Below are 72,089 nucleotides of genomic sequence, written 5' to 3'. Positions count from 1 at the left end.
CCTACAACCTAAACCTTCTTATATCCTGGATATTTCTGCCCTACCCTCATCAATTTGTTTTTCCTTCCTAGCAATTCTTTTTCTTCTGAAGCTCTGTCCTTCTGGGAGTTTATGTCAGATATCTGCTATTATTCCAGAGATTCTCAAGTACTTTCACTAACACAGCCCTTTTAATTTCTTAGTGACTCATTAGGTATTTGTTGCACTCACCCACAACTTGGAGGCTGTGGGGCCATCTTCCCTTTCAGCTAGTTGTTCTCAGACTCAGTTTCCATTTATAGTAGCATCCTCTCTCTTTGGAAGGATATGTTGCCTATTTGGGGTTCCACCTTTGATTCCATTTCACTTCCTGCTGCTCCTGCCACACAATTGCTGTTTCTTCTAGACCCTGCTCTTGCGGGCAGGGGGTAAAAGGAGAGGGGGGAGGGTTTGGGTACACCCATCCGCAATTTAGAGCTTCTGGGATTCCTCATCACCCAGTTTGTTAACATCATCGATGTTTCTCTCTGCTCCATTGCCCTTTTCCCTTAATTTCATCTGAAGACAATTCCTTTCCTGTTATTCTTTCTTAGTGGAATTCCTGTTCTTGTTTCATAAATTCAGCTTCTTCTCTTACCTCTCTGAGGGTATTAATATAACTTTTTCCTCTATCGTCGTCTTCTTTTCTCTACATATTCTCCTTTTCCTCAACTTGCTTATTGCTTTTGTTTGATTTGTTCTCTACTTGTTACATGGGAATCTTTCTTCAGATAGTTTGAACCTGGCAAACTTAGGTTGTTTACTCAGATAAACAACCTTTATTTGTGAGTTTATCCACTGAGGGCTTTGCTGTAGGGTGATTTGCCAGGTCTGTTCTTTGAGGAGCCTCTGATGTCAGTAATTTTAAGTTACCCCCACTAGAACTGGTCAGATTTCCTGGAGAAGGACCTTTCAATTTCTTGTGTGGAGGGAATAGAATTAATTGCCTTATCTGAAAGCAGACTCAAGAAATGGAGTTGAATTTGGGCCTCAGTATTCAGTATGTGTGTGTTCTCTTATCTTCCTGTTGCTGGTATGGTGTCCCTACCTTCAATCTGTTCCCAAACCCCAGGATCCTCTATATTAACCTCTGTAAAACATAAACCTCTAGTCTTATAACAAGATAGGGGAGAGGATATTTTGTAGAGGAGGAGAACTAACTACATCTTGAAGAGTCTATTTTCAGACCAATCTTCATTCCCTTTTGCAGATATAACTTTTGCCACCAGTTCTTTGTGGAGAATCAACAACGTACATCAGATTATATCTCTGCTTTTTTCTGACTGCTAAGTCAGTTTAAGGTTCTGTTTTCCAGGTTCCAAAATTTTATTGCTCTTATCTTCTTTCCTATTTTGTTGCCTTTTTTGGGGGGGTTATGATGTTTGAAACATCTTTTACCATTGTTTTAATGAAGTTGTTGAAGGGAATTAAAAGTAAATTTATGCATTTAGTTTACTGTCATTAACCAAATGTTAATGTGCTTTGATAAATACTCAAGCATATGAAAAATCTGTATATATTTATGGGTCCTACAATATTTTGGGCCTCCTTGAGGACAAAGATTCTATATCTTTGAAACATTTATTATTCTCACTTCTATATCATAATTGTCACAAGAACTGGGAGTTCTCTTATGTTCCAAGTCCCTCTGCAAGCACATTATCTGTTTTCCTACAGGAGAGATATTATCCCTTACTATGTTAATAATCTAGTACATAGGATAGTGCCCATCATAGACCTTTAATTTTCTGAAAAATTACTACCTTATATGAAAACTATAAAATGAATCCCTTGCCATTTTTTTCCCATACCATTAAATTCTGAACCATTAATCTTAGGTATTAATCACAAATGCCTAAGATTAAGTTTTAACTGTAACAAATGGGTGTTTCCACTTTGAAAAAGGTTGCTCACCCCTTTCCTTTCAACCGAAGTTTACTTTATTGGATTTGTGTTCCTAATTATTTCAGAAAGACTTTTAAAAAGAAAACTGACTATCTGATTATTTTTAGTATATTTTTAAACTTATCTATTGTTGTAAAGCAAAGTACCCGAAAACCTAGTGGCTGAAAACAATAATTTATGTTGCTGATAACTTTGTGAGTCTAGGAATTCTGGAAGGGCTTGACTGAGTGGTTTGTCTCTGATTCATATGACATCATCAGAGTACCCCAGACATAAGGGATCTGGTTCCAAAAGGATGTCTTCCCTCACATATCTGGCACCGTAGTATTTTCTGGCCTCTCTCTCACCACCTCGCGTCTGATCTTCTGTGTCCTCCTCATGTACCTTGGGCTCTCACAGCATGGCAGTCTCAGGCTAGTCAGACTTCCTACATAGCAGTTGGCTTCCTCAAGAGCAAATGTTCCACGAATAAGACAGGAAATGTTTCCCAGGACAGGAAGTAGGAGCTGACCTCAGCCTGGAAACTAGGATAGCATCACTTGTGTTACATTCCATTGATCAGAGCAGTCACAGAGCCTGCCCATACTCAACAGGAGGTGACATAGAGACCATCTCTCAATGGGAGGAATGACAGAAAATTTGCAGCTATCTCTAATCTGCTAATCAGTCTCTCTCTTTCCCTCTCTCTCTCTCACACACACACATATATACACACAAACACACACACAATAAACATATATACATACTACCTATAAAAAGATTTGAGGGCTTCCCTGGTGGCGGAGTGGTTGGGAGTCCGCCTGCCGATGCAGGGGACACGGGTTCGTGCCCCGGTCCGGGAGGATCCCACATGGCGCGAAGCGGCTGGGCCTGTGAGCCATGGCTGCTGAGCCTGCGCGTCCGGAGCCTGTGCTCCGCAAGAGGGGAGGCCACAGTAGTGAGAGGCCCGCGTACCGCAAAAAAAAAAAAAAAAAAAAAAAAGATTTGGCCAATTTCAGAACCTAAAGCAGTACATCTGCAAAATGGATGACAAAACCCATAAACACCAGCCATATATAGGAGAACCAGAGATCCCCTACCCCTTTTTCATTACTGTTTTCTAATGATGTATTTTTAGTAGAAGTTCTCCCCATAGCTATGACTGATATCACTTCTGATCCCAGAGCAGGGGAGAACAAAACTTCACTGAATGAATTTTCTTAAGAGCCACCAACCTACCTATAATACAGTGCTGAGATTGTCACTTCATTCCCCGGAGGGTGTGGCTCTGTTTGGACAATTCCCCACTTGCCATTAAGATGGCAGAGGAAGAATATAAGGTATCTCTGCCAAGGAAATGTCATCTTTCAAAGCAGCAGCAGGCCAGGCAGGAGCTATGGTGGCAGTTCCTTAATACCAGAAAAATAATAACCTCACAGAAGAGATGATCTGGACTGATCTAGCTGCTTGACCTTACACAAATAGTTATATTTTCTATGTGCTTTCATTTATAAAATAGAGCCAATAATTTTGTTACCAAGGGGTTGTTGTGAGACTAAAATGAGGACACTCATATAGAGTCACATTACCTGGAAAAGAACGGGATATGGGTTTTTTGTCTATTATTATTAACATTATTATTATTAAGGAACAATATGAAAATGTAGTGGTATAACCACTTACAGGGTTGACATACTTTAGCATTCATTATATCTAACTTATTAATATCAAAATATATTGAGTTGTATAAAAGGGTTGTACAGAATCCTTGAATCAGTGCCAGCTACAAGTACATTCAAATAGTAATTACCATAAGGAGCATTTTAAGATCATTTCGAAACTTCCCATAGGATGAACACTACAGCTTGTCAGTACCGTCCCTCTGATATCTTTTCATATGGAAATCTACTGAGGCTTCATCCTAAAACCATGAGATTTATCTGTACCAAATTGCAATAAACTCAAGCTTTTGCCTGCAAGATGTGATGCACTAAGTCTGTCCCTTTCCTTACTTGCATCTGGATGGCAGCTCATTAGGACATGGTCCTGTCAATATGATTATCATCATCATCATCATCATCATCATCATCATTTCACATATTCTAATCACATGTTGGTTTCAGATAATGAAAAAAAAAGTGACTTCAGCCTGCATCCCTGACCTCAATCATCTATCATTTTGAGAGTGACCTGTTGGTATTAGAGGGGACTAAATATAATTACATGGTTGGGGGAGTGTAAACTATCCCCATTGCTAGGAAACAAACCAATACAGCCAGTCTTCGCAGCACCCCATGTGGCACAGTGGCATCACCTATGAACGAGTTCTTGGTATGCAAGAAGGTTTGCTCTCTTACCTGTGGCCTGGAGCTTGTGATCCTAAAACAATTCACTTACTAGAAAGTATTTTCTCAAGAAAAGGGCACCAGCTTCAGAGACACACAGATCTGGATTCTAATCTTGGCTGTATTACTTAATGGCTTTTTGTCTTAGGGAAACATAATTAACCACTCTGATACTTGAGTTATTCAGTTGTATAATGTTTATATTATAAAGTTATCATAACAACGCATCTTTTTTTAAAAACTTGTTACCATATGGACACTCCCACCTACGTTATTTTGAAGCAATTACCAGATATGTTGCAATTGAAGTATATCAATGTATATCTTTAACATTAAAGAAATTCCATAACATAACTTCTGTGAAATTATGATACCTAAATTATTAACAATAATTAATATTATTATCATTAATTCATAACATCAAATATTCAGCCAATGTTCATATTTCTCCAATTGCCTTTGCAATTATTGTTATATTTTACAGTCTTTGTTTGCATTGGGATCAAAATAATGTCCCATATTAGTTGATACGTCTTTTAAGTGTCTTTTTAAAAATAAGCTTTTTTTTTAAACATCTTTATTGGAGTATATTTGCTTTACAATGGTGTGTTAGTTTCTACTTTATAAACAAGTGAATCAGTTATACATATACATATGTTCCCATATCTCTTCTCTCTTGCATCTCCCTCCCTCCCACCCTCCCTATCCCACCCCTCCAGGTGGTCACAAAGCACCGAGCTGATCTCCCTGTGCTATGCGGCTGCTTCCCACTAGCTATCTACCTTACGTTTGGTAGTGTATATATATCCATGCGTCTCTCTCGCTTTGTCACAGCTTACCCTTCCCCCTCCCCATATTCTCAAGTCCATTCTCTAGTAGGTCTGTGTCTTTATTCCTGTCCTACCCCTAGGTTTTTCATGACATTTTTTTCCCTTAAATTCCATATATATGTGTTAACATACGGTATTTGCCTTTCTCTTTCTGACTTACTTCGCTCTGTATGACAGACTCTAAGTCTATCCACCTCATTACAAATAGCTCAATTTCGTTTCTTTTTATGGCTGAGTAATATTCCATTGTATATATGTGCCACATCTTCTTTATCCATTCAACCGATGATGGACACTTAGGTTGTTTCCCTCTCCTGGCTATTGTAAATAGAACTGCAGTGAACATTCTGGTACATGACTCTTTTTGAATTATGGTTTTCTCAGCGTATATGCCCTGTAGTGGGATTGCTGGGTCATATGGTAGTTCTATTTGTAGTTTTTTAAGGAACCTCCATACTGTTCTCCACAGTGGCTGTATCAATTTACATTCCCACCAGCAGTGCAAGAGGGTTGCCTTTACTACACACCCTCTCCAGCATTTATTGTTTCTAGATTTTTGGATGATGGCCATTCTGACTGGTGTGAGATATCTCATTGTAGTTTTGATTTGCATTTCTCTAATGATTAATGATGTTGAGCATTCTTTCATGTGTTTGTTGGCAGTCTGTATATCTTCTTTGGAGAAATGTCTATTTAGGTCTTCTGCCCATTTTTGGATTGTGTTGTTTGTTTTTTGGCATTGAGCAGCATGAGCTGCTTATAAATTTTGGAGATTAATCCTTCGTCAGTTGCTTCATTTGCAAAAATTTTTTCCAATTCTGAGGGTTGTCTTTTGGTCTTGTTTATGGTTTCCTTTGCTGTGCAAAAGCTTTGAAATTTCATTAGGTCCCATTTGTTTTTGTTTTTATTTCCATTTCTCTAGGAGGTGGGTCAAAAAGGATCCTGCTGTGATTTATGTCATAGAGTGTTCTGCCTATGTTTTCCTCTAAGAGTTTGATAGTTCCTGGCCTTACATTTAGGTCTTTAATCCACTTTGAGCTTATTTTTGTGTATGGTGTTACGGAGTGATCTAATCTTATACTTTTACATGTACCTGTCCAGTTTTCCCAGCACCACTTTTTGAAGAGGCTGTCCTTTCTCCACTGTACATTCCTGCCTCCCTTATCAAAGATAAGGTGACCATATGTGCGTGGGTTTATCTCTGGGCTTTCTATCCTGTACCATTGATCTATATTTCTGTTTTTGTGCCCGTACCATACTGTCTTGATTACTGTAGCTTTGTAGTATAGTCTGAAGTTAGGGAGCCTGATTCCTCCAGCTCCGTTTTTCGTTCTCAAAATTGCTTTGGCTATTCGGGATCTTTTGTGCTTCCATACAAATTGTGAAAGATTTTGTTCTAGTTCTGTGAAAAATGCCAATGGTAGTTTGATAGGGATTGCATTGAATCTGTAGATTGCTTTGGGTAGTAGAGTCATTTTCACAATGTTGATTCTTCCAATCCAAGAACATGGTATATCTCTCCATCAATTTGTATCATCTTTAATTTCTTTCATCAGTGTCTTATAATTTTCTGCATACAGGTCTTTTGTCTCCTTAGGTAGGTTTATTCCTAGATATTTTATTCTTTTTGTTGCAATGGTAAATGGGAGTGTTTTCTTGATTTCACTTTCAGATTTTTCATCCATAGTGTATAGGAATGCCAGAGATTTGTGTGCATTAATTTTGTATCCTGCTACTTTACCAAATTCATTGTTTAGCTCTAGTAGTTTTCTGGTAGCATCTTTAGGATTCTCTGTGTATAGTATCATGTCATCTGCAAACAGTGACAGCTTTACTTCTTCTTTTCCAATTTGGATTCCATTTATTTCCTTTTCTTCTCTGATTGCTGTGGCTAAAACTTCCAAAACTATGTTGAATAAGAGTGGTGAGAGTGGGCAACCTTGTCTTGTTCCTGATCTTAGTGGAAACGCTTTCAGTTTTTCACCATTGAGGACGATGTTGGCTCTGGGTTTGTCATATATGCCCTTTATTATGTTGAGGAAAGTTCCCTCTATGCCTACTTTCTGCAGGGTTTTTATCATAAATGGGTGTTGAATTTTGTCAAAAGCTTTCTCTGCATCCATTGAGATGATCATATGGTTTTTCTCCTTCAATTTGTTAATATGGTGTATCATGTTGATTGATTTGCGTATATTGAAGAATCTTTGCATTCCTGGAATAAACCCCACTTGATCATGGTGTATGATCCTTTTAATGTGTTGTTGGATTCTGTTTCCTAGTATTTTGTTGAGGATTTTTGCATCTATGTTCATCAGTGATATTGGCCAGTAGTTTTCTTTCTTTGTGACATCCTTGTCTGGTTTTGGTATCAGGGTGATGGTGGCCTCGTAGAATGAGTTTGGGAGTGTTCCTTCCTCTGCTGTATTTTGGAAGAGTTTGAGAAGGATAGGTGTTAGCTCTTCTCTAAATGTTTGATAGAATTTGCCTGTGAAGCCATCTGGTCCTGGGCTTTTGTTTGTTGGAAGATTTTTAATCACAGTTTCAATTTCAGTGCTTGTGATTGGTCTGTTCATATTTTCTATTTCTTCCTGGTTCAGTCTCTGAAGGTTGTGCATTTCTAAGAATTTGTACATTTCTTCCAGGTTGTCCATTTTATTGGCATAGCGTTGCTTGTAGTAATCTCTCACGATCTTTTGTATTTCTGCAGTGTCAGTTGTTACTTCTCCTTTTCATTTCTAATTCTATTGATTTGAGTCTTCTCCCTTTTTTTCTTGATGAGTCTGGCTAATGGTTTATCAATTTTGTTTATCTTCTCAAAGAACCAGCTTTTAGTTTTATTGATCTTTGCTATCATTTCCTTCATTTCTTTTTCATTTATTTCTGATCTGATTTTTATGATTTCTTTCCTTCTGCTAACTTTGGGGGTTTTTTTTTCTTCTTTCTCTAATGGCTGTAGGTGCAAGGTCAGATTGTTTATTTGAGATGTTTCCTGTTTCCTAAGGTAGGATTGTATTGCTATAAACTTCCCTCTTAGAACTGCTTTTGCTGCATCCCATAGATATTGGGTCGTCGTGTCTCCATTGTCATTTGTTTCTAGGTATTTTTTGATTTCCTCTTTGATTTCTTCAGTGATCACTTTGTTATTAAGTAGTGTATTGTTTAGCCTCCATGTGTTTGTATTTTTTACAGATCTTTTCCTGTAATTGATATCTAGTCTCATAGCATTGTGGTCGGAAAAGATACTTGATACAATTTCAATTTTCTTAAATTTACCAAGGCTTGATTTGTGACCCAAGGTATGATCTATCCTGGAGAATGTTCCATGAGCCCCTGAGAAAAATGTGTATTCTGTTGTTTTTGGATGGAATGTCCTATAAATATCAATTAAGTCCATCTTGTTTAATGTATCATTTAAAGCTTGTGTCTCCTTATTTATTTTCCTTTTGGATGACCTGTCCATTGGTGAAAGTGGGGTGTTAAAGTCCCCTACTATGAATGTGTTACTGTTGATTTCTCCTTTTATGGCTGTTAGTATTTGCCTTATGTATTGATGTGCTCCTATGTTGGGTGCATAAATATTTACAAATGTTGTATCTTCTTCTTGGATCGATCCCTTGATCATAATGTAGTGTCCTTCTTTGTCTCTTCTAGTAGTCTTTATTTTAAAGTCTATTTTGTCTGATATGAGAATTGCTACTCCAGCTTTCTTTTGGTTTCCAGTTGCATGAAATAATCTTTTTACATCTCCTCACTTTCAGTCTGTATGTGTCTCTAGGTCTGAAGTGGGTTTCTTGCAGACAGCAAATATATGGGTCTTGTTTTTGAATCCATTCAGCCAATCTGTGTCTTTTGGTGGGAGCATTTAGTCCATTTACATTTAAGGTAATTATCGATATGTATGTTCCTATTCCCATTTTCTTAGTTGTTTTGGGTTCGTTATTGTAGGTCTTTTTCTTCTCTTCTGTTTCTTGCCTAGAGAAGTTCCTTTAGCAGTTGTTGTAGAGCTGGTTTGGTGGTGCTGAACTCTCTCAGCTTTTGCTTGTCTGTAAAGGTTTTAATTTCTCCATCAAATCTGCATGAGATCCTTGCTGGCTAGAGTAATCTTGGTTGCAGGTTTTTCTCCTTCATCACTTTAAATATGTCCTGCCAGTCCCTTCTGGCTTGCAGAGTTTCTGCTGAAAGATCAGCTGTTAACCTTACGGGGATTCCCTTGTGTGTTATTTGTTGTTTTTCCCTTGCTGCTTTTAATATGTTTTCTTTGTATTTAATTTTTGACAGTTTGACTAATATGCGTTTTGGTGTTTTTCTCCTTGGATTTATCCTGTATGGGACTCTCTGTGCTTCCTGGACTTGATTAACTATTTCCTTTCCCATATTAGGGAAGTTTTCAACTATAATCTCTTCAAATATTTTCTCAGTCCCTTTCTTTTTCTCTTCTTCTTCTGGAACCCCTATAATTTGAATATTGGTGCATTTGATGTTGTCCCAGAGGTCTCTGAGACTGTCCTCAGTTCTTTTCATTCTTTTTTCTTTATTCTGCTCTGCAGTAGTTATTTCCACTATTTTATCTTCCAGGTCACTTATCCGTTCTTCTGCCTCAGTTATTCTGCTATTGATCCCATCTAGAGTATTTTTAATTACGTTTATTGTGGTGTTCATCGTTGTTTGTTTCATCTTTAGTTCTTCTAGGTCCTTGTTAAATGTTTCTTGCATTTTGTCTGTTCTATTTCCAAGATTTTGGATCATTTTTACTATCATTATTCTGAATTCTTTTCCAGGTAGACTGCCTATTTCCTCTACATTTGTTAGGTCTGGTGGGTTTTTATCTTGCTCCTTTATCTGCTGTGTGTTTTTCTGTCTTCTCATTTTTCTTATCTTACTGTGTTTGGGGTTTCCTTTTTGCAGGCTGCAGGTTCGTAGTTCCTGTTGTTTTTGGTGTCTGTCCCCAGTGGCTAAGGTTGGTTTAGTGGGTTGTGTAGGCTTCCTGGTGGAGGGGACTAGTGCCTGTGTTCTGGTGGATGAAGCTGGATCTTGTCTTTCTGGTGGGCAGGTCCATGTCTGATGGTGTGTTTTGGAGTGTCTGTGAACTTCCTGTCTTGCTAGTTGTTTGGCATAGGATGTCCAGCACTGTAGCTTGCTGGTCGTTGAGTGAAGCTGGGTGCTGGTGTTGAGATGGAGATCTCTGGGAGATTTTCGCTGTTTGATATTATGTGGAGCTGGGAGGTCTCTTGTTGACCAGTGTCCTGAAGTTGGCTCTCCCTCCTCAGAGGCACAGCACTGACTCCTGGCTTCTGCACCAAGAGCCTTTCATCCACACGGCTCAGAATAAAAGGGAGAAAAAGTAGAAGGAAAGAATTAGTAGAAGTAGAAAGAGAGAAAGAAAGAAAGAAAGGAGGGAGGAAGGAAGGAAGGAGGGACGGAAGGAAAAAAAGAAAGATAAAGTAAAATAAAATAAGATAAAATATAATAAAGTTATTAAAATAAGAAAATAATTATTAATAGAAAAAAAACAAAAAAAACAAAGAAAATAACGGACGGATAGAACCCTAGGACAAATGTTGGAAGCAAAGCTATACAGACAAAATCTCACACAGAAGCATACACATACACTCTCACAAAAAGAGGAAAAGGGAAAAAAATCATAAATATTGCTCTCAATGTCCACCTCCTCAATTTGGAATGATTCATTGTCTAAAGGAGGGAAGGAAGGAAAGAAAGAAAGAAAGAAGATAAAGTAAAATAAAGTTATTAAAATAAAAAATAATTATTAAAAACAAAAAAGGACAGATAGAACCGTAGGACAAATGGTGGAAGCAAAGCTATACAGACAAAATCCCACACAGAAGCATACACATACACACTCACAAAAAGAGGAAAAGGGGAAAAAATAGTAAATATTGCTCTCAGTCCACCTCCTTAATTTGGGTTGATTCGTTGTCTATTCATGTATTCCACAGATGCAGGGTACGTCAAGTTGATTGTGTAGCTTTAATCCGCTGCTTCTGAGGCTGCTGGGAGAGTTATCCCTTTCTCTTCTTTGTTCTCACAGCTCCCAGGGGCTCAGGTTTCGATTTGGCCCTGCCTCTGCGTGTAGGTCGCCGGAGGCCGGAGGGCGTCTGTTCTTCACTCAGACAGGACGGGGTTAAAGGAGCCGCTGACTCGGGGGCTCCGGCTCACTCAGGCTGGGGGGAGGGAGGGGCACGGAGTGCGGGGCGAGCCTGCTGCGTCAGAGGCCGGCGTGACGTTGCACGAGCCTTAGGCGTGCCGTGCGTTCTCCCGGAGAAGTTGTCCCTGGATCACGGGACCCTGGCAGTGGCGGGCTGCACAGGCTCCCCGGAAGGGGGGTGTGGATAGTGACCGGTGCTCGCACACAGGCTTCTTGGTGGCGGCAGCAGCAGCCTTAGCATCTCATGCCCGTCTCTTGGATCCGCGCTTTTAGCCGCGGCTCGCGCCCGTCTCTAGAGCTCCTTTAAGCAGCGCTTCTTAATCCCGTCTCCTCGCGCACCAGGAAACAAAGAGGTAAGAAAAAGTCTCTTGCCTCTTCGGCAGGTCCAGACTTTTCCCCGGACTCCCTCCCGGCTAGCCGTGGCGCACTAACCCCCTGCAGGCTGTGTTCATGCCGCCAACCCCAGTCCTCTCCCTGCGCTCCGAGAGAAGCCCGAGCCTCAGCTCCCAGCCCCGCCCACCCCGGCGGCTGAGCAGACAAGCCTCTCAGGCTGGTGAGTGCCGGTCGACCCTGATCCTCTGTGCGGGAATCTCGCTGCTTTGCCCTCCGCACCCCTGTGGCTGTGGTCTCCCCTGCAGCTCCGAAGCTTTCCTCCTCCGCCACCCACAGTCTCGGCCCGCGAAGGGGCTTCCTAGTGTGTGTAAACCTTTCCTCCTTCACAGGTCCCTCCCACTGGTGCAGGTCCTGTCCCTATTCTTTTGTCTCTGTTTACTCTTTTTTCTTTTGCCCTACCCAGGTACGTGGGGGGTTTCTTGCCTTTTGGGAGGTCTGAGGTCTTCTGCCAGCGTTCAGTAGTTGTTCTGTAGGAGTTGTTCCACGTGTAGATGTATTTCTGGTGTATCTGTGGGGAGAAAGGTGATCTCTGTGTCTTACTCTTCCGCCATCTTCCCGCAAGCCCTCAAAAATAAGCTTTTTATTTTAGAATAATTTTAGATTAACAGAAAAGCTGCACAGATAGTAGAGTGGGTTCCTCAATGTCCTTTACTCAGTTTTTGCTAATTTCAGCATCTTATAAAACCATGATACATCAAAATGAAGAAATTAACATTGATACAGTATTATAAACTAAACTACTGACTTTATTCAAGTTTTACCAGTTTTACCACTAATCCAGGATCCATTCCAGGAGGTCACATTATGTTTAGGTTTTAGACTCTTTTAAACTCTAGTTTCCTTCTGCATCTTTTTTCTTTTTTACAATGTTTTTCTATGAGAAATCAGAAGATTTTTCTTGCAAAAGTTCTCCAGTGTAAACTGGAGCTGTATGTTTGTGCTATTTTAAACATGTTTATCTGTACCTTGAATTTATCATAAGTTGATATTAGATGTAAATGTTTGATCAAATTCAGGTTCAATTTTTTTTAATGTATTCCGTTAGTATTGGATAAACTACTTAATAGGCAGTGTAGTGTACTTCTGTAAGGAGATTCATAAGTATGTTTTTTCCTCTTTCTGATGTTATCAGAAACTGATGATCATTGTTTAGGTCCATTAATCCATTAGGGCACAGCAGAATGGTGATTTTCTACTTCTATCATTTTTCACTGTGTATCAGTTGAAATATTTCCAAAAAGAGAAATTTCTCCTCTTCAGTTATAGTATAGCTCATATAAAAAAGCAGAATAAATAATTAATTTCCCTCCTATATTACTAGTTTCAGTTTGGTAATGTGGTAATTTCCAGGCATATTTCACTGATTTTTATCTGTAATGTACTCTATTTTCATGGTTCCAGTTCAATTTTTTTAATTATTTTTTTATTGAAAGATTATTGGTTAGAGCAATTTTAAATTTACAGAAGAATTGAGCAGAAAGTACAGAGATTTCCCTCTCAAATATTCCTACTCCCCACACAGAGCTTCTCCTATTATTCACATCTTGCATTAATGTGGTACATTTGTTACAATTGATGAAGCAATATTGGTAGATTACATTAGAGTTCACTGTTTAAGATGTTCATTTCTAATGGTCTTGACAAATGTATAACTTTATCAGATAAGTGGATAGCAAATATTTTCTCTCAGTCTGTGGATTATCTTTTAGTTCTTTTAGGAATGTCTTTCACAAAGCAGATGTTTTTAATTTTAATGAAGTTTAACTTATCAATTTTATCTAAAAAGGCATTGCCAAATCCAAGGTCACCTAGATTTTCTCCTGTGTTATCTTCTAAAAGGTTTGTAGTTTTACATTTTACAATTAGGTCTGTGATCCATTTTAAATTGTTATTTATGAAAGATATAAGGTCAGTATCTAGATTTACTTTTCTGTGTGTAGATATCTAGTTGTTTCAGAACAGTGTTGAAAACACTATTCTTTTTCTACTGAATTTATTCTGCTTCTTTGTCAGATCCATTGACTATATTTGTGTGGATCTATTTCTGGAACCTCTGTTGTGTTCCACTGACTTATTTCTGTATTCTTACCCCAATACCACATTTCTTGATCACTGAAGCTTTACAGTAAGTATTAAAATCAGGTAGTACCAGTGCTCTAAACTTCCTCTTCATTATTGTGTTGTCTATTCTGGGTTTTTCCCAGATAAACTTTAAAATCAGTTTGTTGATATCCGTAAAATAATCTGCTGGGATATAGACTGGGATTGGGGTTGTGTTGAATCTATATATCAAGTTGAGAAAAACTAACACATTAACAATATTGTCTTTCTCTCCAAAAACATGAAATATTTGTTTATTTAGATCTTCTTTAATATCTTTAATCAGTTTTTGACAGTGTTCTTCATATAGATCTTATACATATTTTCTTAGATCTATACCTAAATATTTCCTTTTGAGGAATGCTAATATAAATGGTACTGTGTTTTTATTTTCAAATTCCAGTTTCTCATTGCTGGTTAATAAGAAAGCAGTTGGCTTTTGGAGGCTAACCTTGTATCCTGCTAACTTGCTATAATTGTTTATTAGTTCCAGGAGTTTTATTGTTGTTATTGTTTCTTTGGAGGTTTTTTACAAAGACAATCATGTCATATGTGAACAAAGACAATTTTCTTTCTTCCTTCCCAGTCTATTTACCTTGTATTTTATTTTCTTCTCTTATTGCATTAGCTAGGCCTTCCAGTATGATATTGAATAGGAGTGATGAGAGAGCACATTCTTGCTTTGTTCCTAACCTTAAGGGAAAAACCATCTATTTTCTCAGCATTAAGTAAAATGTTAGCTGTAGGTTTTTGGTAGATATTTTTAATCATGTTGAGGAAGTTGCCTTCTATTCCCAGTTTGATGAGAATGTGGGTGTTGGATTTTGTGAAATGCTTTTTCTGCATGTATTGATTGAATTTTCAGTAAGGTTTCTTGGGTAGTCCCTTCTTTGTTTTCAGAATCTCTTCATATATTAGAAATATAATGCTTCAAGTGACAGTAAATTTAAATGAAATTAATGTGTCTAATGTCAACTCAAAATTATCTGATAGGCTGATATGTCAAGCTGAAATCCATAACAGACAAAAGTTAAATCCTGCATATCTCATTAAGTACAAGATGCGAAAAAAAAAATTGGCTTGGCAGGAGTTCTTGGAAGAAATATGTAGCAAAATTTTGTTGGCAAAAATGTTAATATTAGATAACAGCATGACCTGGCTGGTTAACAACCATTTTGTAGTATTTAGTTTCTGTTTTCTGGGTGGCAAACTTTGAGAGAGTCCAAGATGAAAGAGAATGTGTTGTGCATTATTTTCATAATTATCACCCTGTTGTAAGGATGTGTTGAGACCTCCATACCATGAGATAATATAGGTAATAGCAAGAATAGAAGCTAGAAAAATGGAGGACTTAATGTAGATGCATGATAAACAAATGAAAATATTTAATGGATTGCTATGTAAAAGATTATTTAGATATGTTCTTTATTAGCACAGAGCAGAACTAAGAGTAGCAGCTAAAACTTAAAACATATTTTAACTAACTATATATGCATAATCTTGCCATTAATATACTTGAGGTGTATCATTCCTTTTTAGTCAGTGATGGAATAAAGCAAATTCCTGGGGTATGCTGTTGTAGAGTTGCTACATGGGATGGAGTGTTAAGTTAAGAGAAATCTGAAGGGAATTTACCACTCAAAGTGAGCTCTTAGAGCTCACTTGAAGAAATATATTCTACAATAGAGCACATTGTCTTTGTGCAGCCCTGGGTGGGGATACTAGCAGCCAGGGTAAGATGGAGAGAACATAAAAGAGTAGCTTGCCAGAGAGAAAGCGTTGGTAAGAGTGAAAAATAACAGAAAATACACCTTCCTCACTGCTGTGGGAGTAAATCTGCGAAAACATGCTCTTCCAATGGTCCATCATTAACATGAACACTATATCCTTCATGATTCCCACACCAATTTTGAAAGGCAGCTCAATTTTGCAGGTCTATTTCCTGGAAATAAGAATAGCTCTGAAAAGGGAAAGCAATTGAGGGAGAATGTTCAGGAATGGAACTGACCTCAAGAAAACAGTTTTGCTTTGAACTTTCTGTGGAGCAAGAGAACTTAAAAGCTCCCACCTCGAATTTTACTCTGTTTGCTTATAATCAATAGCAAAACAGTGCTCACATTCAGTATATAAAGGCTCATACGAGAAGGAATTTTAGGTGCTATGACGGAAAGAGACATCTATAAGCAAGTCATGAAGATGATTCAGCGAGTTACAACTGTTTTATAAAGAAGCATTCCTTTGGTTGAGGTCAGTTATTAGCAAGGGGTGAACCTCTAGAAAATAAATGGTTAGAAGGTTTTTTTTTTTTTCATCTTTAATGTGAACCACCTAATAGGATTTTTTTAACATGGTGAATAATAATTAGTTGGTATTCTGTTCTCTGGTATGAATAAATTTAAACTAAATACTTTTTTTTGTTTAAAGGTAACAGTGAAGATGACAATGGCCTTGCTCTTTTAAATAACTCCATTACAATTAGGAAGACAAAAGAAACCATAACTTTAGCAGATCATTAGAATTAAATTTGATACCAATTACACTGTTAAAAAAATTAATATAATTGAATTTATGTCAACAAGCTTTGACTATATTATTTATATAAAGATAGTTAAGACTCAATATAATCAATCTTATGAAGCATAGATGTAAATAATATAGTTGGTATTGGCTGAAGAATTCCATGTAGAATGAAATCATACCTTCCTTTGATATCTTATACAACTAGGGCATATTCAGTGCTGTGGCTTTCAGTTTTTCCTTTAAATGTTAAAACTCTCATAGTAAGAGACCTAATTGACACATTTCCAATTATTCTTTTCTTTTATGCTATTCTAAAAACGTGTCACTGACATTGAAGAAATGCCCCAATTAGGAATATAAAGGCTTAAACCTGCCTCTTGTTGAGGGAGGCACATGAACCTTGTAAATGAACTCTTGTCATGCCCTACACTGAGCTTCATTGACATGAAGCACTGAGAACCCCTCTCTGTAAACTGACCCATCTACTCTGTTCTCCTTGTTTATGGGAAATCTGTGTAAAAATACACATTCATCAGTAGAATATTTGAAAGAGATAACTTTCCAAAAGCAGCAAAAGTAATTTTTATTGTCCCTTCCAGTTGAATTTGTACTGGAACAAATTGCCATATTCTGCCTCTAAACAAAAGCTATTTCTGAAGCAACATGGTTGCATCTGGCTGATTTTAAATTGTGACCAGTGGTGTGATTCTGACAGTTAGTCCAATTGTCTGGCTAGATTTCTGGTGCTTATTAACCTCTTAAAGTAAAAGAAAGAAACACATATTCAGTGAGTATAGTTACAGGCCATTAATGCCTATCCTTTCTCTTAATGAATGAGATACATAAAAGCAAAGAAAAAGACATTTTCTCAAATGCAAAAATGCCACTCTCCACTAATGTTATTATAAAAGGTATACTCGTACAAACTTCCAAAAAATATCCATGTGAGAAAGGGGGAAAATACTAAGGAAAATTTAAGGGTGGCAAAGAGATTTAATTTCAAAAACTAATGCCCCTGGATGCTGCAGTTTTGTGTTGCCGTTTCTGAAACTGTGTCTCTCCTCACCTAGAGGTGAAGAGTATCAGAATACATTGGTGAGAGCTACCAAGGACACGCAAGGAAGGAAAGCCTGTGTCCCCTGTATCTAGCATAATAGAGCTGATGCCTGCCAGGTTAGAGTAATAATGAGTTAGAAGTGAAGCAGCACACCAAAGACAATTGATAATGTAGGACTTCAGGATATATCAAATTTCTAGATAACTCCTCTAACCAGTAGAAAGGTCACGGATGGATAACTGACAAGTCAGGTCAACAAGAGAACATCTAGATTAAAGAAGTGTGGACATTTAGCATTTACTATTGAAATCTTCTATCCCTCCTAAATTACTCCTTTGTAATAAGTATATTCTTATTCTCTCTGGAATAAGTATATTCCCTGTGGAGAGCAGGTGCTTTTGAAGCAAAGGCCAAGGTTTCCATCCTTGTATGAACCACCTAGCTTCAGAGAAAAAATAGCAAAACATAAGACAAACATAGAAAAAAAAATTTCACAAGAGTAACAACAAACGTAAAGTCTAGCAAGTAAAATTAGAAAAGCAACTTAAAGGGTATGCTATGCTAACACAAACATATAAAAAATGCATAATTTTACAAGGCCCAGGGATGCCTTATTGACTGTTATAACCAGGAGTGGTTTTTAGCGTTTGAAAAATGACTTGGGATTCCCAAACAATAACTACCTCATATATATAAGTATGTGTGTATATATACATATGTGTGTGTGTGTGTGTGTGTGTGTGTGTGTGTGTGTGTAAAAGTGGTTAGCTTTCAAGGTGGATATTTTCTGAGGACAAAAACAAACTTCCATTGTAAGACAAACCAAATTAACTCATACATTTGATATAGTCATTTAATAATTCAATCACACCATGGACCTGGCACTAGAGATGCAAAGATGATGCATGTCAGAAAAGATAGATGTCACTCATGTATAATTACTTAATTTATAATTGTGTTAAATGCTATTGAGAAAACATATTTACAGTTTCATTTGAATATTCCATTGACATTATAACCAATTTAACAGCTTAATGGAATGAAATGAATTGCTTTTTAAAAGATTTTCTTCTTTTGGCCAAGAAAAGAAACTAAGTTTAAAAACAGAAAGAGGGACTTCCCTGGTGGCGCAGTGGTTAAGAAACCACCTGCCAATGCAGGGGACATGAGTTTGATCCCTGGTCTGGGAAGATCCCACATGCCGCAGAGCAACTAAACCCATGCACCATAACTACTGAGCCTGTGCTCTGAAGCTCACATGGCACAACTACCAAAGCCCACGTGCCTAGAGCCTGTACAACAAGAAAAGCCACCACAATGAGAAGCCCATGCATGCAAGAAAAAGTAGCCCTGGCTCATGGCAACTAGAGAAAGCCTGGGTGCAGCAACAAAGAATCAGTGCAGCCCAAAATAAATAAATAAATAAATAAATTTATAAAAAAAGAAGAGAAAGCAATAAGAGCAACTTCCTGTCAGGCTGAGCTTCCCAATCCATTAGCACGGTAATTTTTTAAAAAAATTATATTGGAGTATAGTTGATTTACAATGTCATGTTAGTTTCAGGTGTACAGCAAAGTGAATCAGTTGGACATATACATATATCCACTTTTTTTTGTAGATTCTTTTCCCATATAGGCCATTACAGGGTATTGAGTAGAGTTCCCTGTGCTATACAGTAGGGGTCCTTATTAGTTATCTATTTTATATGTAGTAGTGCGTGTCTGTCAATCCCAATCTCCCAATTTATCCCTACCCTTCCTTACCCCCTGGTAACCATAAGTTTGTTTCCTACATCCGTGGCTCTACTTTGTTTTGTAAATAAGTTCATTTGTAACCATTTTTTTAGATTCCACATTTAAGCGGTATCATATGATATTTGTCTTTCTGTGTCTGACTTACTTCATTCAGTATGACAATCTCTAGGTCCATCCATGTTGCTGCAAATGACATTATTTTGTTCTTTTTTATAGCTGAGGGACTGGGAATGTTTTTTAAAAGTATATATCAGAATACATAAAGATTGGCAATTTTAAAGGTGCATGAAGTTATATGATAGATTAGATTTGCTATGGTTTAAAATAAGGTTTTGGGGCTTCCCTGGTGGCGCAGTGGTTAAGAATCCACCTGCCAATGCAGGGGACACGGGTTCAAGCCCTGGTCTGGGAAGATCCCACATGCCGCTGAACAACTTAAACCCGTGCGCCACAACTACTGAGCCTGTGCTCTAGAGCTTGCGAGCCACAACTACTGAGACCGCGTGCCACAACTACTGAAACCCATGCCCCTAGAGCCCGTGCTCCACAGCAAGAGAAGCCACCAAAATGAGAAGACCGTGAGCTGCAACGAAGAGTAGGCCCCGCTCACTGTAACTAGAGAAAGCCCACACGCAGTAACAAAGACCCAATGCAGCCAAATATAAATAAATAAAATAAATAAATTTATAAAAATAAAAAACAATAAGGTTTTTTAAATACAGGATTCACTGTATTCAAAAAAAGGAAAATATAATAGTTTAGGCAATGCATTTGGCCCATTAGCCTGTGTTCTTAGCCTACTGGGCCTTTCTATCCTCTCATTTAGGAATGCCTTTCATCTCCTTCAAGGTTAGCTCAAGCACCACTTCCTTACTGACACTTACTGGGATCAGTAGTTGTTGGAGGGGGTCATTGAGAGGATGTGACCACTGGATTGACCCATGAGCTAGACCAAGGCCATGGGAGGCTCCTCACTATCTCCCCTGTCTTTGGAATGCACATTCGGCCCACTGTTCCCACAGTGGGAACCGTTTTCCAGGACACAGACTTGAGAGAGTAAGGTGTTGTTGAGACCATCTGGACTAAATAAATAGATGACTGAACCTAATTAAGGCCTCTGTATACACTTTTAAGACTCTGGTGGCAGATGCAGCAATCCAGCAATTCAGCTGCCTAAGGCAAGCCTTGTATGTAAATTCCCTTGCTTATGAAACTCACCACCTACCAATCTGGAGTGGCCTGCCTCTATCTTCAGTCTCTCCTTGCCCTCTGGTACTGGTACCAATTTGGAGACCAACAGTAGTAAGAACTAATAGTTCTTTATTTTTTTTAATCCCTGTTTTGTTATTGAGTTTGGTGTCTTTTATAGTTCTTACCACATTAACCATTTAACTTTATTTTCAACTAAGTTTAAAAATTAACTGAAGGCTAATCTATCTAGTCCATCTGATTTTATTTTTTAAATTATGCTTTTTCTACTTTTAGCAGTTCAGTAGTAGAAGAAATTAGTTTATTAGTCTTATTGATAGGATTAAAAAATGGTGAATTAAGTATTTGCTCATAGAAATGTCTTTTTCTGTGTCATAAGACAGGATGAAAACAGTAAAATGAGAATCATATTTATTTAAATATCATAAAATGTCCATCAATAATAGCAATTATAAATAACAATGAACAGAATTTAATCAAAACTTCTCTTAACATAAAGTTTCTCAATCACACTTCATGAAAAATTGTTCTTCATAGTTTTCCTCGAACTATGCAAAGATTGATAATAAATCAAATGTAATAAAGAATTAATTTTCTTAGGACAAATTAAATAACCAACTAAAGTCATTTTTCATTTTCATGATTCTGGAACCAAAACTATCTACAACCACCAACTTCCTTTCTGCATTAGCATGACATTACTATCCAGTTAACTCTTGCTCAGGAAGAGAAAAATTGCAAATAACTTTATTGTTCATTCTAAGAACTTCCCAGAAGCCCATTTAAAATGAACATAAGACTGTTCAATTTACAGTAGGTAGAATGAAAAGACTGCTTCTGAAGACTCCCTTTGAAACTCTTTCCTTAAAACCTTAGCTTGCTATGTCCATCAATCCTAAACTATTATATTGTGAACCTTACCCAATCCTGATGAAATATGTTGCTTTAAGCCAGGCTGCCAAACCTCATCGAAATCTCAGTTTTGCTGTTCCTCCTCTGAAATGCTACCCAAATTCTGTTGAGATAGTTAGCACTCTTACTGCAGTAAGCAATAGACTCAATTTTCCCTTATCAACTGAAAATTTTGGTAACATTTTATCCATTCTTATTGAATAACCAAAGTCTCCTTCTTTCATTAACAAATTAGAGTTTATGCACACCAAACAAATTGTCTTCCAGGTTAGTTTTGAGTTCAGTAAATTTCTGGTTAAAAAAATAAAATCTGTTTAAAGTAGTACTTGGCTTTCTTATGGAATGTATAAAGCTGTATTTTGATAAGGCAGGTAATGTTTGAAATTTCAAATCAAATATATCCAAGCTTTTATTAAATACAAAACTGCAACCGAAACCATTTCCTTTGACTATTTAGTAATGTGGAATTTATATATGAATGCTTTTTTTTTCATTCAGGTAAAAAGTTTGAAATTTGCTGTTCCAATACTACAGAAGCAATGAGTTTCTTTTCTTAAGTTATCATAGATCACTTTGGCTTCAAGTTTTTTTTTTTTTTTTTTGTGATGTACTTATCCTTTACTTGATTCTCCTATACAACTTTTTCTCAGAATAATGGTGTTATAGCCGTTTAGGTAGCTTAAAGTAACTGAAACCGCATTAGCTTAGAAATTGGATGGGCCTGAGTTTTACTGTTTACTCTGTTTCATACTGCCTTTGTCACTATTGAAAATTACCTCATCTTTTTAAGCATCAGTTTCTTCAGCTGCAAAATGGGAATAATATTATATAACTCCTAGGTTTGCTGTGAGGGCGAAATGGAATGGGAAATGTAAAGTACTTAGTACTGGCCTGGAATGTAGGAGGTACTAAGTCAGTGATAACTATCTTAATTTTTGTTATTTACCATGTTATCCAAGGGCCTCACTTTAACGAGGGTACTTTCTCCTTATAGATGACTCTATTTTTTGCTATCATATGTCTATCACTACACTGTTTCTTTAACTAGGGTACTTCTTTAGCTCATGGCACTTTCCTCCAAAATGTTTCATAAAAGATAAGCTTTCTCAGAGCCTACATTTCATTTGTTCAGGGAGTTCCACCTTCCTGCAGAGCTGTAAGCCTTAGTTTAAACTGTTATCCAAATTGTGGGCCAAATGCATTGCTTAAACTCTTATTTTTTTCCTTTTCTTGAATATAGTGAATCTTGTATTTTAAGAAATCTTATTTTAAACCATAGCAAATCTAATCTATTGTATAACCTCATGTACTTTTTAAATTGCCAGCTTTATATATTCTGATACACACTTTTTGAAAGCACAATTAGACAATTTTATGCTCTGGGTTTTGTATATAATGTATATACCTAAGACATTTTATGCCTCATAGTAACTTTTCCAACATTTTATTTCAGACAGCTCTACAATAAAGAATTGACCTCTCCTTGTCCTCAAGCAAAGGACACGTGGTAAGTTCCAGAAGCATAAATTCGTGTAAGTAATGGGAACTTTAGAGTTGCAGTCAGTAAGTGATTCAGAATACTCTGTGAGGGGACAGCTCCATTGGATAGCTCCCCCACACGTCTAAAGGCATTGTGCCTTCTTTGTATGCAAAGATAATTCTACTGATCTTCCGTAATCAGTACAGCGTCTGTTGGATTTCCAATAGCAGGATTAGAATTATAAATTCTAGAAGAGTATAATGTAGAAGGACCTTGAAGTTTATCTAGTCCAGTTACCTTATAAGCAGCCAGAGGCTTAAAGACTTGCACAAGGTGACACTGCCCATTAATAAGAGATTCGTCTCTAGTACTCAGATTCTGTAACTCCCAGCTCAACACCGTTTATGCTTTACCTCAGATTTGGTTTGATTCATGCTCTTTCTCACTGTCTCCACTGGATTAATGATACACATTTGTTAGATGGATGACCAGAGGTGTTGTCATTTTTCTAAAGAGATGTCCATCTACCCTCTTCAGCTCAACAGAATCCATGCAACTTTATGGAATCCATGCAACTAAATAACTCCTTTATTTCTGTCAACTTTGGAAAAATGAGAAAAAAATTTCACTACCAGGCATTGCATTGATCCCATTAGAAAGCCTTTTCATCATAAACAACAACAAATAGTTGTTGAACATTCACTGTGCTTATGGGATACTTTGTCATTTTCTTTTCTCTCATTCTGCTATAGGTATCTCTGTCAATCTGTATATCTCTTATAAAGAACAACTTTTGCTTAAAATTGTTCTCAGCTTTCTTGTACTCAAAGAAATAATCTATGTGTGAGCCTGCTTTTATACATATGCATTTGCTTTTGGGAAAATGCAAACCTCACACACTGGTTAAACTAATACATATGGCTACTCCATAGTAGGCCTCCACCATGAGAGAAAGATAGTCAAACTGCCTTCTACAATAGACATTTTATTTTTCAATACCAAACAAACATTCCTGTAACTGTATTATTTTCTTATAAATAAATAATTTAAAGGAGAAAATGTCACAAAGTTACTCTGGCTATTATGCATATGGTACAAAAGGGATAGAAAGAAAGACCAGTTCAGTGCTTAATGGGTTATTCTTGCTGAGAACTAATGATGATTGGAAGATGATAGTGGTATTGGAGATAGTAATAAGTGTATGGGTTTGGAAAAGTAGAGCCAAAGAATTTGCTGATGAGCTTGGATATGGGGTGTGAGGAAAAAAGGCACAGTCGAGCATAATGTCTGGAACTCTTGAAAAGAGATGGGAGTCATTGCTGGATAGATAGTATGTTAAAAATGCCATGGACATAGAGACGGTCACACAGGAAGAGTGTGGAAAAGATAATTGGGTTAAATACTGAGCAAAAGGAATAGAAAAGTTGCATCCAGTGAGGCCGAAGAGATAAGCTAATACTAAAATCCAGAATAAGCTATTTTAGAGAGAGGAGAAGGTCATCTGTGCCAGATGGTGCTGAGAGATTGGTAAAGTGAGGGCAGAGGAATGCACATTGACCTTGGCAACTTGCAGCTCATTGGTGATCTTGAAAAGAAGGATTGTAGTAATGTGATGAGGAGGGATGAGCAATCAGAGTAGAGGTGAAGAGAGAATGGAAGCAGAGGAAATTGGTGTTAGCAGGAAGAAAATTAATTCAACAGATTTGGAGATGAAGGAAATAGGGATTGAAGTTGATAAGACAATTAGGGTTAAGGGAATTCTTTTTTTTGTTTTAGTTTTTTTTTTGCGGAACGTGGGCCTCTCACTGTTGCAGCCTCTCCAGTTGCGGAGCACAGGCTCCGGACGCGCAGGCTCAGCGGCCATGGCTCACGGGCCCAGCTGCTCCGCGGCACGTGGGATCCTCCCGGACCGGGGCACGAACCCACGTCCCCTGCATCGGCAGGCAGACTCTCAACCACTGTGCCACCAGGGAAGCCCTCTTTTTTTAATATAGGTAAACAAACACAAAATAGAATCATGCAATGTAACTAATTTTGGTGTGGAGAAAATGTGTAATTTTCTCTACTGCTATGCTTGCCTTCTTATTAGCTGCCACCTGCTGGCTAGAGGAGAAGAAAGTTAAAAAGTGTTTTTTCCAGGTAAAAGTTTAATTCAAACTGACTACTTAAATTATTCTTAAACAGATTTCTAGAGATTGGTTCAAGATGGCAGAATAGGTGGACGTGCGTTCATTTCCTCTTGTGAGAGCACCAGAATCACAGCTAACTGCTGAACAATCATCGACAGGAAGGCAGTGGAACTCACCAAAAAAGATACCTTACATCCAAAAACAAAGGAGAAGCTGCAATGAGACAGTAGGAGGGGTACAATCACAATAAAATCAAATCCCATAACTGCTGGGTGGGTGACTCACAAATTGGAGAACAATTATACCACAGAAGACCACCCACTGGACTGAAGGTTCTGAGGTCCACATCAGGCTTCCCAAGCTGGGGGTCCGGCAGCAGGAGGAGGAATTCCCAGAGAATCAGACTTCGAAGGCTAGCAGGATTTGACTGCAGGACTTTGTTAGGACTGGGGAAAACAGAGACTCCAATCTTGGAGGGCACAAACAAAGTAGTCTGCTCATCAGGACCCAGAGGGAAGGAGCAGTGACCCCATAGGAGACTCAATCAAAACTACTGTTAGTATTGGAGGGTCTCCTGCAGAGCCAGGGGGTGGCTATGGATCACCACAGGGACAAGGACACTGGCAGCAGAAGTTCTGGGAAGTAATCCTTGGTGTGACCCCTCCTGGAGTCCACTATTAGCCCCACCAAAGAGCCGGGTAGGCTCTAGTGCTGGGTCTCCTCAGGACAACCAACCAACAGGGAGGGAACTTAGCCCCACCCATCAGCAGACAAGTGGATTAATGTTTTACTGAGCTCTGCCCACCAGAGCAACATCTAGCTCTACCCACCTCCAGTCCCTCCCATCAAGAAGCTTGCACAAGCCTCTTAGATAGCCTCATACACCAGAGGGCAGATAGCATAAGTAAGAAGAGCTACAATCCTGCAACCTGTGGAACGAAAACCACATTCACAGAAAGATAGACAAAATGAAAAGGCAGAGAACTATGTAACACATGAAGGAACAAGATAAAACCCCAGAACAACAGCTAAATGAAGTGGAGATAGGCAACCTTCCAAAAAAAGAATTCAGAATAATGATAGTGAAGATGATCCAGGACCTTGGAAAAAGAGTAGAAGCAAAGATCGAGAAGATGCAAGAAATGTTTAACAAAGACCTAGAAGAATTAAAGAACAAAAAAACATAGATGAACAATACAATAACTGAAATGAAAAATAAACTAGAAGGAATCAATAGCAGAATAACTGAGGCAGAAGAATGGAAAAGTGACCAGAAGACAGAATGGTGGAAATCACTACAGTGGAACAGAATAAAGAAAAAAGAAAGAAAAGAAATGAAGATAGCCTAAGGGACTTCTGGGACTACATTAAATGCACATTCAGATTATAGGAGTCCCAGAAGGAGAAGAGAAAGAGAAAGGATCTAAGAAAATATTTGAAGAGATTATAGTTGAAAAATTCCCTAACATGGAAAAAGAAATAGCCACCCAAGTCCAGGAAGAACAGAGAGTCCCAGGCAGGAAAAACCCAAGGAGAAACACACTGAGACACATTAGTAATCAAATTGACAAAAATTAAAGACAAAGAAAAATTAATAAAAGCAACAAGGGAAAAATGACAAATAACATACAAGGGAACTCCCATAAGGTTAACAGCTGATTTCTCAGCAGAAACTCCACAAGCCAGAAGCAAGTGATACGATATATTTAAAGTGATGAAAGGGTACAACCAAGATTATGCTACACAGCAAGGATCTCATTCAGATTCAGTGGAAAAATCAAAAGCTTTACAGACAAGCAAAAGCTAAGAGAATTCAGCACCACCAAACCAGCTCTATAACAAATGCTAAAGGAACTTCTCTAAGTGGGAAACACAAGAGAAGAAAGGACCTACAAAAACAAACCCATAACAATTAAGAAAATGGTAATAGGAACATACATATTGATAATTAGCTTAAATGTGAATGGATTAAATGCTCCAACCAAAAAACACAAGGTTGCTGAATGATACAAACAAGACTCATATATATGCTATCTACAAGAGACACACTTCAGACCTAGGGACACAAACATACTGAAAGTGAGGGGATGGAAAAGGATATTTCATGCAAATGGAAATCAAAAGAAAGCTGGAGTAGCAATACTCATATGAGATAAAATGGACTTTAAAATAAAGAATGTTACAAGAGACAAGGAAAGACACTACATAATGATCAAGGGATTAATCCAAGAAGAGTATATAAAAGTTATAAATATATATGCACCCAACATAGGAGCACCTCAATACATAAGGCAAATGCTAACAACCATGAAAGGAGAAATAGACAGTAACACAATAATAGTAGGGGACTTTAACACCTCATTTACACCAATGGACAGATCATCGAGACAGAAAGTTTATAAGGAAACACAAGCTTTAAATGACACAATAGACCAGATAGATTTAATTGATATTTATAGGACATTCTATCCGAAAACAGCAGATTACACTTTCTTCTCAAGTGCACATGGAACATTCTTCAGGATAGATCACCTCCTGGGTCACAAATCAAGCCTTGATAAATTTAAGAAAATTGAAATCATATCAAGCATCTTTTCCGACCACAACGCTATGAGATTAGAAACCAATTACAGGGGAAAAAAATGTAAAAAACACAAACACATGAAGGCTAAACAATATGTTACTAAATAAGCAAGAGATCACTGAAGAAATCAAAAAATACCTTGAGACAAATGACAATGAACACACGAAGATCCAAAACCTATGGGACGTAGCAAAAGCAGTTCTAAGAGCTAACTTTATAGCAATACAATCCTACCTCAAGAAACAAGAAAAATCTGAAATAAACAAACTGACCCTACACCTAAAGGAACTAGAGAAAGAAAAACAAACAAAACCGAAAATTAGTAGAAGGAAGGAAATCATAAATATCAGAGAAGAAATAAATGAAATAGAAACAAAGAAAACAGTAGCAAAGAAAAATAAAACTAAAAGCTGGTTCTTTAAGAAGATAAAGAAAATTGATAAACCTGTAGCCAGACTCATCAAGAAAAAGAGGGAGAGGACTCAGATCAATAAAATTAGAAATGAAAAAGGAGAAGTTAACAACGGACACCGCAGAAATACAAAGCATCATAAGAGACTACTACAGAAAACTCTATGCCAATAAAATGGACAACCTGGAAGAAATGGACACATTCTTAGAAAGGTATAACCTTCCAAGACTGAACCAGGAAGAAATAGAAAATATGAACAGACCAATCACAAGTAATGAAATTGAAACTGTGAGTAAAAATCTTTCAACAAACAAAAGTCCAGGACCAGATGACTTCACAGGTGAATTCTATCAAACATTTAGAGAAGAGCTAACACCCATCCTTCTCAAACTCTTCCAAAATATTGCAGAGGGCGGAACAGTCCCAAACTCCTACGTGGCCACCATAACCCTGATACCAAAACCAGACAAAAATATTACAAAAAAAGAAAATTACAAACCAATATCACTGATGAATATAGATGCAAAGATCCTCAACAAAATACTAGCTAACAGAATCCAACAACACATTAAAAGGATAATACACCATAATCAATGGGTATTTATCTCAGGAATGCAAGGATTCTTCAATATATGCAAATCAAAAAACGTGATATACCATATTAACAAATTGAAGAATAAAATCCATATGATCGTCTCAATAGAGGCAGAAAAAACTTTTGACAAAATTCAACACCGATTTATGATAAAAACTCTCCAGAAAGTGGGCATAGAGGGAACCTACCTCAACATAATAAAGGCCATATATGGCAGACCCACAGCACACATCATCTCAATGGTGAAAAAGTGAAAGCATTTCCTCTAAGATCAGGAACAAGACAATGATATCCACTCTCGCCACTATTATTCAACATAGTTTTGGAAGTCCTAGCCATGGCAATCAGAAAAAAAAAAGAAATAAAATGAAAACAAATTGGAAAAGAAGAATTAAAATGCCAGTGTTTGCAGAGGACATGATACCATACATAGATAATCCTGAAGATGCCACCAGAAAACTACTAGAGCTCATCAGTGAATTTGGTAAAGTTGCAGGGTACAAAATTAATGCACAGCAATCTCTTGCATTCCTATACACTAACAATGAATGATCAGAAAAAGAAATTAAGGAACAATGCCATTCACCATTGCAACAACAACAAAAAAAATACCTAGGAATAAACCTACCTAAGGAGGTAAAGGACCTGTACTCCGAATACAATAAGACACTGTTGGAAGACATCAAAGATGACACAAACAGATGGAGAAATATACCATGTTCTTGGACTGAAAGAATCAATATTGTGAAAATGACTATACTACCCAAAGCAATCTACAGGTTCAATGTAATCCCTATCAAATTACCAGTGGCATTTTTTACAGAACTAGAACAAAAAAATCTTAAAATTTGTATGGAGACACAAAAGACCCCTAATAGCCAAAGCAGTCTTGAGGGAAAAAATGGAGCTGGAGGAATCAGACTCCCTGACTTCAGACTATACTACAAAGCTACAGTAATCAGGACAATATGGTACTGGAACAAAAACAGAAATATAGATCAATGGAACAGGATAGAAAACCCAGAGTTAAACCCACGCACATATGATCACCTTATCTTTGATAAAGGAGGCAAGAGTATACAATGGAGCAAAGGCAGCCTCTTCAATAAGTGGTTCTGGAAAAACTGGATAGCTACATGTAAAAGAATGAAGTTAGAACACTCCCTAACACCATACACAAAGATAAACTCAAAATAAATTAAAGACCTAAATGTAAGACCAGACACTATAAAACTCTTAGAGGAAAACATAAGAAGAACACTCTTCAACATAAATCACAGCAAGATCTTTTTTGACCCACCTCCTAAAGTAATGGAAATAAAAACAAAAATAAACAAATAGGACGTAATGAAACTTAAAAGCTTTTGCATAGCCAAGGAAACTGTAAAGAAGACGAAAAGACAACACTGAAAATGGGAGAAAATATCTGCAAACCAATCAATGGACAAAGGATTAATCTTCAAAATATATAAACAGCTCATGCAGCTCAATATCAAAATAACAAACAACCCAATCCAAAAATGGGCAGAAGACCTAAATAGACATTTCTCCAAAGAAGATACACAGATGGCCAAGAGGCACATGAAAAGATGCCCAACATCACTAATTATTAGAGAAATGAAAATGATAACTACAATGAGGTATCACTTCACACTGGTTAGAATGGGCATCATCAGAAAATCTGCAAACAACAAATTCTGGAGAGGGTGTGGAGAAAAGGGAACCCTCTTGCACTGTTGGTGGGAATGCAAATTGATACAGCCACTATGGAGAACAGTATGGAGGTTCCTTAAAAAACTAAAAATAGAATTACCATATGACCCAGCAATCCCATTACTGGGCATATACCCAGAGAAAACCATAATTCAAAAAGACACATGCACTCCAATATTCATTGCAGCACTATTTACAATAGCCAGGTTATGGAAGCAACCTAAATGCCCATCGACAGACGAATGGATATTGAAGATATGGTACATATATACAATGGGATATTACTCTGCCATAAAAAGGAATGAAATTGGGTCATTTGTAGACACATGGATGGACCTACAGACTGTCATACAGAGTGAAGTAGGTCAGAAAGAGAAAAACAAATATCGTATATTAATGCATATTTGTGGAATCTAGAAAAATTGTTCAGATGAACCAGTGTGCAAGGCAGAAATAGAGACACAGGTGTAGAAAACAAATGTATGGACACCAAGAGGGGAAAGCAGGGGGTTTGGGGTGGTGGTTGGATGAATTGGGAGATTAGGATTGACATGTATACACTAATATGTATACAATAAATAATAAGAACCTTCTGTATAAAAAAATAAATAAAATAAACTATTTCTAAGGAAGAAGTGATCAAGTTTTCAAGTTGCCTCCCCCAGCTTCTCTCTAATATAGCTTCTCTCTCTTGTATTTGAGAGGAGGGTGTTGCATCCCTGTGGTGAAGGGAAAGACTCAGATCCTGTGTGGTACCGTATTCTCTCCTAGTTGATGTCTTTTATTCCAGGTATTTATTGTTGAAGTCCATGGCTGCTCTACTTGATGATCTGCTCACTCTCATGGGTTCTCTGTCTTAGTCAAAGCTCAAGGATTCTCCCTGGCTCTCTCAGCATCCACTGTCATCCTGAGTCCTTGCCATTTCTTGTGTCCTACCTTTTGGTCCAGTGCTAGGGACTAGTCAGTGCTCCAAAGTCATTTCATCAGACAAGGCAAGTCCCAGGGAATCAGCGTAGCATCCATGCACCCACATGATGAGGGCACATCCAGATATTTAAACATCAAGGCCATCTTCTGCCTGACCACACTGTACCCCCAAATCCATAAAATTATGCTTTGGTTTGGTTCACAGATCCAGTCAGTCAGAGATTTACTCTTTTTCCTGAGTCATAAATGTAGAGCACCCAATGTCATTGGTGATACTTTCATTAATCCAATGCAACTGAATTCTACACTGCAGCCAAAACCAGGGAGAGGATTATTCAGACAATAACATGTGATGTCCTCCCCCTCTCTGGAGGCAAAAAGGAGCAAGCTTTAGTACACACCCCATCTCTTTCTGCCTTGATGTTCTTTACTTAAATTTTAATTCTCTATGTTCTCTCTGAGTGTACAAAAATGGGAGGTAAAGGAGTTTAACTCTTCATTTTATCCTTCAGGCTGAAGGATTCCTAAGACCAACTAGGAGGAAAGTCATGCACTAAGAAAGGCAAATTCTAAAGTTTCATTAATTATATTTAACATATTACCCCGTGCATATTTTAATGTGTTGGTGATAATGATCTAATGGAGAGAAAGAAACCAATAGGGATAATTTTAGGGGAGAAGACCTTGTTGAGGAGAAGAAATGGGACTCTAAACCACAAATGAATGTGTTGACCTTTGATAAGACTAGAGACGCTTCACCCACTTTAACAGCAGATAACAAGGTAGGAAGTGTGGGTGTAAATACAGGAGGGTAGGAGACGTGACAGAAAAAACATGGATTTCATCCATATTCTCCATGAGATATGAGACTAGATCATCACCTGAAATTGAGAAGAAAGAGTGCCAAAGAATCTCACTCATCTGAAGAGAAGATGAGAAATGTTTTATAATTATTTTATTTTATGTGAATATATTTCTCCCATTTGGAATGTAATCATTTTTCAAATTATTCATGACATCACCTTTATACTTATGTTAACCCCTCAAAAAGTCTTTTTTTAATTTTTTATTTGGGGTATAGTTGTTTTACAATGTTGTGTTAGTTTCTACTGTACAACGAAGTGAAATTCCCTGTGCTATACAGCAGGTTCTTATTAGTTATCTATTTCATACATATTAGTGTATACATGTCAATCCCAATCTCCCAGTTCATCCCACCCCCACACCCCACACCCCACACCCCCTTGCTTTCCCCCCTTGGTGTCCATACATTTGTTCTCTACATCTGTGTCTCTATTTCTGCCTTGCAGACCAGTTCATCTGTATCATTTTTCTAGATTCCACATGTATACATTAATATACGATATTTGTTTTTCTCTTTCTGACTTACTTCACTCTGTATGACAGTCTCTAGGTCCATTCATGTCTCTACAAATGACCGAATTTCATTCCTTTTTATGGCTAATATTCCATTGTATATATGTATAAATCTCTTTATCCATTCGTCTGTCAATGGACATTTAGAAGAAAGTTTTTTAAAAAATAAATGTTTAGTCTTACTAGTAATCGAAAAGTTAAATAATAAGTTATGAATTTATAGCTTTTATGTATTAGCAAAAAATGTAATGCTCAGTTATGGCAAAGTGATGGTAAAATTTGTAACATACATTGTGTAAATGCAACTGAAATAAACAAAAATGTTTCATCCATTAAGTCTTCATGTATTCGATAACTATTTATTGAGTACCTGCTACTTGCCAGTCATTATTCTAGGCACCAGGATTGTATCAGAGAATAAAACAGACAAAAATCTCTATCCTTGATGAGCTTTCCTTTCAGTGGGATGAGGAAAACAGAGATATTAATAATAGTAATAAAATATCAACAATGAATACCAATGATTACCAGTTGAGGACTTATATGTTCCAAGTACTTTGATTAACTATTTCTATTCATCACACTATTTAATACTTAAAATAATGTCCCAGATTGTATAATTTTCACAAAAGCCTTATGAGGTAGTATTGTTAACCCTCGTGTCATGGATGAAAAGACTGGGAGCTTACGAAAACCACACAAGATAACACAGCACGTGACAAAAGAGATTCTGCCTCTCTCCTCAGCCTGGCTCTTCTCTCTTTATGACAGGCCCAGAAAATCACAGGGAGCCTAATTTTTGAGGAATAATGTATTGAACTACATAAGGATAAAACTTTCATAGTATTGTCAAAGAGAATAACATGAATGGAAATAAAATTGGAGTACACATGGCAGCAGATGGAGCTTATAAGGATCATGCAACACATGGGAAGACAAAAAGTGACAGTAAATGAGTGAAAAGGAGCACAGTGGGTTAGTTCGTCATATTTTAAGTACTATTCTCTGCACCCCCAGTTCCAAGGCATCTACCACCTAATCTGTATGAAAAACTATTGATCAAAACTAAAACTTGTATCTATAATGCAGGTCTGTAATTGCCAAGAAATTTATTCAGTAAATGAAAATTTATTCATAATGTGTGGTGGTCATTATTGTCAAGCAATTTTTTTTTGTTAAAAATCTCAATTTCAGAATCTGGACATGACATAGATTATATAAAACTACCTTAATTTGGGGAGCTTCGATGGATACTTATGTTTAGGTAGGGAGCAATATGTCTGGCTGGGGATACCTGTATTCCTACCTAGAGACAGAAAATAAATGTGGATTATAGAATTACACTTCCAGTAACTACCCCAGCTACTTCCATTTTACTACCATCTCTCACCTGGATTCCTAACAGGTGTCCCTGCTTCTACCTTTGCCCCTACCAATCTATCTTCATCTACCAGTTAGAGTAATCATGTTAAAATATGAGATGATGTCACTCTTCTGCTTAAAATCTCACAGTGGTGCTCCATTTCATTCAGCTTCAGAGACTACAAGGCTTTATATGTTTAGGTGTCTATAACCTTTATCATCTTAAGTCCTGCTACCTTCCTCTTTGTATACTCCATTCCAGCCACACTCATTCCTGTCCCATTTTTCCGACATGTCAGGCAGGTTCCCATATTAGAACCTTTGAGCTAGGGGACAGTTGCCTCTGCTCAGAAGACTCCCAGATACTTGCCTGACTAACTACCTTCCTCTTGGGGGCCCTTGCTCCAATGTCTAAACGTCACTTCTTCCAGAAGACAGGTCTACTTCCAGCTCCCTCTTACTTTACTTTGCTTCAAACATGCTCACAATATATCCATTTGTTAACAATAATTTCACTTTCCCTATCTCCCCCTGCAAGAAGGTAAGTTCTAGGAGGAAGGGATGTTAACCTATTTGGTTCACTATTATATGTCAACTTCTAGGTACGTAGTAGACTATCAGTAAATACTTTTTAAAAATATCTGTAACCAGCGTTTCACTGCTGAATACAGTGACCTGCACAGAGCTGTTATTTGAAAAATAAGTGGATTTATTTATTTTCTAAACTTTGTAGGTGCTCTCAGATCTCCCTGATCTAATTTTCCTAGGACTTATACTGGCACTTACTTTCATATTTGTCCCTTCCTTATGGAGGAAACTCTGTCCATTTTCCTAATATATAGAATTTAAGCATTTCAGTTCTTCTGGGTGAAGTCAGTAGCTTGGAGATTAATCTCTCTCCTGTTTTCTCTTTGCTTGCCCTGAACAATTGGTTGCCTTTCCTAGTTGTGCCAAATTGGGGGCTTGACCACCATGTGTCAATTCCTTATTATTCCACTCACCCATCTCTCACTTTATCCTGTATACACACATATACTAAAGACATAAATTTATATTGCTAATAATCATGAGAATCATCTGATCTTGATCATAGCAATTTTTTCATATCCACAAACTCTTCAATATATCTTGATATATAGGTCTTGTTATATAGGTCTTGATATATAGGTCTTGTTAGGACATTGCTCTGGTTCTCAATTTTCACAAGGTTTCCTTCTTAAAATTCTCCATGTGGTTTCTAATGTACAAACTGGTAATTTTACTTTATTTTTATTCCTTGTCTCTCTTGAAGATAGAATATTCTATAAATTCTTTTTCTTGGAATATAGGGAAATCTTTTCACAGAGCTGTTTGGTCATTTACCTGTGAGGATAGATGGGACAGATTTGGGATTGATGGAAAAATTTCCAATTAGATCTATGTTGCCTTCATTTCCAATGAAAACAACAACATGGGTACATATGTATATCAGTACAGTCATTTGGTGTGTTCTAAAAACTCCCTGGTTAAGAGTAATTAGAAAAGCACTTCAGTTCATGGTGATGTCACACTGAGTAATATAAACCAACCCTCTTGCTGATAATAATTTAAAAATATAGATGGATTTTAAAAAACTTTCTAAACATCAATTAATTAACAAGATACTGAGGAATAACTAGAGTAACATGTAAGAGAAGAAAGAATTCAGAGAGATGAGCCTGGAGTTTGGCACATCTTTGGTCCAGGAGCATTTGCTAATCCAGGGGAGCTGCTGAGAAGGTCTTTGACAGAGTTTCAGGACTTCAGGGATAAAAGTTGGAGTCAAGGGTTTGCCAAAGGCAAGGTCCCTGGATGAACTTCCCTGTCTTAAATTTGAGAACCAAATCTAGGAAGAAGATTGAGTCAGAAGTAAAACAGTCTTAGAACAGATTGCAGCCCATGTCAAGTCACTTAGGTGCCACAGAAAAATTGGATGAAGGTGAACCTGTAAAACTAGGACTTCCAGGCACCTGTAAAGTAAATGAAAATTCTCCCTGGAAAATAATATCATCTTGAGCCTTAAATTATTTCAGCTGAAGTTTTCAAATGCTATGTCTGGCAACAAAGATAGGAGGCACAGGGAGAGAAGTCAACATGAAAGGGAAACACTACAAACAGCCCATAGGTATGTCAGAGTGGAAATATTATGCTAAGATTGGGGAAAAATATTATGTTCACTATACCCATAGAAATTAAAGTTGAACTTAAAAATATTATCAAGGATTTAGAAACTAACATATTATGATTTTAAAGAAAAGAACTGACTAGAGGGCTTTCCTGGTGGCGCAGTGGTTGAGAGTCCGCCTGCCGATGCAGGGGACACGGGTTCATCCCCCGGTCCGGGAAGATCCCACATGCCGTGGAGCAGCTAGGCCCATGAGCCATGGCTGCTGAGCCTGCACATCCGGAGCCTGTGCTCTGCAATGGGAGAGGCCACAACAGTGAGAGGCCCGCGTACCGCAAAAAAAAAGAAGTGACTAGAAACTCTAAAACTGAAAAATACAGTAACCAAAGTTAATTACTCAGGAGATGGATTTAAGGACAGGTTAGATACAGATAAAGAAAGAATTCATGAATCAGAAAATAGGTCAAAAGAATCCATCCAGAAGGAAGTGGAAGAAGCAAAATATAAAAAGTGAAAAATAAAGAAACCTGGAGTATACAGTGAGAAGGTTTAATATATATTTACTTGGAATTGAAGAATAGAGGAAAGTAGCCAAAAGGCAAAAGAAATATTTACAGAAATAGTAATTTTCCAAAATTTTTGGAAGACATCAAGTAACAGTGTTACAAAGCCCCGTGAATTTCATGTAAACCTGAGAAGCCTAATTGGATGGAAAAAATAGTATAAATCAGTGAATTTTATTCAATTCAATTGGAGGGTATTTTATTGGAAATACTCTGTTAATTCCCTAGTACAATTGATGTAAAGCATACTAGGAAAAAGTTTGCTGGTTAGGGGTTCCACTTTAATCAATACATCTTAAAGGATTTGGAATTAACATACTTGTTTGAAAGTATATCTAAAAAATTATTGAAAGTGGTTTGTTTTATAAATTGGTTATACATTCTTCTTATATGATATATTTTCCTTGGAGTCCAATTTGTTTTCAACAATGAAAGGAAAATAATCGTAGCAATATACAAATTATCACAAATTGAAAATTAATGTGTTCTAAATTTATATATACTGTCTTTAATATAGTGAGATGAAATCATCATTGTCCCATCAGGTTTCAAACTTTATATGAAACTGTTCATATAGTTTTAATAAATTAAGCAAAACAGAACTCTCCAATCTCTGGGCTTTTGCTGCCCTTCTCTTTTGTTTAATTTTTAAAAAATGTTTGTCTTTGGTGGACATATGAAAAGGTTGAATAATGTAAACAAGCTTGGAGGAAAGCCTTCATACTTCTGTATATCTACCATCTAATTTTTTAATTAAGAGTGCCTGTAGATGACATCTCCAGACACTGTCATATATTGAGAGAGAGTATGTAAATGACAGAGGTTCCTCGTTTCCCAGTTTTCTACTTCTGACTTTTAGACACTCTTTGTGCTAAATTTCCAATCTAAAGCTGAGATGAAGCCTCCAATTACAGAGTGCAACTGTCCTCCTTGAACTATAGCTACTGGATGGTAACGTCAAAAATTCCCCACTAGAGGCTTAACAGGGAGTCAAGTGATGAAAGGAAATGAAAGAAATCTTGGCTGATTTTCATGAAATAATCTCCTGCCTGGCACAAGCCCATATTGGGCTTCAGAGTGATCTTCAGAGAGACCTGGGGAATGGAACCGAATGAGTCTTCACAGCAGGGCAGCAGTGCTTGTGAGACACACTGGGGCGTATTCAGGGCAGAAAAAATAATCAGAAGTTGGTAAATCTTGGTAAAGCCCGACACTGGTATCCCATTCGTCAGTGACAGTGAGGTCAAACCACTTCCCCTTCTCCACGTGCTAAGGAGAGAATTTCAGGATGCATTACATATGAAATGGATGTTACGAACCATTTTTTTTTTTTTTTTCGCGGTACGCAGGCCTCTCACTGTTGTGGCCTCTCCCGTTGTGGAGCACAGGCTCCGGACGCTTAGGCTCAGCGGCCATGGCTCACGGGCCCAGCCGCTCCGCGGCACGTGGAATCTTCCCGGACCGGGGCCCGAACCCATGTCCCCTGCATCGGCAGGCGAACTCTCAACCACTGCACCACCAGGGAAGCCCCATTTGGTTTTTTTGATAACATCATTTAGTGAGAGGTGCTCATCTTATTTCTGTCACAAGCAAGGATGAAAATGTGTACTTTCTGAAAGAGGGGAATGGGGATTAGAAGGAAATTAGGGCAAAGAAGTGTGAAAATAAGTGGAATTAAAATGGGGGGATAAAACATATAAAAATAACAAAATAAAAGCAAAGTAAAAGTATGTATTGAGTACCATATTAGTACCTGATAATTTCATATGCTTCTTATGGAAACCATAATGAAGAAAATTAAAGTGAGGAAAAAATGTAAAGAAGAAATTAAAAACCTTCTATATTAAAATACACTCAGAAAAGTTTTAGTCTGCCCTTCCTTTCCTTCCTTCCTTTCTCTTTCCTTCCATCCTCCCTCCCTTCCTTCCTTCTTTCCTTCCTTCCTTCCTTCCTCTATTTCTCTTTCCTAAAAGCTACCTTTTAAATTAATCTTTGAACTCATATCATAGACATTTTGGGAAAAAGATGCCTTATTTTATCTTTTGTAAAACTTAAGGTCTGGTCTATGTAAATTCCTGATACTACTTCCAGTCATTTGGTCTTAAGTTTTGAGGCCTAGGGAGCTATGTGAAATCCCTCTCAATTGTCCTAAAGCTATTCAAAATGAGTTTCCTTCGAGACTTGGCAATGGTTAAAAAAAAGTAATAAATCTCCTCCAGTATCTCAGAATATAAGTAGCCTTACTTTTAAGTATGCATTGTGCTATATTCCAGGAGAGAAGTCTTTGCCATTGTGGGTCAAAACCTTTTAGGTCTACCAGATCTCTAGAGCTGCCATTTAGGTCCCACTAAATGGCTTTCCAACTGTAACAAGGGCTTGTCCCCACATAGTGGCATTTCTGAACTAAGTTAGGACATTTCTATCCAGGTTTTCTGTGTTATGTAAATTCTTTGGGGGCCAGTTTTTCTCTGCTGCCAGAGTGAGACTTACTGGTAAAGAAACCCAAAGAGGAATAATAATAGAATAGTGAGTGATGGTGGCAAGTTGATCAAATTCTCAGCCAGAAAATTGAAAGGGAGATACCACATTTTGAAGTTGAGGCAAAAGTGTAATAATCTAGAGAAACTCCACTAAAGTCTCCCAACCAGGGAAAAGAGACTAAATAGGAGATCCAGTAAGTCAAAATGACATAAAATCAAAAACATCAAAATGACATCCATCTAAATTTATTATATATCACCTTTAAGGAATGAATCCTCCCCAGAGTAACTTTCTGTACTGTCTCAGGTACTCAAAAATGGCCTTAGAAGTTAAGTCTTAATAGGCTCACTGAGTTGGTCATCTCTGCTCATGTTTTAACCTCTGGACTGGTCTGAATTATACAGTAGCGCCAGAGATGATAAAGGAATCTCATAAAAAGGGACATATCTGATCAAATTTAATCTATTTATTTTATTTTACAGGGGATTTTCCTTGATCCTAATGGTAAGAACAGAGAGAATATACTAAAACCAGGCTAGTTTAAAATTAGTGCAAGATATCTGGATGAGAAATCCCTCCTTTTCCTCCTTCCTTGGATATCTGTTAGGAGCTGCAACACTCTTGGATTCATCATCTGAGCAAAGCAATCAAAGGTCTTTTCTCTGATGTGACCATTCTCATTACATTCTCTCCCAGTTTATGGCATTATTTGTCCATGATTTTCTAAGTATGCAGTGCCTATCTGTATCAGAGAGCATGTATCAGGGACATGGTTTTCTCATGTAAGGATAGGGTAGGATGGTGTAATCATGTAATGTAACCCAAGAAAATTAATGGTGCTGTATGAGTGTGTGTGTGTGGGGATGGCAGGTGGGGGTGGTTGCTTATAACATTTGGGAGAATTAACTCATGAGTGCCCTGATGTTTTTCCAGGTTGATTTTTTGGAACACTGTCCCTCTCAGCTAAATGTGTTGTTACAAGATGGGCAGAAGGGTGAAGGATAGAGGTGGGGATGTGGTGCTGGGAAACTGAGAAAGCTTCTTACCATATTTATGCATAGTTTGGCTTTTATTCATGTTTCGATCTTACATTTAAACTTTTTTTATTGCACTATAGTATTTACAATATTGTGTTAGTTTCAGGTGTACAGCAAAATGATTCATTTGTGTATATATATATATATATTCTTTTTTAGATTCTTTCCTATTATATGTTATTACAAGATATTGAATATAGTTCCCTATACTATACAGTAAATCCTTGTTTTTTATCTATTTTATATGCAGTGGTGTATATCTGTTAATCCCATACTCCTAATTTATTCTTCCCCACTCCTTTCCCCTTTGGTAACCATAAGTTTGTATTTTATGTCTGTGAGTCTGTTTCTGTTTTGTAAATAAGTTCATTTGCATTACTTTATAGATTCCACATATGAACTTCTTGTTGACGTGTATGAATTTTTTTTTTTTTTTTTGGCCACCCTGCATGGCTTGTGGGATCTTAGTTCCCTGACCAGGTATTGAATCCAGGCCCTCAACAGTGAAAGTGTGAAGTCCTAACCACTGGCTCGCCAGGGAATTCTCAAAAAACTTTTTTCAGTAGATTGTTAGAAGGTAAAAGGAGAAGAAGAGAATAGCGAAAAAAGATTATCATAGAAGTGGAAAACATATAGGGTTGAAAGGTGTAAAGTTATGCATGTAAAAATAAGTGGGGAGAGGGAGAAACTAAAATGTAAAGTTCCATAGTAAGACATTTAAATACATTAAGGGTTTATGGAAGGATTCAAAGCAAGAAAAAAGGCTTAGTGCTAACAAGATTTAAAAATAATCAAATGAGATACAAAAAAACAAGAAATGAGGACCCATGAGGGAGAGTGAAAACATTTCAAGTTGGATCCAAATATAGCTCTAATTAAGAAATAAAAAAGGTCAGGAGCAAAAATATAAACATTATTTTAAAAGTAGAAACATTTGAAGTAAATAAATTATTTTTAATAAGTAATTGAAACATAAATAATATATTTTCAATATACAAATAAAAAGTTTAGCTTTTAAGAGAAAAGTAAAGGAGACTAAAAAGATTCAGATTAAAATTTTCAAAAGAATGATTCAAAGTAGACAGAGTTAGTCATAAATTTCTTAGTTTGGATCTAATTTCTCCTGGTTAACAGATCCCTACTGAAGCTATTTCCCTGATATAACTACTTTTCACCTGTCTCAAAATGCCCCAATAGCAGGTAAGATTTTAAGCCTCTAGCTGTGAAGGACACAGTTTGGCACCTTGATTCATCAGGCAGATAAGTGATCTAAGAAAATAGAGAAGAGGTGGGAAGAGGAAGAATCCCTAACTGCCCCAAAGACCCCAAGGAAACATTCTACTTTTTACTGATTGCCAAAGACTTTCCCAGAAGAAAGTGAAACTTCAAAGGTTATTAGGACAAAGCATGGGGGACAAAGTCCAAGGTTTAAGCAAGGATCACAGCAACTACATTCAAATAGCAATAAATCATATTAAAATACTTCATCTTTGATGGGAATGTTCATAATTTGACTCTTCTTTCCAGTCTTCTTTCTCTGTGTTCTCTTTTATTTGGCTTATATTGCAGCCAAACAGAAGAGTTTAATGTTACTTGTGCTTAGAGGCCACACAGATTTGAGCCTTTGTTTACACTGTCTTCTTCTTGACTACTCTCCCCACCCATTCATATGAACATATCTAAATCCTCTCTCTCTCTCTCTTTTTTTTTTTTTTTAAATTGAGGTATAGTTGTTTTACAATAGTGTGTTAGTTTCAGGTGTACAACATAGTGATTCAAAATTTTTATAGCTTATACTCACTCCATTTATAGTTATTATAAAATGCTGGTTATATTCCCTGTGCTGTACAATATATTCTTATAGCTTATTTACTACATACATAGTTGTTTGTACCTCTTAATCCCCTACCACTATCTTGCCCTTAGCTGATCTGTTCCTTTGTATCATTTAGTCTACTGTTGATTCCTTCCAGTGTATTTTTAAATTTCCATTATTGTATTCTTAATCTGTGTTTGGTTGTTTTTTATACTTTCCAAACTTTTGTTAAAAACTTCTAACTTCTTGGTCTGACACACATTCTTCTCCTGAGTTCTTTGATCATCTTTATGATTATCACCTTGAACACTTTCTTGGGTAGAATGCCTATCTCTGCCTCATTTAGTTCTTCTTCTGTAGTTTTATCTTGTTTCTTTGTTTTGAGCATGATCCTCTGTCACCTCATTTTGTCTAATTTGCTGTTTTTATTTCTATGTATTTATTTGGTAGGTTGGTTATGTTTTCCAACCTTGAAGAAGTGGCCTTTTGTAGGAGATGTGTATACATCTCAGCATCACACTCCCTCCTGGCCACAAGAGCTATATGCTCTAGGGGTGCCCCCTCTGTGTACTGTGTGTGTCCTTCTGTTGTGGCAGGCTGACTACTGTGAGTGGTCTGGTATGTGTGGCTGGCCCCTGGCCTTCTCAGTTGCCAGGCCCTGCCTTGTTTGGAGGCTGCCAGCCACTGATTCATGGGGTCAGGTCATGAGGCAGCTGGCTGCTGAACCCCACGGGGCCTTGGGACTAGTCCTGGCTCACTGGTGAGTGGAGTCAGGTTCCAGGAGATATCAGATCTTGTGCTAGCCCACAAGTGAGTGAAGCCATTTACTGGAGCTAATGCCAGCACACTGGTGGGCAGAGCTGTGTCCTGAGCTCTGGCTACAGGGCCCAGGAGACCCAGAGCTGGTATTATACTGTTGGTGGGTGGGGCTGGTTTCTGACATAGCTGGCTGCAGGGTCCAGGGTGTTCTGAAGCTTGTATTGTCCTGCTGGTGGGTTGTGCTCTTGCCCAGCCAGTCCCAGGGCTGGTTCTGGCCTGTGGATGGATGACATGGGTCATCACAGCAGGCTGTGGGGCTGCAGTTGTCTTGGAGTTGGTGTCCACCTACTAGTGTGTGAAGCTGGTCCTGAGGCTAAAGGAGGCGGAGGCTAGCTGGTGTGTAGGGCAGGTGTCTAGAGGATGCTGGGTCTGGTGCCTGCCCAATGGTGGGTGCAGCTGGTTCCCAGTGTCTCTGACTGCAGGCCCCTGGGGTTCTTGGGTCTAGTGCTTGCACACTGGTGTGTGAGGCTGTGATCTGTGCCCTCTGGTGGACTGAGCCATGTCCAAGGGCTACTGTGGGCTCAGTGGGTCTTTAAGGCAGCCTGTCTGCTGGTGGGTAAGGCTGTGTCCCAGCCCAGTTAATTGCTTGGCCTGAGGATTCCCAGCATTGGTGCCTATAGGCTGGTGGGTAAGTGCAGGGCTGGGTCCAGAGACTAAAAGCTAGAGGGAGGATTCCAAAATGGTGTTTGCCATCACCAGTGTCCATGTTGTAGAATGAGCTCCCCAAAATGGCTGTTGCCAGTATTGACGTCCCCAGGGTGAGTTCTAGTTTCCTCCTGCCTCTCCAAGAGACTCTCCAAGATCAGGAGGTAGGTCTGACCCAGACTCTTTTCAAATTGCTGCTTCTGCTGTGGGTCCCAGGGAGTGTGACATTTTGTTTGTGCTCTTTAAGAGTGGAGTCTCTACTTCCCATAGCCCTCTGGGTCTCCTGAAAGTAAGCCCTGCTGGTCTTCAAAGCCAGGTGTTCTGGGGCTCATCTTCCAGCACAGGACCCCCAAGCTGGGGAGAACCTCTACAGTTGTAATTATTCTGTCACCCAGGGGTCACCCACCCAGGGGTATGGGTCGTGAATATACTGCAACTCCACCCCTCCTACCCATCTTGTTGTGGTTCCTTCTTTATATCTTTAGTTGTAGAAGATCTTTTCTGGTAACGATGCCGAAAAACTCGCCCTCTGTGCACCAGTGCCAAATCAAATCTCAGAAACAGAGTTTTAGTTGAGGTAGAAAAGAGGAGCTTAGTGCTTTGCCAGACAAAGGGGGACACAGTGGGCTCATGCCCCTCAAAAACTATATGTTCTAACCTGGGAGAATTTAGTAAGGAGTTTTATAGCAATGGTTCAAGGGTGGAGTTGCTGATAAGATTAGGGTGTGTGCAGGGCCTGCCCTCCTTTAATCTGGTCTCAGGTAATCTCTTGATGGCTTCTCTGATTCCTTTACTCTGGCTTCAGGTGGTCTTCTCTGGAATGAAGAATGCTAACACCTTCCATTTGTTGGGGTTTTAGTTCTGTAAAGAGCTCAAAGATATTGTTATGTGTATCCCTTGAAGCAGAACCAGACCCTTCCCCAAGGTTGCACTATTGTATCTTGGCTGCTTCTCCCTTGTCTCTGCATCCCCTCCCTTCCCTGATTAGCAACAGTTCGAATCTGCCATTTGGAACTCAGGGAAGGTCATGAAGGCTCGAGTCTGTTCCCTACAAACAAGAAATGGGGGGCATGGAAAGTCTTCCATGCCCAGGAGCCCCACAGGGTCCTGCCTGGTTTCAGTAGGTTCCAGTTTTTTTCATCAATAGTTTTTCTGCAAATAGTTGTAGTTTTTGTGTGCCCATGGGAGGAGGTGAGCTCAAGGTCTTTGTACTCTGCTATTTTGGGAACTCTCTCTTCTCTATATTTTAAAACAACTTCAAATGTCATCTCTTCCATGAAGCTTCTCTCGTTTTGTGAGCCGAATGCAGTCTATTTTTTCTGTCTTATTGACCTCATTGACATTTAAGTGCTCAGCATTCTCTATAATATGTTAAAGTTACTTATAAAGATGATTAATTTCTTCTACTAGATCATAAGCATTTTGAAGAAAGAATCCATGTCTGATTAATCCTGGCAACTTTAATTAAAATTAGTACTCTGCCTTTCCTGTGTTAAGAGGTATGATTCAAAGATAAATCATTACTTTCATTCATTCATTCTCTCCTTTATTTATTTATTCAGTAAACATTGAGCACGCACTTTGTCCTAGGTTCTCTTCTAGGTATTTGTGTCATTAAGGAACTTTAACTTTGGTGAGGAAAGATATTTTATTAACAAATTAAATATGTAAAGTATATAGTATGTTAGATGTGATAAGTGCCATGGAGAAAAGTGGTTGGATTTTTTTTGTATTCAGTAGCAGTGGAAGCCACTTGCATTGCCTGAGTTCATCCATCTTCAAGCATGGTTTCTGGTTGTGGAGCTACCATTACTTGTTAAATGACACATAGTAGGGAACAATATATGGAGTAACTTGCTTTCAATTCCTGCCACCAGGGTCACTGTTTCAAAAACAAATCATAGAGAGCTGAGCACATGGGGCTGCAAAGTACTGGCCACTTCAATCTTCTTATTTTACCTTTGTGACTGAGTTCACTGATCTTCTCAGGGTTTCCATTTAATGGAATTTGATTTTTTAAAAGATCCATGACTGAGTTTTTAATGTCTTTCCTGATGTCAACAATTCACCAAGGATTTTCTAATTATATTACACTCCTCTGAAATTGCACATTCATTTCACACTTCTACTCTGGAGAAGACACACTCTAAACTTGTCTACCATAGTGACAATATCTAATTAGAAGGAAGACTAAAAAATTCCAGTTTTGACTATATATTTTTTAAAATATCATATTTTACTCTCTGTCATTCTTTTATCAAATCTTTCTTGTGCATCAGCCTGTAAGAAACAAAGAATAAAATTCTATGACTGTGTATTTTCCCTCTCCAAATGCATTTGAGTATAAATCATTTCATTGACTTTAAATTTCTGAAATTGCATATATGTAAATACTAGTGGTGAAAAATTTTAAAATAAAAAGCCAACTAACTTCTACTCAGATATTGCCGAGTAAATGCTCTGAGGAGATTCAGATTTAATTGGAGAGATGTAAAACTAGTCCAATTTTATATTATACTTGAAAAGATTACTTTAGGTATCTTGTACCTTTTAGTCTCATATAAAGACTTTGTAACTATGAATCTCTATCAATTAGAATTAAATTTTTTTTTTTGCGGTACACGGGCCTCTTACTGTTGTGACCTCTCCTGTTGCAGAGCACAGGCTCTGGACGTGCAGGCTCAGTGGCCATGGCTCACGGGCCCAGCCGCTCCATGGCATGTGGGATCTTCCCGGACTGGGGCATGAACCCGTGTCCCCTGCATTGGCAGGCGGACTCTCAACCACTGCGCCACCAGGGAAGCCCTAGAATTAAAATATTTTTAATTAATGAATCTCATTTTAATTGGAATAAATTTTTACCAGGGTATCGACTGTTTTAAAAAAGAGTTTAAGACTTAAAAGATACATATTTTTTCTATGTAAAAATAGAAGTAAAAACCCCAATATCAATAAACTAATAAGAATCCAAAAGAAAACTATAAAATAGAGAATTCAAGTGTGTTCTCTTTAATTATTTATAACTTTTGGATCATTCATAAGCTTTAGCATAAAGTGAATTTTACTGATACAGTGTTTTTGTCTGTTTGATTGTTTACTTAAGAAGGAATGCTGGTAAAAAGTTTTTATGAGTCACATGAAAGTTTATTCTCAAGACCTTGTGAAATGGAGCAGGACCCTGTGGGGACCTCCCAAGTACAAATTCCTTCCATGTCCCTTGTTTCTTGTTTGTAGAAAATAGGCTTCATTCACTTCCTTCAGCCTCCCTGACTTTCCCAGAGTTCCAAAGGGCAGATTCAAATAGTTGCCTATCAGGGAAGGGAGGGAATGCAGAAACAAAGGAGTAGCAGTCAAGAAACAATAGTGCAGATGTGGGACAGAGTCCTGGTTCCTCCTCAAGGAATATAAGTGATACCTTTAAGTTCTTCTGTAGGAACTAAGGCCTCCACCCAGGTGGAGGATGGTAACTTCAGGCTGAGCACAAGGTTCCTGGAACACTGCCGTGTTACCTCACCACCAACCAATCAAAAGAAAGTCTGCACATAGTGGAAGAAAACGAAGACTCTGACTCACCCCCCAAATGACTCTCCCTTTAAAAACTTTATGGTTGAGCAGAATCTTCAGAATTTGTTTTTGAACATGAGTCCACCTTTTCCCCAGGTTGTCAAACTCCTGAATAAAGCAACCTTTCCTTTTTTAACCAACACTTGTCTCTTGAGTACTGGCTTTCGAGCAGCAAGCAGCCAAACCTGAGTTTGGTAACACTTGCATCAGTTTTTTTCTGAATTAAGAATCATGCAGTCTTATTGATGGTAGTTATTGGATGGATTTACTTTGTCCCTGGCACTTTACATGTAGGTTCCCATTTTATAGACAAGGAAGTTCAGTCTCAGGAATGACAAATGATTTGCTTCAATTCATTTAGCTGCTAAGTAGAAAAGCAGGACCTCAAATCCATGTCTGCCTTGTCCTAAGCCTTATCTCTTTACTTTGTTCCCTATTTCCTCATCATAGAAAGGCCACCTTTCCAGGTCTTTTGATATTTCTATCTTTACTTTTACCTGTCACCTTTGTATGAAAAAATAACTTGGTGTAGTGGTAACAGGAGTTTCAACTACAGTCTTTTGTTTGATTAAAAAATAATAGCACTATACCTCAGATACTATGTACATATACTCATATACTGGAAAGTCAACAAAATAGACATGATTCTAAAACTCCAGAAAGCAAAAATGAAAACAGCTATGGGAGCACAGACACAGAATTAGGAAATCTGTCCTGGTAGATTGGGGAGGTTTTGCCTTAGCTGATCTGTAAGAAGTGGGATTTTATTTGATAGAAAATAGGCACCAATAATTGGTAGTTTCCTTTCTTTCTATCTATGAATCTCATTCCTGAATTTATCGGTGACTAAAAGGATCTATGGAATACGTGGTTATAAAACTTGAATGTGTACATTCTTAGGAAGGCTAGATGTATTTTGTAATAAAAACTGATATCAGAGGAATTGTTCTCAAAATATGTTCTGGTCATTAGTTTTCATTAGGGCTCTTTTATTTACTTAGTATTTTTTTCTTTTAACCAACTTCAAATTGATCTTTTTTCTTAACCTGCTCTAAACAATCACTGTCCATAAAATAGTGGTTTTGATGTGTTATTTTTTACTCATTATAGACAATCAAACATGTTCAACATCCTTTGTTTAATTCATGCATATGCCACATAAAGTAATTTTTATGCTACTACTGATATACATATCACACTCAGATATACTGTTTTTGTTTTAATTCTTGAGATGAATGACCTAATCAGCTCTTCTCATCTTTCTGATATAGGTCGCCAAAGAGATATGTTCCTGGATAGTCAATAAAATGACTGCTCTTGAATAGGCAGGTGTGCAACCACACTCAGTCCAATCAGTTGTGATCAGAGTTTGGGATCACCTGATCCAGAGTCAGCTCAGCAGGGAGCATGGGTAAGGTAGGTGATGACAATGAAACTTAACAGATATAAATGTTCACATTCATATAAACACTTCTCAAATGAGAAGTAATGAAGGCTTGCCTGGGTAATAGTTCAAAGGAAAAACTGATGTTGGTTTTGTTCATCCTAAAATTACTTTAGACTAAAATATGACAGAATGTGTAAAGAAGCACACTGATCAACTAGTATGTGATGAAGACGGGAAGGCTCTATAATTTATAGGATATATGAAATGACTTTATGAACAATTGGAGACTTCCCTTAAATTGTTGTCATATAGAAGAGAGGAAACACCAGTGCTGTATTACTCCGATGGGCAGGAGTAGAGAGGCTGGGTTTCGGAGCAATGTGAGGAAGAATTTTAAATCAGAAATATCCCGAAGTAGAAAGATCTAGTGGTGGCCAAGAAGAGGTCAAGTGCCCCTCTTTCGAAGAGGTAGGAGACATTTTTGAACCAAGAGAGAAATTGAGCTTGATGATTATGAATCTTAACTTTAAGGGTATAAGAAATAAGTTAACTATTTACTCTTAAATTCATATATAAAAATAGATTGTGCTAGGTGTTTACAAGAACAAATCTTGAAAATTTCATAATACTGAGTTCAAAGTGCTTAATGATTTCCACATATATCCATTTTTAGTCATAAGTTTTTCTGAAAGTCTCATTTTGGAAAGAAACTCTCGATATTCAGTTTCTGTTCTACAGAGATTTGTATTCTTGTAAGTAAGTATTCTGAGTTCCAAGTAATTAATCAGACTTAGTAAGGACTTTCTTGGGATGGTAAATTTAACTAAGCTGTTAGCTGTTAACCTTTGAAAACGTGAATCTGAACAGAAGGAAAATGTCCAGTCTACAGACTGCTTTCTTAATATTTGGCTACAACGTTGCTTAATAGAGGTTCAGAGTGTACACTTTTTAAATAGACTTCGAAATATCATGTGGATATTCTTTATACTCAGTGAGTTGTAATACATTAACATTGTTACCACACATGTTGGGTAAAGGAAAGATAGCTTTATTGAGGAAACTGGCAATCCTGGGGAGAAGGTGGCCTCATGTCCCTAAGAACCAAGTCCCAACTCCCCAGGTTTTGCTCAGAGATTATATAGGGGAAAGAGGAAGGAGCTACGTGCTGGGGAGTAGGTAATCTTTCTATTTTCAGGGATGGTTGTCTCAATCACGTGTTTCCAAGTAGCTGTCAAGTCTTGCTTGAGGTTGGAATATTATCTGAGCCATAAATCTTTGGTTAGCTATTCCTGGAGAATAAGGCACAAGGGTATATCCTATAGAACAACTAATCTTCAATCTTGATATGCATCAATAACTTGGTCCATCAGCAGCAAGCTAAGTTAATGCTGAAGTAGGGTAGAGGAGCTGAGAGTCTCTAGTTACAGTCTCACTGCCTCAGTTACAATATTTAACTTCCAGCTATGGACTAGTGTTGGTTAAAAAAAAAAAATACAGGGTTTTAGTTAACGGGTGGGCATGGAGTGAAGAAGGTCTAATCAGTAATCTCCCTCTACCCCAGTTAATAGTTAGTGGTAGATGTTAAGGTCTGCTATTCCTGATCTTGCTGTTTTGAAATTACATTCATGATATGTAGAGTATTCTGATTCTGCCTGGTTTATTTAAGAGAACTTGGAGAGTATATTTCTGATCATAATGTTGATTGAAGTCACTGTTACTCTCAAGAATCTCCAGAGCAGGCTCTGAGAAAGAGCAGATGTTTGTATATTCTGTTACAAATCCTGTAATTCTCCCTATAGCAATGCTGGATCATAATGCCAGAAAAGGTCTCTTTTATATTATTGAAATATATTTTAAAAGAATAATTTGATTTAAAACAAATTCAAAGCCAATTGCTCTAAAATCCCACCAAACTTACCTTAAAGTCACTGAGAACCTTGTGGCATCTCTAATGTTTATTTTCCCATATGGTACCAAACTCAGAGAACTTTGCCCACCGTGCAGCAAATTGACATGAGCAAGAAGACAAACAGAACAAGACAGGAAGATATTTACTATACGGACTTTTAAGAAGCAATGGCTATTGACAACTCAACTTTGAACTGAAGATAGAAAACAGTAAGCTACATATAGTTGGCTGAAGTGATAAATAACCATAGAGCCATGAATTATAAATATTCATACCAGGCAGAGGGGCAGGACTGCCTAGTGGAATGATAGAATCAACCATGAAGAAGATAACACTGGGCAAGATAACGTAAGTGACAGTTATTGGGACCAGACAGGAAGAACTAAATGAGTTAGATCTCCAACGATTAAGATATCAGAATGGGGATAAGCAGTAAGGTATCAGTTAAGTGGAGAGTGGAAAGGTCAAGACAAGAAGAAACCCCCAAAAGAAATACCAGATATGGAAACAGTAAGACCTAAATAGTTCAAAGCCATTTGAGGTTCCTGAACAATTCTGGGAAAGCAGGTGCCCAGAAAAAATTATGACTCACGTTCATTTGAGTCAACCCTACACCCAGATAGAATTCTAATTATTATTTAATTACTGATTTAATAATATGAATAATAATAAATGTTAATCAATTATTAAACTGATATTATTCTTAAATTCTATAGACTAAACATTCTTCAATTCTTCTATATCAAATACTTCAGTGTCCCTATGACACTCAGCCTTCAGCAACCCCAAACCCAATACTCCATGTGCAAGTTCATCAACCTGTGTTAGTGAACCTACTTGTTCTGGTCAAATTAGTTCCATACACCTTCACTGATGACTATTTGGAGAATTGTTCTAAATACTCTTTATCAGTACACACTGTTGTTGAAACTCTTTTTATGTAAAAGTAAACTTTAATTTCTAACATGTCACTTAATGTCCGTTAATTTTCCTTTTAGATAAGACTACGTTTTGTCAAATATCAGTGATATTTGATCAAGACAGTAGGAAGCAGTATTTTTCCATGTTAATTTTCTGGTTATAGGAATCAAATGTAGACTTGGCACCTGTCTACCAAGCTCTGCCAAAGAATGTAGTTAGTGCTTAAAGAAATTCTACTTTTGACACCAGAACTAAGAGTGTGTTGGCAGTTCTTTAATGAAGATTTCTGATACAAATCAATGACTTTCTCCTTTAACACATTATCTTCAGGTAAATGCTAAGATTAATGGGTTATATTTAGACAGTTAAAGTGTCAACAGAATTGCTTCTGTTATGCTGATATTATTTTGTGTGCCAGATATATGGGGTATACTATCCAGATGATAAAAATTGAGGATGTCCCAAAGTAAGCAAAAGCTCATTACATTCACCTCTCAATTACTTTAAAACAAAAAACAAAAAACAGATTACTTAATAGGCTTAACTCTGTGTCCCTCACTTCTGCATATTCTTGCTGCCAGGATTTGACTGTTCGTTTCTAGCCATTTGACAGTCCACTAGCACTGTCACCAAAAAGGTGGGAAGGGAAGAAAGAGGAGGTGTAAATCCAGTCAATCAATTTCATAGCTTCATAGCAGTGATGGTGAATGCTTTGGTGGAGGAAGAGTTTTACACAAATAGCTAACATGAAAATTTCAGTGTATTGCCTGATATTACTGTTTCCTGTAATGCTCTAATCTCTAGTACTCTCAACAACTTGACAAGTTGCACAGCAACTTGAAGTAGATATATATCAACTCAACAGCATTGCTGATGTTTACTCATGTGACACACCTTAGCATCTTCTGAGTAATATCTTGTAGACCACTACCATTATGAAATATTCATACTTTTTGTTTTAAAAAATCTAGCAATTTTGTTTTCTATTGTATTTTGCGTTTCAGTAAAATAGCTGATTCATTCTGTGATTTCTAACAATCCAACCACTTATTAGAAGGTGGTGATCACTTGAATGCTTTGTTGATTGTGATAAATGGCAGAATAAATAGTAATATGCTGAGAGTCAAAAACCACAAAAATAAATACATACAAAATAATATCCATCAACATATGTTAGGCAAAATATCTCCTTTGCAGATACATCATACCTCTGCCATGTAGAGAAGGTTTTATGAGATTCAATTCCAATTTTAGATTGTTTAATTTCTAAAATAATGGTTCTTAATGGTATGACAAATAACAATTCTTCAAATTCTTAAGAATTATTGGCATAAGTCTTTGTGTAGTTCATTTATAACGTAATTACAAAATGGAAGAGGGAAATATTTTATTCTCATTTATATTATACAAATAAACATTATACTTTTAAAATATCTACTTGCTTGGTAAATTTCTACTGTAGATTTTATTGATGAGGCTAATTATTTTTTTAAAAGTAGCCCTCAGAAAGCTATAACTCAAATCTAAGTTGTTTCTGGATCTTTTTATTTATGTGCAACCATAACTGATACCTTATCTGATATAAATATGTATTTTTTAATGCACAAGGATCTCTAGTACTATTTATACCACTTGTTGAAACTGTGAGAGATGAGCATAAGATAAATTCCAAAATTTCATTTTCTCCAACTCTGTTTTGACTTGCCTATTGTTTCATCTTTCATCTATTAGGGGAGAGTCTCTCATCAAATCACTATTAGTCATAAAATATACATTAAAAACAAATAAATCCAGCATACATTTATTGTCATAGCAGTATCTCCAGTATACTAGAGAAACATATTCTCCCAACAAAAGATGTTTTCAGAAATAAAATCAATCAGAAAATTTAATACACTTCATCCAAATTAAAGTTTTCCATATAAAAGCAGATAAGGTGCCTTTGGCTATTACCAGTTCCTTGCATAGATGGGCCCACAAATTTAGAATACATCTGTTGTAAGCCAGGCAGTGGATAAACCTTGTCTTTTTAAATGTATCAACAATATTGCTGTCTTGTTTATTAGAAAAAACTGATTTTCTATAACACATTACAAAAATAGGAGTAGGTAACCAAACACCTGAGAAATCTACTTCACTTCTGATGAAAAAAAAAAATTAAGTTGGCAGCCTACCAATTTATTTTATAAAGAGCACTGAAGTGGGAATATGCAGAATGTGTTTTCTCATGTAGTTTACAAGTCATTGCAGTACAAAGAAGAACCTTTAATTTGGTAGTTAAGGAATTTGCCCAAAGCTCTGGATGGCACAGCATATAATTTTTGAGACATCTCTCTCTTCAGAAGAGATTTCATAGAGTAGGAGCTACACCATCACTGTGGTCAACGTACATATGCTTTATTATTTTTTTAATAGATCTGTATTGGAGTATAATTGCTTCGCAATAATATGTTAGTTTCTGTTGTACACCAAAGAGAATCAGCAATATGCATACATATGTCTCCATATCCCCTCCCTCTTGAGCCTCCCTCCCATCCTCCCTATCCCACCCCTCTAGGTCATCTTGAAGCACCAAGCTGATCTCCCTGTGCTATGCTACTTCTTCCCACTAGCTATTTTACATTCCGTAGTGTATATATGTCGATGCTACTCTCACTTTGCCCCAGCTTCCTCCTCCCATCCCATGTCCTCAAGTCGATTCTCTGTATCTACCTCTTTATTCCTGTCCTGCAAATAGGTTCATCAGTACCATTTTTATAGATTCCATATATATGTGTTAGAATACAGTATTTGTTTTTTCTCTTTCTGACTTACTTCACTCTGTATGACAGACTCTAGGTCCATCCACCTCACTACAAATAACTCAATTTCGTTTCTTTTAATGGCTGAGTAATATTCCATTGTATATATGTGCCACATCTTCTTTTTCCATTCATCTGTTGGACATTTAGGTTGGTTCCATGCCCTGGCTATTGTAAATAGTGTTGCAATGAACATTGTGGTACATGTCTCTTTTTGAATTATGGTTTTCTCAGGGTATATGTCCAGTAGTGGGATTGTTGGGTCATATAGTAGTTCTATTTTTAGTTTTTTAAGTAACCTCCATACTGTTTTCCATAGTTGTTGTATCAATTTACATTCCCACCAACAGTGCAGGAAGGTTTGCTTTTCACCACACCCTTTCCAGCACTTATTGTTTCTAGATTTTTTGATAATAGCCATTCTGACTGACGTTAGGTGATACCTCATTGTAGTTTTGATTTGCATTTCTCTAATAATTAGTGATATTGAGCATCTTTTCATGTGCCTCTTGGCCATCTGTACGTCTTCTTTGGTGGAATGTCTATTTAGGTCTTCAGCCCATTTTTTAATGGGATTTCTTGGTTTTTTGCTATTGAGCTCCATGAGCTGTTTGTACATTTTAGAGATTAATCCTTTGTCTGTTTCTTCTTTGCAAATATTTTCTCCCATTCTGAGGGTTGTCTTTTTATCTTGTTTATGGTTTCCTTTGCTGTGCAAAAGCTTTTAAGCTTAATTAAGCCCCGTTTGTTTATTTTTGTTTTCATTTCCATTACTCTAGGAGGGGGGTCAAAAAAGATCTTGCTGTGGTTTATGTCAAAGAGTGTTTTTCCTATGTTTTCCTCTAAGAGTTTTATAGTGTCTAGTTTTACATTTAGGTCTTTAATCCATTTAGAATTTATTTTTGTGTATGGTGTTAGATAGTGTTCTAATTTCATTCTTTTACATGTAACTCCAGTTTACCCAGCACCACTTATTGAAGAGGCTGTCTTTTCTCCATTGTATATCCTTGCCTCCTTTATCAAAAATAAGGTGACCGTATGTGATTATCTCTGGGCATTCTATCCTGTACCATTGTTCTATATTTCTGTTTTTGTGCCAGTACCATACTGTCTTCATTACTGTAGCTTTGTGGTAAACTTTGAAGTTGGGGAGCCTGATTCCTCCAACTCCGTTTTTCTTTCTCAAGATTGCTTTGGCTATTTGGGGTCTTTTATGTTTCCATATGAATTGTAAACATTTTTTGTTCTAATTCTATAAAATGCCGTTGGTAATTTGATAGGGATTACGTTGAATCTGTAGATTGTTTGGGTAGTATAGTCATTTTCACAATATTGATTCTTCCAATCCAAGAACATGGTATTTTTCTCCATCTGTTTATGTCATCTTTGATTTCTTTCATCAGTGTTTTATAGTTTTCTGAGTACAAGTCTTTCGCCTCCTTAGTCAGGTTTATTTCTAGGTATTTTATTTTTTTTGTTGTGATGGTAAATGGGATTGTTTCCTTAATTTCTCTTTCTGATTTTTCATTGTTGGTGTATAGGAATGCCAGAGATTTCTATGCATGAATTTTGTATCCTGCAGCCTTACCAAATTCATTGAGTAGTTCAAGTAGTTTTCTGGTGGCATCTTTAGAATTTTCCATGTATAGTATCATGTCGTCCACAAACAGTGACAGTTTTACTTATTGTTTTCCAATTTTTATTCATTTTATTTGTTTTTCTTCTCTGATTGCCATGGCTAGGACTTCCAAAACTATGTTGAATAAGAGTGGTGAAAGTAGACATCCTTGTCTTGTTCCTGATCTTAGTGGAAATGCTTTCAGTTTTTCACCATTTAGTATGTTGCTTGCTGTGGGTTTGTCATATATAGCCTTTATTATGTTGAGGTAGGTTCCCTGTATGCCCATTTTCTGGAGAGTTTTTATCATAACTGGGTGTTGAATTTTGTCAAAAGTTTTTCTGCATCTATTGAGAGGATCATATGTTTTTTATTCCTTTATTTGTTAATGTGGTTATCACATTGCTTGATTTGCATATGTTGAAGAATCCTTGCATCCCTGGAATAAATCCCACTTGATCATGGTGTATGATCCTTATAATGTGTTGTTGGATTCTATTTGCTAGTATTTTTTTCAGGATTTTTGCATCTATGGTCATCAGTGATATTGGTCTATAATTTTCTTTTTTTGTGATATTTTTTTCTGGTTTTGGTATCAGGGTGATGGTGGCTTCATAGAATGAATTTGGGAGTATTTCTCCCACTGCAATTTTTTGGAAGAGTTTGAGAAGGATGGGTGTTAGCTCTTCTCTAAATGTTTAGCTCTTCTCTAAATGTTTGATAGAATTCGCCTGTGAGGCCATGTGGTCCTGGACTTTTGTTTGTTGGAAGATTTTAAATTATGGTTTCAATTTCATTACCTATGAAAGGTCTGTTTATATTTTGTGATTCTTCCTGGTTCAGTCTTGGAAAATTGTACCTTTCCAAGAATTTGTTCATTTCTTCGTGGTTGTACATTTTATTGGCATATAGTTGGTTGTAGTAGTCTCTTATAATCGTTTGTATTTCTGCAGTGTCAGTTGTGATTTCTCCTTCTTCATTTCTAATTTTATTGATTTGCGTCTTCTCCCTTTTTTTCTTGATGAGTCTGGCTAAGGGTTTATCAATTTTTTTACCTTCTCAAATAACCAGCTTTTAGTTTTATTGATCTTTGCTATTGTTTTCTTTGTTTCTATTTCATTTATTTCTCCTCTGATATTTATGAGTTCTTTCCTTCTACTGCCTTTGGGTTTTCTTTGGTCTTCTTTCTCTAGTTGTTTTAAGTGTAGGGTTAGGTTGTTTATTTGAGATTTTTCTTGTTTCTTGAGGTGAGACTGAATTGCTATAAACTTCCCTCTTAGAACTGCTTTTGTTGCATCCCGTAGGTTTTGGTTCGTCGTGTTTTCATTGTCATTTTTTTCTATGTATTTTTTTTATTTCTTCTTTGATTTCTTCAGTGATCTCTTAGTTATTTAGTAGCACACTGGTTAGCCTCCATGTATTTGTGAGTTTTACCATTTTTTTCCTGTAATTGATTTCCAGTCTCATAGCGTTGTGGTCAGAAAAGATGCTTGATATGATTTCAATTATCTTAAATTTTCTGAGGCTTGATTTGTGACCCAAGATGTGATCTGTCCTGGAGAATGTTCTGTGTGCATTTGAGAAGAAAGTGTATTCTGCCATTTTTAGGTGGAATGTTCTGTAAATATCAGTTAAATCTATCTGGCCTATTGTGACATTTAAAGCTTGTGTTTCCTTATTTATTTTCTGTTTAGATGATCTGCCCACTGGTGTAAGTGGTGTGTTAAAGTCCCCTACTATTATTGTGTTACTGTTGATTTCTCCTTTCATGGTTTTTAGCATTTGCCTTATGTATTGAGGTGCTCCTATGTTAGGTGCATAAACATTTATAATTGTTATATCTTCTTGTTGGATTGATCCTTTGATCGTTATGTAGTGTCCTTCTTTGTCTCTTGTAATAGTCTTTATTTTAAAATCTATTTTATCTGATACAAGTACTGCTACTCCAGCTTTCTTTTTATTTCCATTTACATGGAATATCTTTTTCCGTCCCTTCACTTTCAGTCTCTATGTGTCCCTAAGTCTGAAATGGGCCTCTTGTAGACAGCATATATATGGGTCTTGTTTTTATATCTATTCACCAGTCTCTGTCTTTTGGTTGGGGCATTTAATCCATTCACATTCAAGGTTATTATTGATATGTATGTTCCTATTACCATTTTCTGAATTGTTTTGGGTTTGTTTTGGTGGGTCTTTTTCTTCTCTTATGGTTCCTGCCTAGAGAAGTTCCTTTAGCATTTGTTGTAAAGCTGGTTTGGTGGTGCTGAATTCTCTTAGCATTTTCTTGTCAGAAAAGCTTTTGATTTCTCCATTGAATCTGAATGAGATCCTTGCTGTATAGAGTAATCTTGGTTGTAGGTTTTTCTCTTTCATCACTTCACGTATATCCTGCCACTCCCTTCTGGCCTGCAGAGTTCTGCTGAAAAATCACCTGATAACCTTATCGGAAATCTTTATATGTTATTTTTTGTTTTTCCCTTGCTGCTTTTAATATTTTTTTCTTTGAATTTAATTTTTATTAGTTTGATTAATATGTGTCTTGGTGTGTTTTTCCTAGGGTTTATCCTGTATGGGACTCTCTGTGTTTCCTGGACTTGGGTGACTGTTTTATTTCCCATGTTAGGGAAGTTTTAGACTGTAATCTCTTCAGATATTTTCTCAGACCCTTTCTTTTTCTCTTCTTCTTCTGGGTCCCCTATAATTCGAATGTTGGTAACTTTAGTGTTGTCCCAGAGGTCTCTGAGATTGTGTTCAATTCTTTTCATTCTTTTTTCTTTTTTCTGCTCCTCAGCAGTTATTTCCACCATTTTGTTTTCCAGCTCACTTATTTGTTCTTCTGCTTAAGTTATTCTGTTATTGATTCCTTCTCGTGTATTTTTCATTTCAGTTATTGTGTTGTTCATCTCTGTTTGTTCTTTAGTTCTTCTAGATCTTTGTTAAACATGTCTTGTATTTTCTCCATCCGTGCCTCCATTCTATTTCTGAGGTTCTGGATCATCTTTGCTATCATTTCTCTGAATTCTTTTTCAGGTGTGTTGCTTATTTCCCCTTCATTTATTTGGTCTTGTAGGTTTTTACCTTGCTCCTTCATCTGTGACATATTTTTTTACTGTCTCATTTTTTTTTTTTTTTTATAAGTGGGATTGTGTTCTTGTCTTACTAGTTGTTTGGCCTGAGGTTTCCAACACTGGAGTTTATAGGCTGTTGGGTACAGCTGGATCTTGATGCATAGATGAGGACCTCTGTGAACCTCAGTCCGATGAATATTCCCTGGTGTCTGAGGTTCTCTGTTAGTCCAGTGGTTCGACACGGAGCTCCCACTGCAGGAGCTTCAGCCCGACCCCTGGCTTGTGACCCAAGATACCACAAGCCATGTGTGGTGGCAAATAAAGAGAGAGAACAATAATAAAGTAAAAAATAAAATTAGGCTAGGAAACTAACAGCTATGTTAGAAAGAATATAAAAATATAGATGAATCAACAACCAGAAGGTACAACAGTATCACAAGAGGAAAAAAGAGGAGGAGGGAAAAGAGAAAAAAAAAAGAGAAAAAAAAACATACAGGGAAAAGGCCTTGGCTGTGGAGGGTGGGGCCTAAGCAAGGGTGAGGTTTGGGCGGTGGGCAGGGCCAATGCTCAGAACCCAGAGGGCTGGAAAAGGCCCTGGGGGCTGTGGGAGGGTGGGGCTTAGGCTCAGAGAACAGAAGGGGCCCAGGCATGCTCCCCACACCTTGTCTCAGAGGGCAGGGGGCCCAGCCCAGCAGGCTTCCAGGGCTCAAGTGGGTGGGGCAAATGCTCTCCTCTCCTCTCCTGCTCCTCCAGGACCAGAGAGCCCCTCCCACCTGCCTCTCCTGTTCTCCCCTCTGCATTCTTCCTATGCCCCCATGACCAAGCAGCCACAGGGAGAGGGGGAACTTGGAGGGCAGGGGACTGGCCTAGGGGCTCAGCGGGCTTCCCAGGCTGAGTGGGCCAGGTAATCATCCTCTGCTCCTCTCCCGCTTCTCCCAGAGGACCCCTCCTGCCTACCTCTTCTGATCTCCCCGGCCTCAGGGGCGCCAACCCTGTCTGGCCTCCACTTCTTCTCCCCACTCTGTCCCCCCATGTCCTACCAGTTCACTTGGGGATTCTTCCCATCTCCTTGGGTGTCAGGGTCCCCCACCAGCAGCCAGCAAGTGCCCTAGTTGTGGGAAGACTGCTAACTCAGTGTATTCCCACACCGCCATCTTGACTCTGCCCTCCTACATAGGCTTTAAATATAAGTCTAGAATGAGATTTAATTCATCAGTTCATTTCCTGGTTACCTTCAATGGCTTATATGACAAGAGGTCTGTGATTCCTTTATTTACTACATAAACACCAATGACTGACTGCGACCTCAATATTAATTGACTCATTGACTAAACAACTCCTATATGAAACTAGCTTTGAAGGTTTCTGTTAACATGCTGTAAGATACTGTGGCTCATCTTTAAAGTTTTAGGAAAAAAAAACTTTTTATAAGGATCTTTTGTCCAGATTCCTTTTATGAATCTTACTGTAATTCACAAGATTTTACTGGTAATTTGTCTCTAGAGGAAGTCTTGTTTTCCTCTGCAACACATATTCAACTTGATAGATGTTTATAACAGGGCTTCTCCAGAAATACCAAAATCCAAGTTGACTTGAGTTTCTGCTATAATAAAATCATCCTCTTCATGAGTGTCAATGCCATCATGAAAGGGCCATGTTCCTTTTGACCACCATGATGTTATTAAAATCCTAAACTATCTAGATAGTTTAAAATTGAAATTTTAAAAGTATGGGACATAAATTTTGTGATCATTGGATCTCATCTATTTCTCAACAAGAATATCTCTGTCTCTATATTAGCATAATTATTTTGTGAATTGTGTGTGACATTGGCAACTGGCTGAGAGTCATGCTTTAAATGAGAGTTTAGCAAACTTAGTCTATAAAGAGCTAAACAATATATATTAGGCTTGTGGGTCCTATGGTCTCTGTTAAGTACTCAATTCTGTCATTGTATTGTACAAGCAGCCTGAGACAATACATAGGTGAATATATGTGGCTGTGTTCCAGTAAAACTTTATCTACAAAAACAGATGGTGGGTCAGATTTGACCTGCAGGCAGTAGTTTGCCAACTCCTTCTTTTAACAGTTCCACATTAGACACTAGATATATTCAGCATAGATATTAGCCATTATTTAGAACTAAGTTATGTGTCAAAAGCATTTCCAGTATTAAGGTAGCATATTCAAACTCATAATTAATTTGTATAATAATAGAAATAATTAGTAATGAAGTGGTGATATAATTTCTAAGATTTGCATGGCTTTGATATAATGCATCTTAGGATAAATCTCAGGCAATTTCTGTGGTATTCATTGACCAAACAATGTACAGATTTTCAGAAACCCATTTGGAAGTGCAATCTTTAGTCTGTCTCTCCATGAAGAAAAAGAAGAGAGAAAACTTTTACCTAATCATTCATTGGTAAAAGTGAAAACAGAAGAAAGAAAAATCTGTAAATAGTAGATGCTAAATTTAATACTTAAAATAAAAATTAATACATTTGGTTAATCAACAGTAAAGAAAAAATATATTGTCTTGATTTCTTTACCTAAAAAATATTTTCTATGTAGTAAGATGACACAATGTAGATTCAGAATAAATTTTTTTTGCAAAAGATATCTTAGAAATAACTTATTAAGCATTCATGTGACTCTTTTTCAAATTAACTTTAACTTATAAAAAATACACAAGTAGCAAAGATTGATAAATTAGAATAGAGTTAAATCTTCAATTATTTTCCTTCGTTAACATATATTAAAATTACATTGAGTGGTAAGGGGACAAGCAGGCCTTTTAGGGGAAGAAACAGGCTGTTGAAGAAGAAAAGATGAGGATTAGGACATATATAATATTATTTAAATTTCATTTAAATCTGGCTTGAAACAAAAAACTAAAGAGAACCAATTAATGGGATATTAATATGCTAAATCAGTAAAATGCTGCTCTTTCCCCAGTAGTTTACAAATCATGATAGAAATTAGCTTTTGTGTAAAAATACAACAAACGTGCATAATAAACTGAGATGTAATAATAATGAACAAGCACAAGTATGTATGCTTTACATGGTAGATATATTACTAATAATCTGTGTACATATGAATAGAATTATGTTTAACGACATGGACGAATTCACAGTCTAAAGAAAATCATTCTTAAAATATTTAATTTAATTCAATTAATATATTAAACATTATTTGTTAGGTGCTGTCCTAGAAACAGTGTAAATCATGGTTATTGAAGCAACTTTTAATCACATTTTTAATCACCTCCTCAGTGCTCATAATAGACTGCCTCTGTGGTGCCTGCGGCACCCCTACCTTTTGCTCTGACAACTATCCCTGCCCTGAGAGCTGCACCCACGTGTGTGCTCCGTGATTCTGACCCCAACCACGTATGATTAGAGAAATAGATACCTGATTAAATGGGAACCTTTTCAGAGGCTTGTTGTTCCAGTAAGCTTGAAATCGGGGAACAGGGAGGATGGGTTATTTGACCATAGGTATTGAACCTAAGGATTGGGCAGGAGTAGCCAGGTTTTGGGCAAATAGAGATGAAGCAGAAAAGTCAGGCAGACATTCATAGACGAACAGATTGGAGACACCATGTGATTCCAGAGAAAAAAAAAGTGGAGAGAGTTGTTGCCTTGGTTCATGACAGTGTTTTCATTTTTGCTTCCAATCCCCCTGATGTCTGACTACATTCACTGACCCTAAGCCCAAAAGATACCCATTTGTTCCTTATCCTTCCCCTTAAATCACTATCTTCACCCATTTATGGTTGGCTGGTTTTGCTTAAGGAAATTTAAGATGTTTTTGTTACTTGTGAACAAGCAGTTTTCAGCCAAGGCACTAGTTCTTATTTAAAATTTATATTTCTGGGCTTCCCTGGTGGCGCAGTGGTTGAGAGTCCGCCTGCCGATGCAGGGGACACGGGTTCGTGCCCCGGTCCGGGAGGATCCCACATGCGGCGGAGAAGCTGGGCCCGTGAGCCATGGCTGCTGAGCCTGCACGTCTGGAGCCTGTGCTCCGCAACGGGAGAGGCCACAACAGTGAGAGGCCCACGTACCACAAAAAAAAAAAAAAAAAAGAAAGCAAAATACAAAATTAGGTATGCAATATTTGTTCAGAACATTTCAAAAAACTCAGAAAGAACAAACTGCATGAAATGAACTTCAATGATTAAGATAATTTACTTATAGCTATATTTGCCTCTTTATAACCTGCATGTTCAAAAACTAAGGGAATAGTTAAATAAATTATAGTATTTCTATTTGGAAAAATAGTATGCAAACTTTACTTATATATACAGACAATGTAGCAGCACTGGAAAATGTATATGAATAACTGAGAAGTTCATTAAACCTATGATCCCTATAACTATGAATATTTTAAATATATGCCTATAGAGGGAACAAGATCAATTTATTAATATATCTAAGTGCTAAAATTATGAATATTTTAAGACCAAGTTTTTCATAAATTTGTCATATTATTTTGTATTTGTAAAAAGTTCATATTAATTGTTAAAGTAATTAAACAAGGAGGCCATTAGACTGAGGTGGCTCTAGTGCTTTGGTAGCCTATATAAGCAAACTGAATCCTAAACCAGACTCTGGGTTAAGAAGAACAGCCAGTCACAAATAGCCAAGTAGACTTTCCAAAACAATGCAACTGCCTAAGCTGCAGCCAATCAAATAATTTCCTTGCTTTGCTTCCAAGTGTTCTAAGAACCTTCCCTTAGCTCCTGTAGGTGGAGCTATGCTAACCACTTCCCGTTTGGTGCTGCTGATTAGAGTTGATATTTGCTCAAATAAACCTTAAAAAATTTTAATGTACCTTAGTTTATCTTTTAACATATTAAACAAGATAAGTTTTTTAAGTGCAGGAAAGTAGGTGTCATCCTGTGCATCAAGATAAGTTTTCTAAGGCAAACTATGAGGTCCATAGGCATACTATGTATATTGTAGTAATAAGAGTTTTTGCCAGTGCTTGAAAAGGCAAAAATAGGCCTTGGTTGAAAAAGTACTAGTATGAGATTTAAAACTACAATGAAAAGGTCAGTTTTAACTACAATACAGTTAATCTAGCTGCTTACACTGTAAGTCTTTATCGAAACTGTGGCTGTTATATCCCTATGAAAGCTTTTTTAAGTTGTTAATTACATGCCCATCAGAATAATGGAAGAGTGATTATCCTTATTGTGCTTAGTGACATTGAAACCTGTATTATTTTGTGATTGGATCTGCATAATTACAGATAACTGCTGGTACTGTTCAAATACAGCTCTGCAAAAATTATTTTAATTACACATGTTTAGGGTTTTAAAGTTTGGCTTGCTATCATAACCAAACAAACTCTATTTAAATGTCACAACTGTATGTATTTCTCTAACTCTTGTTAATCAGTTTTTCAGAAAACCAGTTGTTCAACTCTAGATAAACTGACTTTGTTCCCTTAATAATCAGTTACATAAAATGTAAAAATTAAATGATATTTTATTTTCTAGGACCCAGTTCTAAAAGCAAACCCAGAACTTGTTCTAATAATGTTGGTAATATTGTTTTTAGCTCTAGGGGATGGTAGCATCAGGTAAATAAAGTACTTCTTAAAGGTTTAATGAAAATAAAATATGTTGGAAACAATCTACAATAAATATGACACAATTAGTTCAGAAAAAAAGTCAAGGGACATTAACAAAGAGAAATTTAAAACTCCTTTATCAAAGATGTCAGTGTCTAAGAAAACTCATTCCAATAGGAATCAACCATATAACTTGAGCAGGCAGCCTGCACAAAACTCAATCAGTTCCCTTCACACTTCTCACCAGAGGTCACAAAGGGCATTTTCCTCTTACCCCATCTCCTATTTCAGTAACACATACAGTATTTGAAATGTACCTTTTCTACTTCTCCCAGGCTGAGAAATATTCCTGAAGTGGGTGCAGTGCCCCGCTACTGCATGGTCCATTTGTCTGTCTAAGATTCATAGGCACATTTTATGGAGTTGTCATTGACTGTCATCCCTTCTCCCCACATGTGACTGCATGATTGGAATTCACTCTTGGAACCAACCAGGGGTCTTTGCTGGTTTACTTGTCATTAGCTTATGCTGCTTCTCATCTAAGCAACTTGAACTTGAGTGAGCAAACTCAAGTGAATAAACACAGTATGGAATTTCAAATACTCCATTTACATCCGATCCAACCCATCCCAAGGCACGTAAGAGTCTCCTGCACTGCAGAATGATAGCACCCTGCAGACATTGGGTCTGCAGTTCATAAGCAATGAAATGTTGCAAACAGAGGGATAGGGAGAAAGGTGAGGAGTTGAGTATAATGGAAAGAGAATCAGACTCAGGACTCAGCCTGTCTTTAATTCCAAAGTCTGTGCTCATTCAGTTAGCAGTAAAATTATCTTTTAATATTCAGTTCACATGATCAACTATTTGAATCTGAAGACAGTGTTTATTAACATAGATAGGCATACTGTTGAGAAACATTAATAGTAATATGTATCCAAATCTGAACTCATTTTCTTCCTGACCATGAGAACTTTCAGTCTGAATTCTTTGTTTTGGCTTGTTTGTTTGCCCCCCCACACACACACCTTTTTTTTGTTTTTGTGTTTATCTGTTTTGTTTTCTGAAAAAGGTATTAACATTTTCTAGTTATTTAGGCAAGGTGTTGTCTTGGGTTCCTCCCCTTTTTCTTTTCTCTCTCCCTCTCTCTTCATTCCATACTCTATACAAATTTTACTATTTATTCTTCTCTGAAAGTATATTTTTGTTTTCACATCTGATGTTAGGCCATCCTTCTAATTTGCTTTGCCTTTTAAACACATGTCAACCTGCCGCAATTTCTTTCCTGCTTTAAGGCCCAACTCATTGAAGTATGTTTCTTCATGACCCACATCTGTATTTTATGACTTTTAAACTCTTTATGGTCCTCTCTTATAACCGATACTCTGTTTTGTACTTATTTTATTTTATGCTACTGATTTGAAAGTTCTTTGGGCTAAATCATTCTAGGCCTGATATCTATCACAAGAAACATAGCTTTCAATTCCACAGCCTGTAAGATGAGAAGAATGTAAGATTTCCTTAATACTTTAAGTGTGGGACATGTCTAAGCTAACAAAGAAACTTTCTTGTGTCATTTGTATCAATCTTCTTCAAAGAAGACAAGATATGGTGACAATTTTATATGTAACTGCTTACCGTTTACATAGTGGATTAATTGTGAGATATAATATTTACAGGAGATGATAATGAAAACAGACAGCATTCTTTCCTATTAATGAAGATCATGCTCAAGTAGAAGAGTAGTCTCTACAAACATTTTAGCCCTTCATAATCAGAAGTCCTTATTATAAACATAGGCTATTTAAAAATGGGAATTTAAATAATGTAACTAAACCTCATTTTTGGAGCAGAATCTTCTAGATTTCAATTACAAAAGCTAAAAAAAAAAGAATAATGGAAGAAAATCTAAAGAGATAAATCTGTTCATTAGCTTTTGATTAATGACCCTTTGTAATTTACTTTGGATTTACTGAAAGTATGGACACAGTGGGAGTGAGTGGATTAGTCAAGTTTTCTACAGCACACAAAAACAATAGCATTACACAATCAATATTACAGAATCCTATTTCTGGGGAAAAGGGAGTTACTGTGTGATAGGATAATGGCTCTTGTCCAAATTACGTCTCATTAAAAAGAACGAGGGCGAGCAAAGCAAGAAAAGTATTAGAAATGAAAGCTTAGTAAGTATGGAACAAAAGGAGAGAAAATCAGACTTTTGATCATAGTTTTGGAATTCTTATATGTGGCTTAACAGCTACACTAGTTAACATTATAAATTAAGTTCAGAATATATCACATTTGATAATGCTGGAAATAGTAGTAGTTTTTCATTTTTATTATAGTGCATAAAGTATATATACATTTTTCCCTAGGCTCTTACATCACCATGTGCAATATGTGCATAAATTTTTTTTTGGCCCAAAAGAGAATTTTTTTTTTCATTGTTTCTTATTCTTTGGTTTTGACTTTCAAGGACTTTTCATGTCAATCAGTTCAATACTTTGAAACACCTAAACTTCCTCCAGTGGAATCAAAAGTAAACATAATTCCTCTATGGGTATAAACAAAGTTCTGTTGAAAGCACACCTTCAACTCTAGGAGTAGATAAGACTATAGATATAACACATTTTAACAGAGATGAAAAAAATGACAAATCTAAAACAATAGTTCTCAGTATGTGATCCATAGAACCCTTGGGGTCCCTGAGATAATTTTAGAAGGTCAGTGAGATCAAAACCATTTTCATAATAATGTTGTAGTTTTTTTGTACTATGCTAACATTGCACTTATTATGCAAAATCAGTGATGGGTAAAACTGTTGGTTCCTTAGCATGAATAAAGGCAGTGGCACCAAACTATACTAATAATTACTGTACTCTTCACTGCCACAAAGTTACAGGAAAAAAAAAAGCCAGTTTCACTTAAGAATATAAGGCAGTAAAACTAATTAATTTTACTAAATCTCAAACCTAAAATACATACCTTATTAAAATTTTATGTGATGAAGTGGGAAATATGTCTAAAATTCTTCTAAAGTGGACCAAAGTATGATGCTATGTAAAGATAAAGTGTGGAATTGTTTGGTTTGCAGGCTGAACTCGCTACTTTTTTCATGAAATAACATTTTTTTTCCTCTGGAAGAATAATTGATGGACAAAAGTTGATTATTTAGACTTGGGTATTTGACAGATATTTTCTCAAAAGTGAAGGAACTGAGCCTGTTATTTCAAGGAAAACAGTATTTGTTGGCAATGATAAAATTTGAGCTTTCAAGGGAAAAATTGAAATTTTGGAAAACTTGTATCTATAATTAAGAGCTTAACAACTTCTTAATACTTGAAGAATTTTGTAATGAGATTGCTGGTGATAGTAACTAAAGCTATATTTGGTTATATTATTGTGCAGTGAAGAGTTAACTCAGCAAGCTTGGGTTGTTAAAATTCTGCACATTCCAAAGAAAGAAATGGCCCTTGACTAACTCATGGTAGATAACATCTGAACCTTGTAATATTTTGCCTGATAAGAGTGTTTTATATGCCTAAATTTCTGGACCATGCTCTATCAGCTCTAGGGAGCTGAAGACTGATTAGCCACAGTCACTCATGAAAGCATTATGTCTGCATTAACTGAGCCCCAATACAATCTATGGACACCAAGGCTCAGGTGAGCTTTTTAGGTTGGCAGTACTTTGCATGTGTTGTTACACATTTTTGCTAATACAATTAAGTACATCCCTCTGCTACTCCCTCTGATGTCTTGAGCCTGAGGGTGGGCTTAGGAACCCCCAACACAATTATAATAAAGTGTGTCAACTTTGGAAGAACTTTGTAAAGTGAATGACCAATGCACAATGTAACAAAATCATGCATGGATAAAAGATGCATAAAATGCAAGGTAGCTCAATAGATTTTAAAGTACAAAAAAGTTTATTGATTAGTATCAGATTCCACAGTGCAACAGACCTCTAAGAAACTAGTGCCACCTGTTGAGTTTTGGCATAATACTAAAAAAAAATTTCCACAATTATCTGAAAAGGATATTAACTTACTCCTCCCTTTTCCAATGAGTCGTATCTTTATAAATCCCCATTTCCTTCCTGTGCTTCAACCAAACCAATATATTGCAAAAGATTGAATGTAGAAGAAGATGTGAGAATTCAGCTATCTTCTGTTAAGCCATACATTAATGAGATTTATAAAATAAAAAGCAATGCCACTGTTTTCACTAAATTGTCTTCTGATTTGGAACTATATATATATTTTTTAACTTTTTATTTTATGTTGGAGTACAGTTGATTAACAATGTTGTGATAGCTTCAGTTGTACAGGAAAGTGATTCAGTTATACATACACATGTATCTATTCTTTCTCAAATTCTTTTTCCATTTAGGTTGTTGTATAATATTGAGCAGCGTTCTCTGTGCTATACTGGGTCCTTGTTGGTTACCCATTTTAAATAGATGCCCATCTTAAGCACAGGCTCCGGACTCACAGGCTCAGCGGCCATGGTTCACGGGCCCAGCCGCTCCGCGGCATGTGGGATCCTCCCGGACCGGGACGCAAACCCGTGTCCCCCGTATTGGCAGGCGGATTCTCAACCACTGCACCACCAGGGAAGCCCTGGAACTATATTTTTAATAAAAATATATTATTTATGTTAATAAGTAATGGCTTTAGCATTGTTATTTTAAGACTAATAAATACTTTAAATTTTTTTCAATTTTAAATCTAAGTATAGCAATTAGTGATAGGTAAAATTCATGTAAACAAAAGACTCTTGTAATCCTAGGAATTTTTAAGAGTATAAAGGGGGCTTGAGAACAAAAAGTTTGAGAACCACTGGGGTGGTAGCTAGATGTATTCCTTCTTCCACTTCTTCCAGGTTGCTAGCTCCCTTCTGTTTAGTGGGACCTGAATAGGAAAAGGGCTTTGTTCCTTATTTAATTTGCCCTGGTGCATTCCTCTTTTGTTTTCTCCCTCTTTCTTTGGCTAACACTGGCTATTCTTTGACAGCTTCTGTGTGGTTGGTATCTTAAATGCTCTTGGGTGCCTGGTTGATTTTTGTTCAAAGAATGTAGGATATACAATGTCTGGAACCAAGGCAACCGTTCTTTCTACTTCTCTTTAGGGCCACATTGTCTCTCCAGTCTGTTTATCTGTGCATGTTTCCCTGTCTTTTTTTTCTTCTTCAACTAGTTTTAGCCTAAACATGGGTATATACTTTACAAGTGCAGCAAGTCTTATCTCTTAAACCACAATTCTCAACTTCACTTCCAACCCTTGACTATATACCACAGTCTCTTCCTTTTGGGTCTCCTTGCTGGTCAGGTAAGCCCCTTCGGAGGGTTAATAGTTAGTTGAATCAAACCTAGCTAAGTTCCTTAAGTCCACATGGCCCTGGATACAAATGTGCCCTTGCCGTGTGTCTTAGTTTAGGCTACATGACAAAATACTATTGACTGGGTGCCTTAAACAGCAGGAATTTATTTCTAACAGTTCTTGAGGCTGGGAAGTCCAAGATAAATTCACTTCCCTGCTAAGGGCTCTATTCCTAGCTTGAAGACATCCACCTTCTTTCTGTGTCCTCAAATGACAGGTATATAGAGACAGCTCTGGTCTTTTCCTCTTCTTTAAGGACAGTAATCCCATCATGAGGCCCAATCCTTATGGGCCTCATGATCTCATTTAAACCCAATTATGATCTCATTTAAACCCAATTATCACCCAAGGCTCCACTCCTCAGACCATTACACTGGGGGTTAGGGCTTCAACATATGAATTTTGGGGAGACACAATCATTCAGTCCACAACATCATGGCAGTTGATATGAGTGCAAACAGCTCCACTGCTTCCCAAGACCAGGAATACCAAATCTCTCTTGTTCCCCCCACACACTTGCCTCACAGCTCTTGCCAAGTATCAGGTGGTTCTCAGGAAGTCCCCCCTCACTTAGGGAAGTATTACTAAGGAGGAGAAAAATAAAATCCTCCAAGCTTTGGATTCTTATTGTTAGGATTGTTATTACTCCCTCTCTAACTCTCCCCAGTTGTCTTTGTAGAGACTAGAAAAGAGGTAGGAAAGGAATAGTGGAGATGGTTAGGTCTAGAAGAGCGGGTTCTGCTAACATTTAGGATATCCAAGAGGAGATCCATGGCCCAGAATGTTTACAACTTCCTTTGGAAAAGAAGATTCTTAGTACATTGTCCCTGCCTTTGGATTTCACTAGCCAATTCTCAGGAAGTGTCACTCAACATTCGTTACATCTGTATCAGAATTTATATGTAACAGGTATCTGAATAAATATTCCAAAGTCATACATGGATTTTGAATTGTGTATTACATGCATAGCATGGTGTGTGTGTGTGTGTGTGTGTGTGCGTGTGTGTGTTAAGAAAATCTCTTAACAGAAATATTTTGTAGGAAGCTAAGGAGTAGAATACATGTATTATAGAAACATTTAGTGCAATTTTGGCAGATCAAACTAAATTGCTGATAGGTGTAAACTCTTCCAAAGAGAAAATAATGCATTTTAGGTCAGTTTAACCAATACTTATAGAACATCTGCAAAAGGAGTAAGCTGTCGTGTTGCCTCAATAAGCTTGTCTTTCAGTGGAAAGACATATATAAAATTAGTCTATTTGGTTGAAGTATGTTACATAAGTTAAAATCGAGGAACTGTGGAAAATGTAGGAAGGAGGAGTGGTTCCAGCTGGCATGCTAAGGAAAGAGTTTAGATATCAAGTTTGAGCTGGAGTAGAAAAAAACAGAGAGAGAGAGGGAGGGAGGGAGGGGTGGGGGGAGAGAGAGAGAGAGAGAGAGAGAGAGTGTGTTTTGGCCAGGTGAATGTAATGATTGGATTGTAATTGATTAGGAAGAAAAAATAAACCCTAAACCTCTAGGAGAAATGTATGAAGGCACTAACTGGGAAAACACATACTCCAGGGTCAATAGTGTAGGCAGTAAAAGAGTTAGGAATATGGGATAGGGATGGGTTTTGGCTGAGGATAAGAGTGGCAGGTAGCATGGCTTAGACTAACAACACACTGATGGAGAAAACCTCCCTGCCATTTGAGTGAATAAAATTTTTGTGACTTAGATTATTTAGTAATAAACAGTTGTTTTTATCAACATTAGTACTAGTTATTTACTACATTAGAAAATACCCTAATACTACATACAATTCAATTCTTAAAATTATTACCATGAAATCTGACCTTTCAGTCTTTTTTCCCTTTTAAAAAAGGCAGGAATGACTCGGCAAGTTATTTTGTAATGAGAAACTGTAAAATCATATGGTACTTACTTTCATATATACTCTGTATACCTGTTACCCCATTTACCAAGAATGCAAATTTTGTTTCTTGTCCCGTGAAAGCCAACTAGTGGAATTACAAATAACAAATCATTCTAGATAGAAAAACAGAAAGTGGCAAAATCCAGACTTATCAACTGTGGCTACAAAAGCACCAAAAAGTATATCAGTTGCCAAAATATATACTATTGTAAGTTGGTATTGAAGCATCCTTTTTGCCTGAGATATGAAGTTAACCTCTGGCAAGGTCAATTCACATCACTCCAGACTTGGGAAGGATGAATCAAGGTCACCAAATCTGTTCTGTTTAAGAAAGATTAATGATAATCATCTGAAGAAGGTTGGGTGGAGGTTTGCGCAGGGGTGAGGAAAGTGGGGGGACAGGAAGGGTCCTCAGTTGTGGTGGCTACCAACTGGGACGGCTTTCCAAATGAAAGGAAGGTTGATCCTTGAGGAAAAGTTTCAGCAAGACTGGAAGAGGCTGGGATGAGATGAGGTCCATCCTGAGAATCCAGAAAGTACATGTGAGGAAAGAGCTGCAGTTCAAAGTAGCTTTTGGGCAGGATTTCTATACTCTGCCTCACACTGAATACCAAATAACCTCAACTTTCATTAACAGATAATAAAATAAAGTAAAACAATATAAAAATAAAAAC

The sequence above is a fragment of the Orcinus orca genome, chromosome 13 (assembly GCF_937001465.1).
Source record: "Orcinus orca chromosome 13, mOrcOrc1.1, whole genome shotgun sequence".
NCBI classification, from domain to species: domain Eukaryota; kingdom Metazoa; phylum Chordata; class Mammalia; order Artiodactyla; family Delphinidae; genus Orcinus; species Orcinus orca.
The sequence above is the reverse complement of the archived record's forward strand: the minus strand, read 5'-3'. Positions refer to the sequence as shown.